We start from the raw sequence: 68,007 nt of genomic DNA, 5'->3' as shown, positions 1-68,007 counted from the left end.
CAGTTAAAAAAAAGAAAAAAAAAAAAAAGAACAGCTCCAGAGGCCATTTTCTTTTCTTTTCTTTTTTTTTCTTTTAATATTTTTTTAAAGGCTTACGTTTGAGAGAGACAGAGAGTGAGTGGGGGAGGGGCAGAGAGCGGGAGGCACAAAATCCAACCCAAGCTCCAGGCTCCCAGCTGTCAGCACAGAGCCCATCGCGGGGCTCGAACTCACGAACCCGTGCTTAACCGACTGAGCCACCCGGGCGCCCCCAGAGGCCATTTTCATGGCACCCTGGGGTTCCACTTTGAAAGGCTGCTCTGGGCCTTGGTTTCGGGAGATTCTGATTTCCACCCTGGGCTGACCCCGGGGCCCTTTCCCTCAGGGCCCAGGCTGGCTGAGCGAGAAGGGCCCTCCTGTCTGCATGTGCCCCGCATGCGGGGACCTCCAGCCTCCCTGCAGAGGCTACACAGCCAGGAGAGTAGAAACCACATCTGAAGAGCAATCTGACCCCCACATGTAGGCTTTCTCATGCAAAATCGTGTGCCCTTGACCCAGGGGGGGCTTTGAAACCAAGAAAACTCAGGATAGGATCACTGGTCGGGAGGTCCTTGGGCAGAGACAGCAGGCCGGGGAGTGGGGGCCCTCGCTCTGATTCTGGTTCTGCCCCGGGGAAAGCTGTGTGGCCCCCCGGACTGACGGTCCCTCTGCTTCCCTGGCTCTCAGTGTCCCCTGGTCAGTCTTCCTTAACGCGATGGATAAGAGACTGGAGATTTTGCGGGGGGTGACGTTAGGGCTCGTGTTAATTGCTGTGTAATCACTGGAATGTTAAAACATCCACGGGGAAGCTCACTCTTCCATGGGGGGGTCCTGACGCTTGAGCAGGTGCAGAACCACCGGCAGGGCATGTTACAATGCAGACGGCTGGGCCCACCCCTAGCATTTCTGATCCAGCGGCTTCGATTTTTTTTTTTTTTAGAGTGACAGAGAGAGCGAGCAGGGGAGGGGCAGAGAGAGAGAGAGAGAGAGAGAGAGAGAGAGAATCCCAAGCGGCCTCCACACTGTCAGCGCAGAGCCCGACATAGGGCTCGAACCCAGGAAACTGGGACATCAGGACCCGAGTGGAAACTGAGAGTCAGACGCTTAACTGACTGAGCCCCCCAGGCGCCCCGTGGCTTTGACTTTGGAGCAAGGATGCCATTGGGTCTGTGCTGACCAAGCAGAGGCTGCTTGGGATTCTCTCTCTGCCCCTCCCCTGCTCCCGTGCTCTCTCTCTCTCTCTCCGGTGCCTCTTAGGGGTCAGAAGGGCCAGGAGGGGATTTTAACCTTGGGCTAAAAATGTGGGTTTTTTTTTTTTTTTTTTTTTTTTTTTTGATGAGGGTGGGCGCACAGTCTCAACTTGACCTCTGGAGGGGCTGGAGGCTGAGATCGGCCGCGCAGGTGGTCCGCCACGTCCTCAGTGAGCGAGCCCCGGGAAAACTAGACATCAAGGCTCCGGTGAGCCGCTCGTTTTGGCGATAATCCGAGCACATCAGTGCTGCGGGAATAAGCACCCCTTTGGGACACCTGGAAGCTTGTGCTCCGTGTTTCCAGAACTCTGCCCTATACACCTCTTCCCTTTGCTGATTTCAGTCTGTGTCAACGGTAATGGCATGGGTCCAATGGCTTTTCTGAGTCCTCCTGGTAAGGTGTCAAATCTGAGTGTGATCTCGGGTGCCCCCAAACTTGCCATCGGTGTCAGAAGTGAGGCGGTCCTGGGACTCCCAAACTTGGCGAGCAGCCATTGGAAACCACGATGCCATGCAAAGGCCCTGTGGTACGAAGGCATGTATGCACGGGGACTTTCGCTAGGCCGGTGTAGCTAGGATAGATGGTGAGGGGGGTGAGGTGTCAGCCATGGAGACATAGGCACAGTGCCTGGGCTTGCTTGTCACCCCACACCGATGTGCGGTTTCCCAGCAGCTGTCCCCTGCTGGAGATAGACAGCTCGGGCCTCCAGAGCCGAGCTATTACGCACAGATCCCCCACCTCTGCCTGGCTGTTTTCCTGAGAGCCAGGAGCTGTTCTGGAATGTTCCCTGGGCTCCTGTCCGAACTCTGCTTATACACTGGTCCCCGGGAAGTATTCACAGAGTCAACCTCAGCTTGTCCTCCGGGCGTGTTCACCGTGAAGGAGAACTGGCTCCGTCTGGTGGATGCGCATTAGCCCCTCGGGCACCAGGCAGCGTGAGTCCGAGCCCCCAGGCACCTGCCCTTCCGCTGACAGTCTCGCTGTGAGACCGCGGGGGTCCTCGGGTCTGGGTAGAGGAGATGCCCGCGGGATCAGCAAGGACCCCACAAGGTGCCACGTACGGGGATGCTCGCCTGCGCTGTGAGTGTTCCTGCATTAACTCCCTCGTCCTCCCAACCACGTTTCGGGGCAAGTGGTGATTACGCCCATTTCACAGATGAGGGGCCTGCGGCCCAGAGGGGCGGTAAGTGACCCCTGTAAGTGACACCGATGTTCTGGAATCGGGTCTGACTCCAGAGCCGGGCCCTGGGCCCCACTTCAGCCAGCAGGAAGGCTTACCTAACATACCCCTTTGGCTGATTTGCTCAAAGATGCTTTCTTGAGTGCTCCCCAGGCCAGCCTGTGCTGGGGATTTCGTGGCTGACTTAATTCGGGTCCCAAACCAACAGAACCCAAGGCAAGGTCATTTGGGAAGTGGTCTCAGATACGGGAGCAGGAGGGTCGAGGTGAGACAGGAGGGAAGAAATAATGGGAGGGTTGTGACCATACGAGGCAGCAGGGACTCGGTCCCCCCGGGGGACCCTGGAGGCTGTCGTGTTCCCTCTAAGGTCAAGGCAGCTGGTACTTGCCCTCCCCTCCCTCACACTGGCCCAGGACACCAGGCCTCTGCACTTCCTTCCCTTACAGGTGGGCAGAGTGGTCCTGGCCAAAGACAGCAGCCACTGGGCAGAGAAATGCAGGTGTGGGTGGTGGAGGGCAGGTGGGTGCATCACATAAGGGCAAAGGGGTCAGGGGCCAGAGTGGCAAAAGAGATAGAGGGCATATGGTCCATATATGATTATATTATTTTTTTAGTATTTATTTATTTTGAGAGAGAGAGAGAGAGAACAAGTGCGAGTGGGGGAGGGACAGAGAGGGGGGAGAGAGAATCCCAAGCCGGTTCCATACCGTCAGCACAGAGCCTGACTCGGGGCTCCATCCCACCTACCCTGAGATCATGCGTGGTCAGCATATTATTAACATATAATTCACAAGGGGTCTCAGACTCCAATTCCAGGGCCAGACAAGGACCACGAGCGAGCACAGGGTCTGGGTGGGGACAAGGGTGGCCAACCGCCCAGGTTTGGCCTCAGAACTGTCTGGTTTTAAACCCGAAACACCCACGTCCCAGGCAACTCAGAATGGTTGGTGGTCCCCGTGTAGACCCTAGAGCCGTGCAGAGCAGGTGTCCCCCCCCCCCCCACTTCCGAAAGCAGCAGTGACCGCCTAGCTCAGTGAACTTGTCATCAGCTAACAGTTCAAGAAGCGTCAGAAACCTGGATTCTATGTGAAATTTACCAATTCTCATTGGAATGAATCCACATTTAAAAAGCTCTAGGTGCGTCTGGCACTTTCTGTTCCTTTTGTTTTCTTTTTTAAAGTGTATTTATTTATGTTGAGGTGGGTGGGCAGAGAGAGAGAGAGAGAGAGGGAATCCCAGGCAGGCTCCCAGCCGTCAGCACAGAGCCCCAGGTAGGGCTTGGCCTCGCCCACACGGGGCTGGATTTCAGGAACCACAAGACAATGACCTGAGCAGAAATCAACAGTGGAGCCACCCAAGCGCCCCAGGGTCTGTTTCTTTGTAAATGGAAGCGCCTCAGACAGAAAAGTAACAAGATCCTTTGGCGGCTGGGAAGGGCCAAGGTACACGCGCGCCGCTCTGTTCGGTTAGAGAGATCTGCCCAACTAAAGTCGCTGGGTTTTTGTGTTTTGTTTTGTTTGTTTTAAAGGAGGCTATTAAGCATTGTCTTTAGAAGGAGACACAAACAGGCCCCTTCCTCGTCTATTTTTTTTGAGAATCCTGTTTCCCAAAGAAGCCCGACCTCTTCTGATGTTGCTTTGACACGGTTACCTCGAATGACAGAAGTTGGGGTGTTTCTGCAGCCTAGACCGTTAGTTCTGAATCCTTCCGAATGCCGCCCCCCCCCCCCCCCAAATAAAATCTTAATAAACAAGCAAGCAAGCAAGGATTCAGCTGAGTCAGTCTCCGGGCAGATGAGGCTGCGCACAACCTCTTGGCTGGGTAGGTCTTTTTTTTTTTTTTTTTTAAAGTTTATTTATTTTTGAGACAGAGAGAGACGGAGCATGAACGGGGGAGGGGCAGAGAGAGGGAGACACAGAATCGGAAACAGGCTCCAGGCTCCGAGCCGTCAGCCCAGAGCCCGATGCGGGGCTCGAACTCACAGACCGCGAGATCGTGACCTGAGCTGAAGTCGGACGCTTAACCGACTTCAGCTCAGGCGCCCCTCGGCTGGGTAGGTCTTGACCTCTGTTATCCCGAAAAGCTTCCGAGTAGCCTCGTGGGTGCTTTATCTTCTTAAATGTTTCTACCTTTTCTCATTAGGAGAGAATTGTAACTGTATTATAGAAAATTCAGAAAATGGAGGAAAGAAAAAACGCAGCCCGAAGCGATCAGCCCCCCAGAGCGAGGCCAGTGGGATCTTCGTTTATTGCGTCTAATGCTCCCCCACCATCCGGGTATTTGTACCTGTTTCTTCGCACGTATCTGTGATGCTGCTGAACGTAAATTACTTATCCTGCCTTTTGACTTAATCCCGGAGCATTTGCGTGTTACTACACGGTGTTGATCTCTAGCTACGGCTGGTTTTAGCTTCATTTGATTTTTCTGGTGGAGGGGCTTTCTGTCCTGTAGTAATAAGACACAGAGGAAAGTGGTTTTAAGCGGCCACGACACCTTGGGTTCAGAATCCAGCTGTGCGGATTCCCCACGGCGTGACCTCTCCAGGCCTCAGTTTGCCTCGCCTGGAAAATGGGGGTAATGAATAGCACCGCCTCTGAGGTTGCTGAGAGGATGAGCGCTTCTGTAATATGTGTGTGTGTATCCCCGGGACTCGAGATCTCGCACAACATATGGGCTGTTTCGTAAACCGTTTCTCTGCGATGCCGCCATTTCTCTGTGTCATTTTGGGGGGGACCCTTCTCCATGGCCGTCTCAGGTTTCTGCCTGTCTTGTAAGCAGAAGCATTGACTGTCTGTAAGGCTGTTTAAGTAGCAGAAGGCCTTGTTGGTTGGACGTGTTCCCCGAGCCAAAGGCAGCTTTGATTCTCTGCCCGCTAAGACACGGAGTCTTGCCTCAGGACAATGGCCAGGCAGGCTTCCAGCCCAGCAGAAGAGGTTTGGATTTCGTGAGCTCAGGGTTCCTCCGTGGGGAAGAACATGCTGGGCCACGGCTCATCGCCCCCGAGGGACCTGGGACACAGGGAGCAGAGGCAGACCTCAGCTCACGTTGCTGCCGTGCTGTGGGTAACGAAGCCCTTCTCTGACCCAGAGAGCTCGTGTCTTCCTTCAGCCTTGGAGCTGGTAGGCCACTCGTGGGCTGTGTGCAGGGAACGATGTCTGCTCACCGCAGTCCCCGGGTCGCTCGGTGGTCCTCTCGGTGTATGTACTGCTCATCCACGGTCCCGGGCCACTCAGTGGTCCTCCCCAGCATGCGTCCTGCTCATCCACGGTCCTGAGCACTCGGTGGTCCTCCCGGTGTATATTCTGCTCGTCCACAGTTCTAAACCACTCGGTGGTCCTCCCCAGCATGCGTCCTGCTCATCCATGGTCCTGAGCCAACTCAGTGGTCCTCCCGGTGTATGTACTGCTCGTCCACAGTCCTGAACCGCCCGGTGGTCCTCCCCAGCCTGTGTCCTGCTTGTCCACGGTCCTGGGCCACTCAGTGGTCCTCCCCAGCACCACTCCAGCGGGTGCACAGCTTTCCCTCATTTCTCTTTCCTGTCCCTCTTTGGACCAATCTCCCGCTGTCGGAAACATAGGTTATTTCCAATGTTTTCACTATTTATACAACGCTGCAGTGAGCAGTCTTGTAGCTAAGCTTTGCTCTCGTGTGACTCTTTCCAAACCATGAGTCAGAAGGAAGCTGAGTGACGGGCCCCTGCTATTGGCTTATTATGGCTCTTGAGCCCCTCGTAGATTGATGCCTAAATGATCTGAGCTGCTGGGGTGTTGCTCGCCCCGTTCCCCGCTGGCCCATCTCCTTGGGCCTGTAAAACCATTCCAGCCTTCCCGTCCTCCGGAATCCCCCTGGGGAGCATTTCACACGCTGAACACTAAAGGAAGGGCCATCGGGTGCCTGGGTGGCTCAGTTGGTTGAGCAACCGACTTCGGCTCAGGTCATGATCTCATGGTTTGTGAGTTCGAGCCCCACGTCGGGCTCTGTGCTGACAGCTCGGAACCCGGAGCCTGCTTCGGATTCTGTGTCTCCCTCTCTCTCTGCCCCTCCCCCACTCATGCTCTGTCTCTGTCTCATAAATAAATAAATGTAAAAAAAAAAAAATTTCTTTTTTAAGGGAAGGGCCATCCCTCTGACTCTGGCACCAGACCCCGAGCTCTTCAAGAGAGAGATACCCTTAACCTTGTGTCCCCAGTTACCTGGCACATAGTAGGTGCTCATCCAATGCTGGCTGAACCCCTCCGGTCAGGAGCCATAAATCAAACCAGGAGGATATCAAGACATCGTACTTCACAGTATTTAACCCACTGGCTCTCTCTCACTGAGTCCCCCGCATGGTAAACATCATCCTAACTTCTAACAGCATGGATTTGTTGTCCTGCTTTTGTGCGCGAACCACATACACAAACACACACACGCACACACCGCGTGCTCTTTTCACATCTGGTTCCTCTGACTTGGTGTCACATTCATGAGACCCGGCCCCGCCGCCACGGGCAGTCGTAACTCATTCTTTGTTCTGCGTGGGTCTCTGTCCTGTGGATAGACCACCCTTCCCCCCACACCCTTCTACCGTCGATGGGCATTCGCGTCATTGCCAGCGTGAGTAGTGCTGCTAAGAACATTCTAGCACAAGGTCTTACACGTGCCCTGGTCCTGTGGGCGTGTTCTGAGGAGTAGAGTGGCTGCGTGCGTCTAAGTTCGGCATTCGTAGATACTCTCAAGTGGTCAGAAACCGTTTATCCGATGAATGACGTTCTCGCATCTAAGAATCGGGGGGATGGATACATTGAAAGAGTAACTACGGTCAGGGCTGGTCTCCGGGGCGTTTGGGCCGTGAAGTCACACAGGGCCCCCTGATTGGGTGGGCCACGCTTGGGATTTAATTCTCCGTGGTAGCTGGTTTGAAATTCTTAATAATTTTATCTTTGCATTTGCATTGTTTTAAACTGCTTTTTTAAAGTTCATTTGTCCATTAAAAACATTTCTTCAGGTTTATTTTTGGCGGGGGGAGGGGCCGAGAGAGAGGGAGACACAGGATCCGAAGCAGGCTCCAGGCTCCGAGCGGTCAGCACAGGGCCCGACGTGGGGCTCGAACCCACGAACTGTGCGATCATGACCTGAGCTGAAGTTGGGTGCTTAACCGACTGAGCCACCCAGATGCCCCCATGTATCCATTCTTGAGAGAGAGAGAGAGAGAGAGAGAGAGAATGCACAAGCAGGGGAGAGGCAGAGAAAGAGAGGGGAGGAGAATCCCAAGCAGACTCCGAACTGTCAGCGTGGAGCCTGATGCGGGGCTCGAACCCACGAGCTGAGAGATCATGACCTGAGCCGAAGTTGGACACTTACCCAGCTGAGCCACCCAGGCGCCCCTGCATTTGCGTTTTGTAAGTCAGGTGCGATGGGACAGTGGAGCACGCGTGGGGGCCTTGCTGGTGCCTCCCGCTGCCACCTCCCTGCCTCCCAGAACCCATCACAGCCGCCGGCTCCCTTCCCTCCCCAGGAACCACTGCGGCTCTCCACCCACTTGTCAGAGAGCGTCCTGTGCCCCAGGGGGTGTGTCCTCAAATAATGCATTAAAAACGGCAGGACAAGTAGGGTTGGGGGAAGGGGGTGGCGGGGTGGGGGAGGGGAGGGTGGCCAGAAGAAAGGAGAAAGGTCTTTCCTGTCCTTTGAGCCAGGAGGCGCACCTTCTCACCTCCCCCCTGCTGGGGCTTATCCCGCTCTGGCTGTGGCCCCTGCCCTCTGCCAGCACGGCACACACACGTGACCACGTGTAGCCTCTCACCGCCCCTGTGAGCTCAGCCTTGCTGTCACCATCCCCCGTGGGCAGACAAGGAGGCGGAGGCAGGGAGCTCGGGAGCCCCCCCCAACCCCCCCCCCCCCCAGTGGTGGCTGGGAAGCGGGTGCTGGGCGGATTGGAAGGCCACCGTGTCCGCCCCTAAAGCCTGCGCTCATCGTCCCCTTGGGGTACCAGGCCTTCCTGCAGGTCAGGGTCCCCTCAGGGCGATCATCTAGAGGAAGCCTTCCGGGGGCCTGGATGACAGCCAGGGTGACATCAGCAGAAGGCTTGGCTGCATTTATGGCTGGGGGGTGGGGCGGGGGTGGGGTTGGCAGGCCCCCAGGGCTAGAGAGGGGGACATTTGGAGGGGGGGGGACGGCGGTCTGGAGAGGCCCAGCGGTCTCCTGCAGCCCGAGGGCGGGGAGTGGCCGTTTCAGAGCCTGGCAAGCTTTATGAAATGATCATGAGGTCACGGCTCATAATGCAGAAGAGGTCGGGTGGAGGCGCCTGGCTGGACAGAGGGCCTTTGTTCCCCCGGCAGGGACTGCGGGGGGCACTTTGCCCAGAATCGTCTCAGAGAGGAAGGAAGCCGAAGATTTATCTCCCCGAGTCTAATCAACTTCCTTTGGAGAGGCCGCTCTCTGTCCCACACAGAACCCTGAGTGGCCCCCCGAGGACGCTGTGCCACACATCCCTAAAGGCCCCGACTTCGAAGGGCCAAGGACACACGGTTCGCCTGGGGAGGCTTAGAAAGGCACACGCGCGCGTACGTGAGGCTTCTGTGCCAACCAGGCACGGTCACAGCAACCCGTATCGGTCCCCCTCCCGGCCTGCTTGTCAAGTTTTGTTTATCGTGGTCGGCTCGCGTTGAAACGAGAGGAGCAAGAAAATGGCCAGAAGCCGGAGAATCTCCCCCAGATCGATAGCTCGGCTGGAAATGGACTGGAGGCCGAAGGTCGGCTCATCGATCACCAGATACCCTCGGAGGACCTGCTCCCAGAAGGGCAGTTCGCGGGCGAGTGAGCAAGGAAATGGTTAAGCCGCGCACGCATGGGGGCTGCGGCGGCCAGGGGGCCGTGGAATGTGTTCTACAGCAAGTTGCAAGATACGCTTGTTTTCTGCCAACTGCTGACAGCGGTTTCTGCTTCCACACGGAAGCGTGTCGCTCCCGCGGGCCCCTGACCCCTTGGCCGGCAGCGGCCGCCCCAGGACTGGATGCCTGACCCCAGCGGGGCCGGTCAGCGTCTCTGTCCCGTGAAATGGCCGTCGAGACGGGTCCTGGGACACGGGACGTGCGCTCTTGGGTGAGGCCAGCCTCCGGGTGGCTCCCTCGAGGACCGGGTAGGGGCCTCCTGGGCATCTCCTGGTTTCGGGGCTCCTGGGTGGCTCAGCCAGTTAAGTGTCCAACTCTGGCTCAGGTCACGATCTCACGGTCTGTGAGTTCGAGCCCCACATCCGGCTCGGGGCGGACAGCTCAGAGCCTGGAGCCTGCTTCGGATTCTGTGTCTCCCTCTCTCCCTGCCCTTCGCTTATTCGTGCTCTGTCTCTCTCTGTCTCTCAAAAATGAATAAGTGTTAAAAAAAAAATTAAAAAAAAAAGAATTCCAAGCAGAGCCTGTGGGCATCCAGGTTACGCCCTCATGGACCCGGTGCTGGGTTTACGTTACCTGCAACCAAAGGAACTCAAGTGAGCAAGACAGACCTGGCTGGAAAGGTGGTCTTTCCACTCAAAGGAAAGGGCTTTCCGATCCTCCTAGAACTTCATTCAAGGGGGGGCCACCACTGGTGGGGGGAACCGTAGAGGACAAAGTCCAGGATGATTATTTGAGAGAAAAGGTAGCCCCAGGGCAGATGTCTGGTGGAGACCCCACGCGTGCGGGGCAGGGGTCCATGGGAATTGGGAGCAAACTCCGGTAAATTCCGTGTTACTAGGGCGAGTGTAGACAGAGCCGAGCCCTCCAGGGAAGAGCAGGGCAGCTCAAGAACCCCAAAGGGGACCTCTGCACGCGCCTGACCGGGCAGAAGTCGGGTCTGGACCGGATTAGAGCAAAGAGAACCTTCTCCTCGCCCAGTGCAGCCAAGGGCCCCCCTCCGCACACCTGCCCTTTGGTGTCGATTGTCGTGTTTAAGAAACCGTGGAATCGGCTGAATCTTGTTCTCATTCTCCATCGTGAGTTCGTGTATGTCCAGCCCACCTAAGCCCCCAGAGGCTCCCCATTTCCCAATGCCATCACATTGGGGTTTAGAGCCTCAACATATGAGTTTCGAGGGGACACAAACATTCAGTTGGAAAGGCTCTACCTGGGGGTTTTTCCTTAGGATCTGGCTGCGTATCCTGACCCCGTTGCTCTAAATAGATCTCAGCCATGAACACAACCATGTGTGCAAATAGGAGTCCTTCTAGTGAGTCTCTGAATGTGGCATAGTCTTGGTGACTCCCGACACACCGTGTGTGTGTGTGTGTGTGTGTGTGTGTGTGTGTGTGTGTGTGGCTTCTTGCTTTTTGTGTCCGGAAGGTCTTTATATTTCTTTGATAAGGAACGACTAAATGTGCCTTAAAATGGTCCAACGAATGCGCCACTGTGATATTTCAGCAATGAGATCACGTTCTTGGGGTGGCAGCCGCAGGGGTCTTTCCAGCAGCCGCTCTGCTGTGTGGCTTCCTGCTCCTGGCCCTCGGGCTCCAATGTCCTTCCCGATGACGAGATTGGCAGAACCCTCCCAGCCTCCCTCCTGCAGGCAGGAAGCGGCCAGGGTGTCCCCGGGAGGGAACTCGTGCGAAACAAGAAATCAGGACTCCGGGGGCGGCTGGCTGGCTGGCTGGCTCAGCCGGTTAAGTGGCTGACTCTTGATTTCGGCTCAGGTCATGATCTCACGGTTCTGTGAGTTCGAGCCCCGGGTCGGGCTCTGCGCTGGCAGCCTGGAGCCTGCTTGGGTTTCTGTGTCTCCCTCTCTCTCTGCCCCTCCCCCGTTCACGCTCACTCTCTCTCTCAAAAATAAATAAATAAACATGAAAGAAAGAAAGAAAGAAAGAAAGAAAGAAAGAAAGAAAGAAAGAAAGAAAGAAAGAAAGAAAGATCAGGACTCCCAAATAAGAGATGAGATCTGAGCCACCGAGGAAGGAGCTTCCAGGGACGCTCCCAAGGTCCTCAGGCGCGTCTGGGGAACCCCTCTCAGGAAGACGGAGCCATCTGGCCACTCTATTCTGGAAGGGTCACTGCGTCCACATTCACTGTCCCAGCCACCGCCCTCGTTACCCGTGTGAATGAGAGAATCAGAATGACGTGATTGCAGAGGACTGGGCAAAAGGACACAGCGTTAAAATATGCAAGCCCGGCATTCCCCAACTGCCCATAAATTTGCAAGTTGGTAACATTTTTGGGTTTCTTTGTTTCGGTCCTGGCTGGTCTGGCTTGGAGGGTGTTTGTCCAGACTTCCCAGAGTGGCCCCGGGGTGGGGGGGGGGGTGGGGGGGGCAGGGCCACCTCCCCAACCTGCAGGTGTCTCTGGAGGACGGGAGCAGGGAGGGCACCAAACCTGGGGTCCCAAAGGGCGCAGGCTGAGGGACACGGGGAGGAGGGCGTGGTGATCAGAACAAGGGCTGTGGCATCAGACGGCGTCCCCCGGCCTGCCTCAGCCTCGGCAAACGTGGGCAAGTCACAGGACCTCTCTGAGCATCTGTTTGGTCGTCTGTCACATGGGACAATAGTTTCCACCCCAGAGGGGCCCCCGGGAGGATGAGACCTTGTGCTTATGAGGTACAGACACCAGCCTCCGCCCAGGGTCACCACGACTGCAGGTGACGGACAAGGTGGAGTTTCTACCTTCCTTTGGGCAGAAAAGAAGGTCAAGGGGAAGGAGCTAACCTGTATCTAAGTCAATAATGTACAGGAGCCTTACAATTTATTTGCTCCAAACGAGACTCTGCGAGGCAGGGTAGGACTTTTCAAAAATGTAACGTGCCCGCAAATTCCCCCGAGGATCTCCAGCAAAATTAGCTTCTGATTCGGCAGCTCTGGGGGTGGTGGCCGAGGGTCTGCGTTTCTAACGGATCTCAGCCTTTGCTGGTGCTGCTGGTCCCTGACGCCACCCTGAGTGACACGAACGGAGGCAACTCTCACTGTGCCCATTTTATAGAGGAGGAAACAGGCTCCGAGAGGAAGCCTAGTTTTCCATCTGCCAGAATCCGTGTTCGGGGCTTTGGTGTGGAAATGAGAGAACTGACCCACAGATACAGCTGCAACCCTTTTATGACCTTGAAAAAAGTCCTGGTCATCGGGGCGCCTGGGGGGGCTCCATCGGTGAAGCGTCCGACTTCGGCTCAGGTCATGATCTCGCGGTCTGTGAGTTCGAGCCCCGCATCGGGCTCTGGGCCGACGGCTCGGAGCCTGGAGCCTGCTTGGGATTCTGGGTCCCCCTCTCTCTCTGCCCCTCTCCTGCTTGCACTCTGTCTCTCTGTCTCTCAAAAAGAAACATTAAAAAAAATGTTTTTTTAAAAGTCACAGGCACACATCCTAAGCCGCTGTGATCCCCACGCGGTTGTCACAAAGTCGGCCTGGACAGATTCTGAGGTAGGGGGCTGCGTTATCCCCGCAGATTCACGCCATTCCAGACCGCGGTGCGTGGGAGCGCTGGTGGTTTGTTGGGCGTGTGGAATCGAGCAGAAAAACAGGAATAACGAAAGCCAACCTCTGCTGGCCACTGGGGAGCCGGGCGCTATTTTGCGAGTTTTCCTTAATGCCTAGAATAGGAGGTGGGTGCGATCACCGCCCATTTTACAGACGGGGAAACTGAGCCAGGCAGAGAAGTGGCCCGGTCACACAGCTAGTGGGTCTGCCCTGCCCCCTTTCTTGATGTACTGCCCACAACGAGCCCCTGAGGCTGCAGGCTAAGGGCATTTCTGCACTTAAATTCTGTGGGTTTGGGTCCTGTTCCTGAGCTGAGCTGGCTTCTCCTCTCTTCGTGCGTCCTTTCTTTTCTTTGCAGCAAAGGGCAGTGGTTGAGTTCACAGATTCCAGAAGCAAATCCCAGCTCAGACATTCTCATGGGATTTTGAGCAGGTCAGTTAAGCTTTCTTGGCCTCCGTGTCCTCGGGGCAGTAACGCTTGGTTAATGCCTGAACTTGCCTCGTGGCCCGAGGGATAATTAAACGGTTCTGAGCCGCGAAGGGCTTGGAACATGGCTGGGCACCTAGTGTGATTTGTGTGCTTGGTATTGTTACATTTTCAAATAACAACGTCTGTATTTACTCAAAGAACAGAACTTGGTTGGAAAATTCTTTTTTTTTTTAATTTTTAACGTTTATTTATTTTTGAGAGAGAGTGCGTATGTGCACAAGCAGGGAAGGGGCAGAGAGAGGGGGAGACACAGAATCCGAAGCAGGACCTTCCTGAGGCGCCTCTGGGCAAATGGTCAGCAATCCCCAGGACCTTCATGCTTCTCTACAAGTAAGGGACGCTTAGTTGTCACACGGAAAGTGAGTCGTTAAGGTAAGGGTTCTAACTACGAAGTCGGTGTCCATGGGACAGGGGAAAACATTAACCAAAAAGCATGCACGGGCCGCCCGGCTGGCTCAGTCAGAGGAGCGTGTGACTCTTGATCTCGGGGTCGTGAGCTCGAGCCCCATGTCCTCCCACGAAGCCCCAGCCGGCACGGCAACAGCTTCCGGTTACACACCCGTGGTTCTCGATGCTGCTGTGCACGGGAACCCCCGATGCCTGAACCCCGTCTCCCAGAGCTGCTGACTCCCTTGGTGTGGACGCAACCTGGGCATCCGGGCTTGTATGAACTCCCCACGGGATCCCGCAGACCGTCTGTGCCGTCCGAGAGCGTGTGTCCGGGCGTGCGTCCCAGCTCCGGTGGCCTCCCGCACGTGACCGTGGAGGACTCGGGACACTCATCCGTGGGGCTCATCAAACAAGCTCCCGATCCTGTGGCGTCGTGAGGTGTTTCCCTAAGCACCGCCAGGTGAACGCCCTTTTATTTGGGGCCCGTCCTTCCCTGTCGGCCTCCCCTGGATGTTGGGGCCCCGGTTTGCGCCATGAAATCAGCGGGCTGCTGGGTGGGGCCAGGCCTCACAGCCACCTGGCTGCGTGTCTGTGGCCCTCGGTGTCCCGGTGGGTGTAAGAGCCGCGGGCTGTGGTCAGGGTGGTGCACGACGCAGCCGGAGTGAGCGCGGCCCCCGCCAGCTTCCGGAGGACTGACATCTCAGAGGACACAGCCTCTCTTCCTCCCGGATGAGAGGGGGTGTGACAAGCATAAGCTCCTCAGAGAGGAGCGAACTGCAGGCTGACCTGTGGTGGCTTGAACAGTGGCCTCCCCGCCACCCCTCCCCCCAGAAGATGTGTCTGCCCGGCACCTGTACACGGGATCTTGTTTGGAAATGGAGGTTTTGCAGATGTAATGAAGATTCGAGATGAGCTCATCCTGGATCAGGACAGGCCCTGAATCCAATGACTGGTGGCGTTATGGGAGACAGAAGAGAAGTCACAGACACGGACGAGGCCGTGTGACAATGGCAGCAGAGGCGAGTGATGCGTCTGTAAGTTCCGTGGCACCGAGGACCGCTGGGAGCCACCAGAAATCGGGAGAAACTCAAAAGGGATGCCCCTCCCCCAGGGAAACAACTCTGCCCCTACCTTCATTTTTTTTTTTTTTTTTATTCTTGAGAGAGAGACAGACAGACAGAGCAGGAGCGGGGGAGGAGCAGAGAGAGAGGAGAACACAGAATCCGAAGCAGGCTCCAGGCTCCGAGCTGTCAGCCCAGAGCCCGACACGGGGCTCGAACCCACGCACCGTGAGATCATGACCTGAGCCCAAGTCGGACACTTAACCGATTGAGCCACCCGGCCACCCCATGACCATGGAATTTAAAGTATGTAGGACCGTATGGGTTTCTGGGACGGTCAGAGCCCAGAAGACCGTGGCCCCTGAGGGAGTCGGGGGTCCCTTCCTTATTGACGCAAGGAAAAAAGATGGGGAGACTGAGGCTCAGAAAGATGAAGCATCTTTCTCAGTGTCCCGCAAACAGACTCTGCAGAATCGGACCCCAGCCAGCTGTCCGACCACACACCCTGCACCCCCCCCCCAAGTTCACGCTAACTGTACCCCTTCGCTGGGTCTTAGCGGGTGTCGGCAAAGCCCTCTTTAGCCCAGCGCTTCTCGAACTTTCACATGCCCGTGAATCACGTGGGAAAAAACGCAGGTTCTGGCACCCGGTGATGCCCCCACTTGCCCGCAGATCTGCAAGGGTTAGGAACCAGCTGCAGGGTCCAGGGTGAAGACATTCCAGGCCTGTAGTCGCACCAGAAAAGCGAGCGTCCTACAAAACAACGCGCTCTGTTAATGGCTCTTTAAAAAAAAATCTCATCTTCCCGAGACTCGGGTGTGGAAACGATTTTACTTGATGCGACAGAAGTTATGCGAGTATTCTCATTTTTCAACGTCCTTTTCGCTTTGTATCAGCCCCTCGACGTTTTAACTGGCTCGTGAAATCCACACGTCTGGCCGCTCGACATCGGGCCCTTTGTGTAAAAATGTACAAGACCGCGAAATGCAGGCTTGCGCGTAAAGGGCAAAGATGGGGAACAAGCGACATGCTGGTCCGTAAGGGACGGGCTCAGTTATCTGTCCTCAGACGGCGGCACGTTATAAAAACAGACGGTCGTATGAGCTCCAGGGTGGATGGTACACGGAGGAAAGAGACCAGGTATGACGCTGGCTTCCGGTGTGTGTGTTGAAGGGGCTGTGGATGCACTCGGGTGTGGATTCACAGACTGGCTCCGGGCAAAGCCCCCGGAAGCTTCTGGTCGTGGCTGCCTTGGGGGAGCGGGACTGGGGACCGCGTGTCAGGATTTCCCTTGTATTCTATCCTCTCTCTCTCCGACTGTTTGAAATTGTTACCGTGTTGGCTGGCCGTGTGGATGATTCACCACACAAGTTAATAGAGTGAACGTCCGGGAGCCATCAGTTGAGTGGAGATGCCAGTTTGGGGGTCTGGGAAGGAGATACCCAGCCTGCGGCTATTGATGGGGGATTTTGCTGCTTTCCACCTCAACGGAGAGAGCGCGGGTGCTCTTAAGGTCCCCACGGGCTGGCATGGATGGAGGTTGTCAGAACACATCCAGAGTTCAGGCCCGTGCTTTTCTTTTCTTTTTTTTTTTAATTAAAAAAAATTTTAATGTTTATGTATTTTTGAAAGAGGGAGACAGAGCACGAGCAGGGGAGGGGCAGAGAGAGAGGGAGACGCAGAATCCGCAGCAGGCTCCAGGCTCCGAGCTGTCAGTACAGAGCCAGACATGGGGCTCGAACCCACGAATCGCGAGATCATGACCTGAGCTCAAGTCAGGCGCTTAACTGACTGAGCCCCCCCAAGGCGCCCCGGCCCCTGTTTCTTTAAGGCTCTGCTCCTCAGGCTCGGGAGTGCATCAGAATTGCAGGGAGGGTTCCTTAAAACATAGCTTGTTGGGCGCCCCCAGCCTCTTGATTCCGGACGTCTTTGGGGGGGGGGGGGCGGGTACCTGCACCTGCGTTTCCCACAAGCTCCCAGGTGATGTGGATGCTGCAGGCCCAGGACCACACGTTGAGGGCCACAGCTCTGAGGGTCCCCACCCTGAGGTTGGGTATTTCTCTCCCCAGATAACCTGCCAGCCCTTCTTCGCAAAGCCCCCCGCAGCAGGTGGGGGACCCCCCCCCTCCCCGGCCCACTTTGTCAAGGTTAACTGGGAAAGCAGGCAGGCTGCAGCTGAGAATTGCCAGCGGCGTGAGGGACAGTCTAAGCCGCACCCAGACGGGCTCTGTCAGAACCTTCCAGCATGGGCTCAGCCTTGGGTCGTTGAAAAAAAACCCTGCAGGCGAGGTTTAGAGTATGGGCTGCGCATGGTGTCCCGGGGCCGCTGTGGCTCGGGACCCCAAGCTCTGGCTGAAACGGCGCAAGCGTCCTCTCTCTCCGCTCTGGAGGCCTGGGCTCCAGAATCACGGTGGCGTCAGCAGCGCTGGTCCCTCTGAGGCCGTGAGGATCTCTGTTTCAGGCGCCCCTCAGCCTGTGGACGGCCGCCCTTTTCCCCGTCTCCTCGCGTCGTCCTCCCCGTGTGCGTCTGTCTGTCTGTCTGTGTCCAAATTTTAAAACGACGCCAGTCACGCTGGATTAGGGGCCCACCCTGCTCCGGAATGACGTCGTCTGAACTGATGACGTCTGCACTGACCCTATTTCCAACTAAGGCCACATTCTGAGTCCTGGGGTTGGGGCTTCGGCCTATGAATCGGGAGGCGTAGAATTCAGCCCCCAACAGACCGGGTGTCGAGTTTGTTTTCCGGACTGTAATGTGCACGCAGGTTAGTTGGGGACCTTCTTGCGATGCGGATTCTGGTTCAGTAGGTCTGGGGCAAGACCCCAGAGCCCGCATTTCTAACCGGAGCCCCCGGATGGAGGGTCAGACGATATTCAGGATTTTTGTTAACGGTATCGTGGTTGGGTGACAAGTGTCCTATTTCACAGGGACGGAGATGGGCCTATTTAGGGCTGAGGGTCAGGACGACTCCGGTCTCCTTTCAGATACCGACAGCCGTAGGAAATAGGGCAAAATGTTAACAGTTGCTAGATCTAGGCGGTGGGTAGAGGAGGGTTTGTTTTATTCTGCTTTGTTCCTCTTAGGTTAAAGAATTTTCATAATCTTTCCAGGGAGTCCAAGGGGCAGTGGGGGCTAAGTACCTCTGGGATGGATGGAAGGACAGATGGGTGGGCGGGGGTGGGGGGGCTGGGGGACACTCAGGAGTGGGGTGTTGGGCTGCAGGGGTGCCCCTGAGTGCTCCGACTGGGGACAGCAGCTTCGCACGCCAGCACCTTCTCCGCGTGGTCCTGATTCTTGCCCCCCGACCCTGCCTCCGGTTTGTTTGCGGGTGGGCTCAGGGAGGGGTCAGGAGTGGGGCGGCATTCTGGGATCCCCGGGGCCTGCTTCACGGGCCCCGGGGGCAGGGACACTTTACTGTTTCTGAGCCCCGCAGGCCTCGCTTCTGTGTCCCCGGGCCCTTAGCACAGTGTCTAGCACTCAGCAGGGGCGCAGGAGACGGGCTGAGCGAGTGAATGATGTGACAAACTTACCCTAAGGGACTGGTCTCCTCCAGGGAAGCCAGGCTCAGGATGCCGTTTCCCATACAGGAAGCCCTCCTCGGGGTTCTAGAAAATGCAACTTACTGAGAGAGTTGACGATTAAAACCGTCTTCTCACACCATTTTAAAAATTAGGAAAAGACCCCACCCCGTCGCTGAAGTCTGGTATCTTTCACGGGCACCACACATCCCGTTGGCAGCAGCCCCTGAACCTGTGCCCCGCGGCCCTGGGCGTGGTTGTGGCCAATGTCGCCTCGTCCCCGCCGCACAGCGTTCTTGGGGGTGGGTTCCTGGAGGCCTGTTCTGTCCCCCCCCCCCCCTTTTTGTTTTAGCTGCTGGACAGGAAGTCTCTTTGACACCTAATTCCTGGTTACCATAGATACACGGTCCCTTCGGGGAAGGTAGTGAGCAGACTGCAGGCTTGGAGGCCAGACCTTCTGCAAAAAATCCGTGCAAAGCCTCTTTTGAAACTGAGGGCTTCCTTTATGAGCCCTGCTGCCCTCCCGGCCCCGGGGCTGCTTTTCACCATATAAGGCAGTCCCCGCGGTGGCCCCACGCAGGTGAGCGGGCTGAGACACAGGCCTTGCTCAGCTCAGCTGTAGAGACACTGCCATCTGGGCCTGTGCACAGAGGATTTTAGCAACGAGGAGGTTTTGGCACCTCTCATGGTCTTAGAGGAAGAAAAAGGCCTGTGGACCACAAAAGCAGAAATGCAGCTTTGTCGTGGTGAGACATGGTGGGTTGTGAATCTAGGATGTCACCAACTCTGCGAGGCTCACGAAACACTGTGAAGAGGCCATGTGTGTCCCGTGTCACCCAGAGTGGGATGGCATGCGTGTGTGTGTGTGGGGGGGGGGGAACGGCCAAACCCAGGGTGTGAAGAGTCGTGGGGTCCGCTCAGGAGGGCGGAGGTCACTGAAGGGTTTTTAAGCAGGTGACAGGTGTGAGGGCACAGGTGTGGGGTCGCTGCTCCCAGGGCAGGGGCAGGACGCCCCTGGGGCCTTCTCACACTGCTGGTCTCTGGCTGTCCTCTCCTGCCTTCTCCTTCCTATGACCCCTTTGAGGATACTGATGAAGTTTTAAAAAAATTTTTTTTTAATTTTTTTAACGTTTGTTTTTATTTTTGAGAGAGAGAAACTGAGTGCGAGCGGGGCGGGGGCGGGGGCGGGGGCGGGGGGAGAGACACAGAATCCGAAGCGGGCTCCAGGCTCTGAGCTGTCAGCCCAGAGACTGATGCGGGGCTCAAAGTCATGAACCGCAAGATCATGACCTGAGCCGAAGTTGGACGCTCAACGGACTGAGCCACCCAGGCGCCCCGATGAAGTTTTATTTGGATAATTGGAGAGGCAGGAAGAGACTAGAGCCCCAAGTAAATGTCCCATGCGCAAACCTTTGAAAAACACACGATTCAAAGAGCACGGTATGAAAAGAGGAAGGAGAGAGACTGGGTGATGGCGAAACCCAGGTCAACACTGGATGGTGGTGGGCCAAGGTCAACACCAACCGAGATAAGTCACAGTGATGGCATGTGTCCTTGATACGATGGACGAGCAGACGCTTTACACCCCTCAAAGGGGTGTAAATCTTCACCCCCTCAAACCCACAACCCTAGTCTAGTCATGAGGAAAACACCAGGCAAATCCCAATAAAGGGGAACCCGACAGAACACCTGACCAGCATGCCTCCAACTGTCCCGGTCATAAAAACCGAGGAGAGTCTGAGCAAACATCCCCGTCTGGAGAGCTGCATGTAACGAGGGATCAATATTGCTTCACTAATGGTGACAAATGTGCCATACTAATGTAAGATGTTAATCATAGGGGACACTGGCTGTAGGTTGCACAGGAAAGCTTATTTATGTATTTTGAGAGAGAGAGAGAGAGAGAGAGAGCCCACGTGCATGTGTGGGGAAGGGACAGAGAAAGGAGAGACAGAATTCCAGGCAGGCTCCACACCGTCAGCGTAGAGCCCGACATGAGTCTTGAACTCATGAACTGTGAGATCATGACCAGAGCCAAGATCAAGCTGGCTTAACCGACTGAGCCACCCAGGTGCCCGGTGTACTATACTTTGTAAATCAAGAGTCCGATGACCAACCGACTGAGCCACCCAGTCACCCCTAAAGAGTTTATTTTTAAGTAATCTCTACCCCCAACCTGGGGCTCAAACTTACAACCCTGAGATCAAGAGTCACGTGTTCCACCTACGGCCAGCCAGGCGCCCCTGAAAACACACAGGACTGTAGCAAAGTATCTTACAGTGATCGTGGGCGCCACCTTGTGGGCACATGGCCTCATTCGCTGTGACAGGTCTGGGTTTGGAAAATGAAGGAGCCAGTTTTCTTCCCTGCAGTGACTCTAACCCAGCAGGGGTGAGGGGTGGGGCCAGACCAGATGCGAAGCAAACACAGGACCCTTCATCGTGGCTGCTTCTGTTTGCCCCTTGACCTTGAGCTGGAGATGGAGCTTTCTGTCCCACTGTCACCGGTCCAAGATAGCCTTGCAGGTGCAACCATGATAGCCTTTTTATTTCCTGCCGCCCCTCGAACCCGCTCGACCCTGGATGAAAAGTCCAGAACTTCCCCATGATTTTTTTTTTCCTCCATTCTTGGGAAACTGAGTCTCGGGTCACTTTTAGATTGCTGGTGGTCTCAGTTTAGCACTGAAAAATGTCCAGTCCCGACTGATAACGCTTGGACCTTCATTCAACATTAAATCTTCCCCTCTCCCTTCTAGAGCCTGCTGTGGACATTTGGGGGGGTGGGGGAGTGTGGTGTTTGTCTTCCTTGCTCCCTTCTTCCCTTACAGCTGCTGTTGTCACTAGCGTTGCCGGATAAAACCGGGATGCCCAGTAACATTTGTATCAATAATTTCTTTTTAGTGTACGTAGTAGGTCCCCTGCAACATTGGGGACTCTACCAAAAACAGTGACTGTTGATCTGAAATTCAAATTTAACTGGGCATCTTGTATCTTGATTTGCTACCTCTGGCCCCCCTGCTTTCTGACCCCTGCAGGCTCCCAGCTGAGGGACGGAGGGAGGAGAGGTTATCCGTGCTCCCCCCACCCCCCATGGCTGCTGGAGCAAACTACCCCACCTTTAGTGGCTTAAGAGAGCAGTAACTCACTCCCTTACGGTTCAGGAGGTCACGTGTCTGAGACCAAGCTGTCAGCACGTCTGTGTTCTTGCTGGAGGCTCCAGAGAATTTCTCCCCTGCCTTTTCTGGCTTCTGGAAATCCTTCCTCCACCTTCAAGCCAGTAACACAGCTTCTGTTCCCTCCCTGCCCCCCTCTCCTTCTATCCCCGTGTCCCCGTGTCTGGCTCTGACCCTCCCCCTCTGTGGCCAGCTGGCTTTGGGCCATCTGGGCCCAGCCCGTGTTCACAGCTGATCTTGATCTCAGGTCCACTTCGGTGCATCCTTGGAAGCCTTCCTGGCCCGCTGCAACTCCCCCCGACTGGGCATTGCCCGGCCTTTGGCTGGTGGCTCCCAGTCTGCCCCGGGGCGGGCTCACGCCCCTGCAGTCTGTCCTTGCTGGGCCCCGGTGACCCCAGGTGGCCGTGCCCACTTTGCATTCTGAATCCTGGCCCAGATCCTGCACGTCTGATGAGCAGCGGGGTGGCGGGACGGTCACTGCCAGGAGCAGACCCTTCTCTGCCGGGCCTACACCTCTGGTAATGCACGTGTGACGTGGGCATTGGCTGGAGCCCGTGGGGGGACCGCCACTCCCCTAGCCCCGGTCCTGAGGTGAGAGGCTGGCTCCCCACTTACTCCTGGGGAAACGGCCTCAGCCCCCAGCGAGTCCCTTCAGATTTCCCCTCATCTCCACAGCCCTTAAGATCCCCCCTTCTGGGAGGGATTAACTCTCCCTGGGGTGGAGATGTGAGCTCACAGGAGGGAGGGTAGTCCAAGGGTGTGCCAGGCACTGGAACAGAGAGGCCCTCTGGTCAGAAGGGCCCGTGCCACCAACCCAACTCATCGCCGTTGATGTTGACCTTGATCACGTGGCCGAGGCCGTTTTGGTGAGACTTCTCCACGGCAGGGTTAACCCGGCTCCCACGTTCATCCTGTCCCCTTTGGAAGGAAGTCCGTGTGCAGGCAAGTTAGGCTCCACCTCCTTGACTACAGAGCATCTACATAAATTATTGGGATTTTTTGGTTTTTGGGGTTGTTTTGAAGGGGAGATTTGCCTCTTCTCCTACACGTATTATTGAGTCAATCGTATGTATGTAGTTGTTGTATTCCTAAATTTCTTTCGTGACACGTAGCTCCACAAATAGGGCAAGCTTTAGACGCGAGCCTACGTTTGACCCAGATTGATACAAATTTCATTACGTAGGACATTCCAGAAACGGAAAAACTGCTCATGCCTTTGTGTGTTTGGGATTCATTCCAAAGGCTTTTAGCCTGCTCTGTTGTTGAGAATTGTTCATCACAAAAGCTCCAGGGGTCATGCAGCATAAGCTCATCAAAGTAGCCCAAGGTCTGTTTCTTGGCGTTGGCGATCACTAGGCTTCCAACGTTTCCTTCAAATCCGCTCTTTTAACACAAGAAAATGTACCCCAGGAGAAGCCGGGTATAAGCCACATCCTAAGTGAGTTTGGAAAATTCCCGATATTTCAAACTTACTCTTGAAATGAGCACCTACAGCTGAGGCCATGGGGGGTGGGGAGCCAGACCCTACAAAGGGGAGTTCCCCCCAAAACACCCAGCTTTTAAAGGGTATGCCATACAAATGTGCAAATTTCAAGCTTATATAAATATTACTGAAGCACGATGGTTAACCATACTAACTTGTGAGCCAAATCTGGCTGGCTGCCTGTTTTTGTATAGCCAGTGAGCTATGAACGATCTTCACATTTTCAATGGTTGGGGGGGGGGGGGGGGGATCAAAAGAATTTTTCATGACGTGTGAGAGTTACACGAAATTCAAATTTCAGTGTCCGTCATTAAAGTCCTAGCCGAACACAGCCACGTTCGATGGTTCGTGTATTGTCTGTGGCTGTTTTGTGCAATGACCACGGAATCGAGTAGTTGTGACAGAGACTGAATGGCTTGAAATACCTTAAAAACATTTACTACCTGGCCTTTCACAGGGCAAGTCAGCTAGCCCTTAGTTTAAATTTTCTTTTTAATGTTTATTTATTTTTGAGACAGAGCACGAGTGGGGGAGAGGCAGAGAGAGCGGGAGACGCAGAATCTGAGCCATCAGCACAGAGCCTGATGGGGGGCTCGAACCCACGAACTGTGAGATCATGACCTGAGCTGAAGTGGGACGCTCAAGCGACTGAGCCACCCAGGTGCCCCAGCGAGCCCCTACTTAGTGCTTAGACCAGTAAAAGCATTTTTCACAGAGGACAGTTATATCACCGATGTTGTTTAGAATTGCCAGCTCGTGGTGATGGTAAGCAGACTGACTCTGTGCATGGTGTAGCCACCGTGAATATTACTGCAGGGTTTTCTGAGGCCAAAGCACAGCGGGGGTTGTGGGGGGGGGCGGGCGGTGCAGACAATGGGCGCAGGGGTGTCCCTGGCTCTTGAGGCCAGAACACTATCAAACCAACCGTGAGTAGGTCTGCTTTTATCCCTCTGAGCCTGCTCGTGTGCGTAAGCACAGGGGGATCCAATCCTTCCGCTGCCTTGGCTGCAGGTGGCACAGACCTAACCCGAATGAGCTGGAGAGTGGGGAACCTTCACCGGTGTCGCTGGGCTTTGGGACACTTGCTTCTCCTGGACAGCTTCTCCTTGGTGCTCAGGCCAGTCGTGCCACGAGGGACCGCGCTTTACAGGTTGTCATCAGCCACGTGCAGCCCTCAGGCAGGGCTAGAAGCAGGAAGGAACTCCCCTCGCCGGGTTCCCAGCTGGAAAATGGCCAAGGGGTAAGTGAGTGGTAGGGAGGGTGGAGGCAAGGCTGGGCAGAAAGAGCTTGGCAAGGCAGGAGACCCTTGACACAAGAAGGGAGAATGTTCAGATGGCTTCTGAGTCCTTCCGAAGCCTAGACATGCTGTGTGTTCCCTTCTCTCCCCACCTGTTGCCTCATGACAGCCTCCACCAGGACCAACCCCACAATCTGACAAGGCGGCTTTGTGAACCCAGTGCCCCAGGAACTTTGGGCAGCTCCCCTGACAAAGGTAAAGCGTGAGCTTTCAGAGGGTTTTGTGGAAAAGTGGGGTTTAGGTGCAGTTGGAAAGCAGCAGGCCTTGGTGCCAAGCAGGGCCACGTGGAAGGGACCAGCATCAGGTCTGGGCTCCAAAGGGCAGCAGCGGCTCTGTTCTCTCGGGAACCACAACGCCATTCTGGAGCTCGGCGCCTGGGTTGGAAATCTGGCAAAGTTGACTCAGGTTCTCCGGGCGGGAGCGGGAAGTTTTCATGCTCACTGAGAGAGCGTCAACAGCAAAGTTTGGGCTGATCTATGATTTCGGAGTTTTAAGTTCTTTTGGAGTGAAACATTCACGACTCAAAGGGATCTTTATGGTACTTTACAGGTACAGACACGCGTCCTTGAGAAAGAACGTTTCTTGTGAATTTTAGGATCGGTAAAAAGCATCAGCTGGCTTTATCTGTCTGTGTCTGTCATTGGGGCCTGATGAGTGGCCCAGCTGATCCCGCAATCCTAGTTCTCTGTCTCTAGGGGGCAAGATAGGTATTTGTCAGTTAAGTGCTCCCTTGATTGGGTAGGGCAGGGGTTGGAGGAGGCAAAGGGGCCAGGAGGAGGCTGTTACTGAAGTCTGGCCTGGGTGAGGGGGTTCCGGGGGACATGGAGGGAAAGGGGTCGATGCAGGACCTATCTTGGAGGTAAAACAGAACCTGGGGAAAGAGGGACGAGGAGGCGTGGCAGGTGTTGACATGCACTGAGGAAGGAGGTAGAGAGGAACAGTTTTGGAGGGAAGAGGCTGAGTTTGGGTTCCGCTGGGCTGGCTTTGAGGTACAGCCTTGCAGAGATGCCTGCTAAGCTAAGAGCATATGGGGTCAAAGTGCAGGCTTGGGGGTCAGCACAGCAGACAGCAGGAAGTGAAGTCACGAGGAAGGCTGTTATCTCGGGAAGGGGTGCATGGGGAGAACACGGAGAGGGCCTCCCGCAGAGCAGAAGTCAGCAGGGGCTCGGTGAAAACTTCCTGGGAGAAGGGAAGAGAGAGGCCAGGGACTAGCGACCTAGAAGCCCAGAAAGGAGGGCTTTAATAAGGCATGCATGCGAGGACTGAAAGTGCCCGCTGTATTTAGGGACAGGGCCCCTGGGGCCAGGTGTCAGGGGTTTGAGGAAGGAATGGAAAGTGAACGAGTTGGGATAACAGTCTGGAAACATTCTGGAGTGGAGCGAGGGGGGTGGGGGTACTGGTGGAGAAGGGCGTGGGGTCAGGGACAGTGGGTCAGGCTGGAACGGATATGAGCACGGTTAAACACCGCTGAGAAGGACGAGTTAGTGAACGCGGGCAGAGGACTCGGTTATCTGGGGGAGGGTAGGGGAGGGCTGGCACCCAAGCTGCGGGTTAGGGGTATCACAGGGGAGCCGCCTGGGTCTGGATCCGTAGCCAGTTACCTGCCTCTTCCCTCATTGTCTCCACTGGGCCCACTCTCCTCTCTCCCAGCTACTCCCTCATCCCAGCCACATCCCAGCTTCTCCCACGCCCCCCCCCCTCCCCCCCAGGTGCTCCTCGTTGCCTCCCGCCCCAACCCTGCCCCTTCGCTCTCCTGCCCGCCCTCCCTGCTCCTCTGCAGCCGCTCCCGCGGGAATCCTGCCGCTCCCGGGTGCTCCTTCCGGCCTGCTGGCCCCGCCCCTAGCCCCGCCCGCCGAAGCGCCATGAGGTGCACGCCTATTGGCTGACTTTTTTACAGGGCTCGGCCCCCTCAGCTTCCATGTCTGCTATTGGGGCAAATAGCTGCCCGTCAGCGCTGTCGCCTGGCAACGGGGGCGGGCTGCTCCGGAGGAAAATCCATGCCGGAGACCTGAAAGGCAGGTTCCGCTGGGAGCTGGGCGGGGGGCGCTGGCCCGGCGGCCCGGAGCGAGCAGCTGAGCCAGGGGAGGGGTCTGGGGCGAAGGCCCGGGGCCCGGGAGAGAACGGTGCCCGGAGTGGGCTTGGGCCCTGCCCCTCTCTGGCCGCCCACTCCTCTGGGCCCCAGGGCGGGAGAGGTGAGGGGTTTGGGAGGACAGCTGCGAGGGAGGGAGGGCCTCCCCGAAAGGTCAGTCGGAGCACAAAATCACCCCGCGTCTTCTTCCTTTCGTGTGGTTAAGATCAGAGGGTCCCAGCAGGTGCTTACTTACCCCGGGATCCCCTGGGTTGAGGCCCGATCTCCGGGAAGGGCGGTGGTAGAGGCGGCATAGACGCGGGAAGAACTGGGGAGCATCTGTGGGAGAAGGAGACGGGCGGGGGCGGGGGGGTTGGTTATGTTGGACTGGGGGTGGGAGTGGGGGATCTTGTATTCGGACCACAACTTACTAGCTCTGTGGGGTGGGGGTGGGGGGGTAGTGGAGCTGGTGGCTGAGTTCACAGAGGGGAGAAAAACAGCGCCCCAGGGCTAACAGCCCTGCAGATAAGCCAAGTGGGGCTCCCTGGAGGAAGGGAAGCCAGCCTTGGGCAGAAGCAGGACAGGTCACCTTCCGGCCAGCAGGGACTGCGCGCAGCCTGACGGCGGGCCCAGGCCTGAGCTGACCCTTCGCAGAGGGCCACTGGTTCTGGGATGTAAGCAGGGCTTGAAGTCTGTATGTCCTGATGAGGTGGTTGGGGGCCTTCCCAGAAAGGGGGCACTGAGGGCCAGGTGACTGCCCTCAGGACAGTGGCCCCTTGGAGGCAGGGGCTGGATGTTGGCAGCCAGAGGGGAGAGCACCCAGGACAGAGGCCAGCGGGGGAGGCTGTGAGGACTGACTGCTATCTGCGGCTCCGTTCTGCGGGAAGACTGCTCCTGGCTGTCCCCCAACACTGAGGGGGTTCCTTGCTTCCAGGCCGGGCTGCTTCCGTTGTTCCTGGGGAGGGACTCAAACTTGCCTTGCTTGGGCCCATCTGTCTCCATTTCTGGCACCCAGAAAGCCCCGTGTTGCCTCATTTAATCGTTTCTTCCTCATGATGGGGCTGGTAGCACTTCCCTCATTTTACTAAGGTTGGAAGAGGCTTAGTAACTTGCCCATAGTTATAAAACCAGCCAGTGTCTGAACTTGAACTTGGGTCTGTCCATCTTGGCTTGCACCGTGACTTCAGAGCTCAGGCCCTTGAGCTGAGAAGCAAGCATTCAGGATTATCTGTGCACTTGGGCTCCGCCCCACTGCCCCAAAACTGCAAGGCCAGTTTCCCACCTTCAGCCCTGTAGCATTTGGGGGCAGGTAATTTGTCGTGGGGGGCTGTCTTGTGCAGTGTAGGAGATTTAGCACCCCTGCTTCCTACCCCCTAGACGTCAGTCAGCATCAGCAGCCGGACCTCACTGCCAGATGTGCCCTAGGGGACACAATGGCCCCCAGATGGGAACCGCTGATGTAAGCGGTCTTAAAGTGACATCTAGGTGCTTCCTGCTGAAAGAGAACTTGGTCTCTGTGAGCCTACCGAAGACTCAGGCCAGCGTCGGGTTGCCAGGCAAAGAGGCTGTCCTACGTACCGCGAGGGTCCCACGAGAAAACCACTGCCAGGGAAGACAGTTCAGGAGGTTGTATTTGGGGAGAAGGACGCATTGAAGGCCTTCATTTCTTCTCCAGAGTTGGTGAGGAAGACTTGGCAAGATCGTAGTGACCTAGGCGAGGCCAGATGAACTGGGGGACACTTGGTGCCGTTGTTGTGCCTTCTTTCAGAGGAGGGGGGCCTGTCCTTGGAACTGTTTCAGATGTGTCTGTTCACCGGCATTCGGCCGGCGCCAAGCACAGTGGGATGGGGGGCCGGGGGATGTTCTGAGGCTGATGTCCTCCCCACCGTGTGACTCCAGGCCTGGAGTCCTGCCAGAGCAGCTATGCACACCCTTCTCCCTCCCACTTGAAGAAAACCTGTGTTGCCGGTTGGCCCTACTTCTGGGCCTTTCCCATTGTCTCCTGGCGCTGGCCTGTGCCCAGCCCCCTGCTGATGGTCTACACCTCTCCTGTCCTCAATGTTGCCGGCTTGCCCAGCCCTGTTCCTTCCTCACAGCCGGTTGGGCCCCCGGGGGGATCTGGCCGGGCCACTCCGTCCTGCTGTGTTTTCAGACACCAGTGGAGGGACGTGTTCCCGTGGGACAGAGGAGAAGGTGGGGGGCAGAGGTGAGTGGAGGCAGACGAGGAGGGCCCCCTGACTCCAGAGCCCTGCTGGTTCCCCTCAGTGATCTTAGTCCGCCCCCCTGCACCTTTGTGCCCACTGTCCCCACTTCCCAGGGGAGCCCCCTGTGGGAGCCTGGAGACCCAGCCGGGACGTGTCCTTCGGGATATTTTCTCCTGCCTTGTGTTCTCCTTTCGATCCCATCTGACCCCTGCAGCACTTATCTGTCTGTCCCTGTGTGATGGGAAGTTCCTGCTGCCTAGCGCCTGCCTGAGGCTTCTCTGTGTCTGCCCGCACTCTGATGGGGTCTGGCCCAGGGGACGATGAGTCACTTACTGCAGGGTTAGACGAAGAAGAAGGGCCTGGGAGGCGGGGCCTGTGGCCCCTTCGTGGCACAGCCTCTAGGTACACTGTTCCCTCACCTGGAACGTTTGGAAACTTCCGAGGAGTGGCGTTTAAATGCTGGTGGGCTTTTAGCTCCAGATGTCCCTCTTAAAGAGGCTGGCCTCCCCCTGGTAGGGCGATTCCTTGGCGGTGAGCAGGGAGGAGCCTTTCTCAGGATTTGGGGAATTGGAACGCAGGGCAATCAGATAGCATCGCTGGTAAAGAGAGGCCCGGGGGTGGTGTCCGTTGGGGATCCCATCCTTGCTGGTGGCTCTCCCCGGTGGCTTCTGGGTTTGTTTTCTTCTCCAGGCGGGATGGTTCGGCAAACGGAATTGCGCGTGCGGAGTCCCTGGCGGACCGTGGGGCATAGAGGTGGCATCCCGGAGCTTGTCCTTGGGCAGGGGACCGGTCGTGGGGGTAGAGCACATGGCACCGATCCAAGAGGCCCGTGAGTGCTGTAGGGTGGGGAGTGCGTCCCGCCGGGGCGGGGACGGGGGGTACTCGGGCCAGGCTGGCTTCCCGGAATAGACACGCGGGAGCCCGCAGGGCAGCGGGAGGCTGGGCCGGTCCCCCCGAGAGGCCGGCCAGGGATGTGACGGGCATCGGACAGGCATCCTGCCTGCCTGCTCTGGGTTGCTTGGGTGCTAGGCAGGTGGTTGTCGGGCAGAGTCTCTGTGACTTCCAGGTTTGAGCAGGCAAGTCAGGCATGAGCCTGGAGGGGGTGGGGGTGGGGCAGTGTGAGCAGAGCCGGGGAGGGAGGGGCCTGTGCTCCATTTCAGTTAAGGTGATGCCAGTTCTAGGAAGGTCAGGAGGACCGAGTAGCCTTGGAACCCAAAGGCTGAGTGCGGGGGGTGGGGGGTGGCTCTCGGGCTGCTGAGAAACTTGAGGAGTGGAAGCATTTAGATCGGCTGGCCTGTGAGTGACAGCCCCAGACTGGGCTCTGCTTGCCCTCGTTTCCAGCTGCCTTTGTAAGCGCACTGCGGTCCCTGTCTGAATCCTTACTGGGGTCCTCTTTGGGGCACACGGGTCCCCCTGCCACGGTGGCTGTTGGGAAAAAAGATACCAAAATACCAGTAGCGTTGGAGAGGATATGGAGGAATTGCAACCCTCCTGCTTTGCTGCTGGGGTGGAAAATGGGAAACAGTTCGGCGGTTCCTCAGAAGTGGAACGTCGGGTTACCGTATGACCCAGCAACTCGGTTCCTAGGTATGTGCCCCCGAAATCTGAAAGCGGGGACTCGAACAAGTATCTGTGTACTATGTTCGTAGCGGCGGCATTCGCGACCCCCAAAAGGCAGACGCAGCCCCGACGTCCAAGGACAGATGCGCGGATACACCAAACGCGATCTCCCGTATCCCCACAGAGTAATTCAACCGTGGGAAGGGATGATGCAGTGGCCTGTGCCACGGTGCGGATGAGCCTCGAAAACACTGTGCTGAGGGAAAGAGACCGGACCCCGGAGACCACAGATTGTGTCATTCCACGTACATGAGTGTCCACAACAGGGACGCCCGTGGAGAGGGCCATAGGGGGCGTCCGGGGGCTGGGGGAGGGGGCGGGGAGTGAACGCCAAGGGGGACGAGGTTTCCTTTCGGGGTGACGGAGGTGTGTTGGAACCGGGTAGAGGTGGTGGTCACACGACACTGAGGATGAGCTGAATATGCTACCAAATTGGGTCTCTTGAAAATGGTTAGTTTCACGTTGTGTGAATCTCTCCTCCAGAGGAAAGAAAGAAGAATCCCTACTGTACCCCGTTTCCCCTTGAGGTCAGCCAGGTCTTGGTGGCCTGCCCTCCCCCTCCCCCTCCCCCCCTCCCCTCTTCCCCCCTCCCCTTTCCCCTCTTCTCCCTCCCCCCTCCCCCTTCCCCTTTCCCCTTTCCCCTTTCCCCCCTCCCCCCTCCTCCCTCCCCTTTCCCCTTTCCCCTTTCTCCCTTCCCCCCTCCCCTTTCCCCTTTTCCCCCTCCCCCCTCCCCTTTCCCCTTTTCCCCCTCCCCCCTCCCCCCTCCCGGGCTCCACCTGGCCTGAGGCTCCTCTCTCCTGGGCTGCGGGAGACAGTGCCTGTGTCTCAAGCAAAGGCGAAGGATGGAATGAATGAGCCACAGCACTTGGCCTCCTGAGAGGCTTTTCTTCCTCTCTCTGCTTTTCTTTCTTTTTTTTAATGTTTATTTGTTTATAGAAAGAGTGAGAGCGTGTGCGTGCAGGGGAGGGAGAGCCGGAGACAGGATCCGAAGCAGGCTCCGGGCTCCGAGCTGTCAGCACAGAGCCCACCGTGGGGCTCGAACCCATGAATCGCGAGATCATGACCTGAGCCGAAGTCGGACGTTTAACCGACTGAGCCACCCAGGTGGCCCTGACCCTGCTTTTCTGACCCCCCCAGCTGGGGGCAGATCCAGGATCACAGGGAAATGCCTGTCCAGTCCCACGTTCACTTTATAGGTGGTATTTTTAAGGCGCTGCTTTGATTCAAATACGTGTGATCATCCAGCCTTCCAGACGTTTTTCAAGTCAGGTTTTAAAAAATACGAGCATTTCAATTAACATACTGATTTTTCTACCTTTTCAGTGACAATGAGTTTTAGAACCGTGTTTTCTTTCTTTCTTTTTTTTTTTTTTTTTTAGAACCGTGTTTTCAAATAACGCGGTCCAGACTGCTTGGCTGTCATGAGTATGCTCCAGGGGGCCGGGGTCGGGCTTTCCCACTTTATTTTCATCGACTCTGTTGCTGAACCACCTTGGAACGTTGCTTAGCTCTGAGGGGTTCCAGCCCCTTTTTGCAGCTAACTCGGCACTGACTGACTGACCGACCATGTGATTGTCAACGTTGATTTTCTACGACGACTGTGTTCTGACCTCTCTGACGTGATCTGTGCCGTGGTGTCTTCTGTAGAGAATTCTGCCGGATACAAGGAGACATGGGCAACAGCAGAAGCCAGTCGGGGCCGAGGTTTTGTTCACAGTTTCTCCCCGAGGAGCAGGCCGAGATCGATGGGTTGTTTGACGCTCTGTCATCGGAGAAGCAGCGCCCGGATACCTCCCCCAGGTCCTTCTCTCTGAAGGCACTAAAGGTGAGAGCGGGACGTGGCCGTTAGCGTGAACTCCAGAGCAGGTGCTGTGGCCTTCGGGCCCAGGTCGGCTCTCCATGGTTGTCTGATGGACGTACGGCACCTTGCGAAGTGCGTCTTCTGTAAAGGGCAGAGAGGATGCGTTCTCTGCTCCGCGGGCTGCGTGATCTCTATCGCGACCGTTCTGCCTCTGTGCCACGGTGCGTTGGGGGACACTTCCAGCTTGAGACCAAAGGGGCCAGCCCTGCTCCCCGTCTCTTAAACCTTTGTCACCCGATTTCCCTCCGAGACCGGGTGGCGGACTGTCTGAGCCAGATTCGTGGGTCCAGAAGGTTCTTTTCTTTTTTTTTTAATTTTCTGAGAGAGAGAGGGCACAAGTGAGTGAGGGACAGAGAGGGAGAGAGAGAGAGAGAGAGAGAGTAGGGCTCGTGCTTAACCGACATGGGGCTTGAACTCACGAAGTGTGAGATCATGACCTGAGCCGAAGTCCAATGCCTAACTGACTGAGGCCCCCAGGCGCCCCCAGCAACCACAGTTTCAAGTGTACTTTGCCTTCCGATGAATTTGTAAGTGTTCGATGTTCTAGGAATTTAATGTCCTCCTAACAAAAGAATGACGTTTAAGTTCCGCGTTTACCTGACAATGGGTTCAAACTGCCCATTTCCCCATCTTTGCACCCCTTTCCGTGGAGCTTTTTTTTTTTTTTTAAATGTTTATTTATTTATGTAGAGAGACAGCACGAGCAGGAGAAGGGCAGGGAGAGGGAGAGAGAAAGGATCCCAGGCCGGCTCCACACGGTCAGCACAGAGCCCACACGGGGCTCGAACTCATGAAACGGTGAGATCATGAGCCAAAACCAAGAGTCGGACACGTGACCAGCCAAGCCACCCAGGCGTCCCCCATGGGGCTCTTTTTTTTTTTTTTTTTTTTTTTTTTTTTTTTTTTGGGACAGAGAGAGACAGAGCATGAACAGGGGAGGGGCAGAGAGAGAGGGAGACACAGAATCGGAAACAGGCTCCAGGCTCCGAGCCATCAGCCCAGAGCCTGACGCGGGGCTCGAACTCACGGACCGCAAGACCGTGACCTGGCTGAAGTCGGACGCTTAACCGACTGCGCCACCCAGGCGCCCCTCCCATGGGGCTCTTTTAGCAGTGTGTTTGGCCAGACAGAGGCAAGACCACATCCTCCTGGGTGATGTGGAGGTTGCAGTGTGGGAAGGCGTTCCAGCAGCCGCCTCCTTTAGCATGTGCAGAGTGGGAGTTGGGGGGCCTTTGGGGATCCCCAACATGCTCACTTTGCAGACGAGGAAATCAGCCGGGGAGGTTATCTCGGTCACAGCTATGTGCTGTGTGTGTGTGTGTGTGTGTGTGCGCGCGTGTGCATGTGTGTATAGATCTCCACTAAACCAAAGCACCCCAGTTTCCTGGGCCACCCACTTAGCTGAAGCAGACAGAACCAGCCAGGGCAATTACATTTTTTTCTTAACGTTTATTTATTTTTGAGAGAGAGACAGAGTGCGAGCAGGGGAGGGGCAGAGGGAGAGGGAGACACAGAATCCGAAGCAGGCTCCGGGCTCCGAGCTGTCAGCACGGAGCCCGACGGCGGGGCTCGAACCCGCAAACCGTGGGATCGCGACCTGAGCTGAAGTCGGACGCTTAACCTACTGAGCCCCCCAGGCGTCCCGCAACCGGGCCAATTAAAGGCATGAGCGCAGAGTAGAAATGATGTGCACAAATGTGTATGTATCACGGTAAGTGGGGTGAAAGGTTGATCAGAAAGCCGGGCCACTGAATGAAGTGTCTTCTGGGGAAGAAGGGTGGGTTGCTTTTTCAGGAGAACCTGGAAAACGTTGACAGAACTGGGAGTACTCTGGAGGGTGAGTGTAGGAACCTGCCTTCCAAGACCCTCAGGCTATGCGTCTTGTCACACACGGTGCAGACACAGTCCGCAGTGCCAGGAGAATCCAGTTTTCAGACCCCGCTGCAAAGAAAGTTCGTGATTCAGTGTGTATGTGACTTGCTCGCTCGCTCTCCATTTATTTGTAATCCCTGGAGCAAAGCAGGTTTGATTGATGTTGGAGTGAAAACGGAGAGCCGTATTTACGGGACGTTATTGACAAGATGTTAATTAAGAATTAGACGTAAATTGGGGCGCCCGGGTGGCTCAGTCGGTTGAGCGGCCGACTTCGGCTCAGGTCATGATCTCGCGGTCCGTGAGTTCGAGCCCCGCGTCGGGCTCTGGGCTGACGGCTCAGAGCCTGGAGCCTGTTTCAGATTCTGTGTCTCCCTCTCTCTGACCCTCCCCCGTTCATGCTCTGTCTCTCTCTGTCTCAAAAATAAATAAACATTAAAAAAAAAAATTTAAAAAAAAAGAATTAGACGTAAATAAAATGTAATTAAAAAGACCTATTGAACACCTTGGGTAAGAAGTAAGAGCTGGAGGAGAGCCGATCAGCTGTGCCCAGACACATGTTCCACGCGTTAATAAATTCAGACACGTACGTGGCTGCCACTGGTCTAGAATGAAGAAAGTGTAAGCAGAGTGAGGAGCAGCCAATGGCCAGAGGCAGGAATGACGTGGCCAATCTGGTGGGGACTGGAAAGTTGGCAGGGCAGGCTGGGCACAGACTGTGGAAGAGCCTCATGGCCAAGAGGAGCCACGAGCCAGGATGCGTCAGGCATGGGCATTTTGGGGGGGGGGGGTGACGCCCTTGGGTGGGGGAAGGGGGTCCACATGGAGTTAGCAAGGTTGAGTGCTGGAGCACTCATCCGGGAGCAGCAGTGGGTGCTCTTGGTCCCTGGTTCTTTTCCTGCGATCCCGCCACACTTAGCTTGGCCCCATGTAGCCTTCTCTCCGGTTTGTCCCCAACAGAGCCACCTAGGGGAAGCCCTTCCGCCGGAGATGGTCACAAGACTGTACGATGGCATGCGGAGCCTCGACCTGCCGGGGAAGGCGAAGGGGCCCAGCGAGAGCGTCTCCCGGGAGCAGTTCACAATGTTCCTGTCCCACTTGCTAAAGGGAAGCTCCGAGGAGAAGAGTCTTGTGATCATGAAAATGATTTCTGCCACAGAAGGTCCCGTGAAAGCGAGAGAAGTCCAGAAGGTAGCGAGGCCGCGAGACCCTTTTGGAGGTTTCGTATCCTCACCTGGGGGTTTAGGATAAGGGTGGGGCACAGGGAGATGTCCCCCTGGGGGGGGGGGGGACCCTGGTGAGGTCAGGACCCTGGACAGAGGCCTTGGTGAGCCGGAGCGTGAATGCCCTTTGTGTGATCTCGTCCCACCCTGTGGCCCATGATGGTCGGCATTGAAAAGATAAACGCCCTTCCCTGTGCTGATAGGACGTAGGTCATGGGTCAGGGTGGAAATGTTACTCATGGTAAAACTGTGGTCTTGCAGTTCACGGAGGACCTGGTTGGCTCTGTAGTGCACGTGCTAAACTACAGACAGGAGCTGAGAGGCTGGACCCAGAAGAGGGGCCCGGGCCCCCCGCCCGGGGTGCAGGTGTTGGCCGCCCAGCTCTTCTCCGAGATGGAACTCCGAGGCAAGTGGCCCGTGCGCTCGCCCACTGAGGCCTTGGCGCCTAGACTGGTACCCCGCGGTCTCAGTTACTGTAGCCTTGTCGTGAAGCTTTGAAATCCGTAAACATGAGTCCTCCAGCTCTGTTCTGGATTATCTTCTGGGCTGGCCGTAAGACGTGCCTCGATAGATTTGAAAGGATTGAAATCCTACAAAGTATGTTCTGCAACCACGATGGGATGAACCAGAGGCATTTGGGAAATTCACAAACAGGCAGAAATTAACATAATTGTTTCTACTGTTTCCTCTTGTTCTGCAAGGTCAGTAGTGATGTCCCCACTTTCGTTTCTGATCTCAGTCATTTGAGGCTGTTGATTTTTCTCGATCAGTCTAGCTGAAGGTCTCTCGGTTTTTGGTGGATGTTTTCAGAGAGCCCACTTTTGATACAGTTGGTTTTCTCTGTGTGTTTCTTCCTTCTTTTGTCTCTATCCTAGTCTTTCTTTCGCGGGCTTCAGATTTCGTTTGGTCTACTTTCTTTAGCTCCCTAAGGTTGAAGTTTAGGTTATTGATTCGAGATCTCTCTTCTTTTTCAATATAGGCATTTACAGCTATACATTTCCCTCTAAGCACTGCTTTAGCTGAATCCCATAAGTTTCGGTACATGTTGTGTGTGTGTTCCTTCCTCTTGGTATTTTCTAACTTCTCTTTGATTCCTCCTTTGTTTGGTCTCTTGCTTGCTTAGATGTGTGTTATTTGATTTCTACATGTTTGTGGATTTCCCAAATCGCCTCCTGTTACTGATTTGTAATTTCATTCCATTGTGGTTGAAGAACGTACTTGGTATGATTTCAGCCCTTTTAAATTCACTGAGGCATGCTTTACACACTAGTTTATATGTGGACTATTCCAGAGAATGTGCCATGTGCACTTGAGAATCATGTATATTCTATTCCCATTGGATGAGAAACCATATGTGTTTGAATTCACTTGGGATTTAAAAATACCTTTTTTGGTTTGGTCTACTTTGAATGAATCCCAATTCATGCAAATGAATCCCTTGGCAAAGTAGATTTGTTTTATACAAGCATTCTTTTATTATAAAGTTGGATTTTAAAACGCATTTTGGAAACAGGTCATATTTCAAAAACCAAGTGGTGAAATTTGGAATTCGGACAGAAGAAGAACAATACGTATAAAATATCAGTGGTCTGTCTTCTGTTACCACCACCATATCGCCTCCATTCTTCGTGGATAAGAGATATAAAACAGGACTGTAGATAGATGTGAAGCATAATTCAGAGTTCGTGAAACCCGTTCTTCCCAGATAAACTGGGGTGGGGGGTGTCCAGTAAGTTACCCAGCCACTACCCTGACTTGCCTGGAGAACATCAGGCTTGGAAAGCTCTGCCAACTGGCTGTGTTGAGTAGAGGCCCTCAGAGAGCGACTTTTGGTGTGGCTGTCTCCGGAACACCCGCTGGAGGGCTTCGGGGCTGGGCCCACGGGTGAGGCCTGGCTGTCTCCTGGGCCTCTGAAGCTCAGCTTGCAGAGGAGAGAAGGTGCGGCTGTCAGATGGTCAAGATCACCGCCGTCCAATAAAAATGGAATGCAGGCACTGAGGCGAGCCACACGTGAAACCGTAAATCTTCCAGTAGCCACGTTGAAAGAGGAAAAAGAAACAGGGGAGTTACTTTTCACGTGTCCAGAGTATACTCTGACATCAGCGGTCACCATAAAAGGTGATCGGGGTATCTTAGATTTCTTTTTGGACACCAAATCTTTGGAATCAGGGCCGCATTTTGCACTAACCGCCCAGCTCTGTCCAAATGAGCGTCACGGCAGGTGCTCTGATGGGGGTCGTGGATATCAGCTGATGCGATGGCCCCACTGGTTGTGTCTCCCCCTCCCCTAGGCAGCGAGGAGCTTCCGGGGCCTCAGCAGCTGGACCGTGACTGTGACCGAGCCGTGATCGAGGACTGGGTGTTCAGGGCCCCCCACGTGGCCACGTTCCTGAGCGTGGTCGTCCACAGAGGCTTTCTCCTCCCGCGCTTGTCCCTCGATCTGGCCCCCCTGGTCCCTGAGCGTCACGTGGACCAGGAGAGGGTGTTTGAGAGCATCCTGGACGTGCCGTCGGTCATCTACGTCAACGCCCACCTGCCCAGGGAGCAGCGACACCGCTGGCACCTGCTCTTCTCGTCTGAGCTCCACGGGCACAGCTTCGCCCAGCTCTGTGGGCGCATCACCCACCAGGGCCCCTGCGTGCTGCTGCTCGAGGACCGTGATGGCCACGTGTTCGGTGGGTTTGCGTCCTGCTCCTGGGAGGTTAAGCCTCAGTTTCAAGGTGAGATTTGGCCCCCCAAAACCGCAGGTAGTAGCACGGGGTTTCTTGAGACTTCCGGCCTCGCGGTTGCTGCCTGGGGACCCCCGAGCCGAGCAGGGCGTGAGCGGGGCTTTCTTCTGTGTCCTACCAGTGCGGTTCTGGATGTGATCAGGAGAAAGGAGACGCTGCCTCATGTGGTCTGGCGCTTCCTGGGTTTCTTCTGTGATTCTGGCAGCAGAGGAAGGCAGAGAGGACAGGGATCCCGACCCCGGATTCAGGCCAGGCAGCAGTGGCCCGGCATTAATAAACAGCGCCAGGTCCGGGCCACGGGGAGGCTGGGGGCTTGGGCTGCTCCTGTCTGATGGGTGTCTCCTCCACGGGCCGCCCCCCCTTCCTGGACAGCCCGTCCCCTGCCCGTGAGTCTGCGTTGCTGCTTCTGTCTTTCCCTTCTGCCCTGGTTTTTCAGTCTTGTGACTTCGTTGTAATTCAAACGCTCTTGATGTGACTTTCCGTGCACTGGATGGTGGTCTTTTAAGGAAATTTTTCCGCTTCCGTAAAGAAAAGTGCTCTGATAAACATTTTTAAAGGACCGTTCATCTCCTGGGCAGCAGGCTGCTCACACACTCAGAAGTGATGTCCCTGCGTGAGCCCCGGCGTGTGGCCCGGGAGGGTCTCCTCGGCTGTGAAACAGGCCTTTCCTGGAGATTCTGGGAGACCCGACGCAGCCCTGTCCTCACGCCCAGGAGCCAAATGGTTAATACCGGCCCTGAACAGGTCCTTAGACATGACAGACGGGGTGGAAAGGCAGTCCCTTGGGGACAGGGACTGCGTGTCTGAACTAGGTTATCTGTTCGTCCCCAGCCTTCTCTCCATGCCACTCTGTGGGGGCCTCCTGACCAGCCCCCTGGTGTCCCTCTCACCTTCCGGTCCATCCATCGTGTCCCAGCGCGTCTGACATGCTGCCCTTCCTCTGAGACCCTGAACGCTGCCCACAGGAGGTCGCCTCTTCTCTCCAGCCTCCTGACCCGCGCCTGTCCCCTGGTGCTTTGTGTGCAGTCTCCCCGGACCCCCTGCAAGCGGCACCCTCCCATCCTCTGATTCGGCACACGCTTCTCTTCCTCTCCCCCCGACCTGTTGGCATGGCCTCCTCGTTGGGACTCAGCGCCAGGTCACCTCCTCCAGGAAGCCTTCCCAAACGTGGGAGGGCCATGTGCTTCCTGCTCATCCTCTGTCACACTGCACACCTCTGCACACCTTCCTCCACTCCGCGAGCTTCTGCGGGCCGGGACGTCGTGTCCAGGTGGCACAGCTGCCATTGCTGGGTCGGTGGAAGGAGCTGAGTCCCTGAGCTCCTGTTTGTTCTAGGATTTGCTTTTCTCTGGGTTTCAGAATGTCCTAGATCTTGAATCCACTTGCTGCCACCAGCCCTTCTCCACTGTGTCCGGGACCCCCAAGACTGCCCACGTGTCAGTGACTCCCTCGGAGCCCCTGCAGGTCTCAGGCTACGGTCCTCCTCGTGGCCGTGATTTATTACGGCAAGAGGACACGGGGCAAGGTCGGCAAAGGGACAGGGGCCAGCTTCCAGAGCCCTCTCCCCCGGGGTCACACGGGACACGCTCGATTCCCCAGCAGTGAGGCGTGAGAGCACATGTGAGGTGCCGCCCACCAGGGCTGCTCGGTAGGGACTCAGCGCCCCGGGTTTTATCGGGGGGGCCGGTCACGTGAGCGCCCTCTGCCCGGCACGTGCCCAAATCCCAGAGTCCCGGGACGAAAGCAGGTGCTCGGCCTCAACCACACCGTTTGCACAAAAGTGTCGGCCCGGGGAGCCGCTCTCGCCAGCTCTGGGAGTGGGGGACCCTCCGAGCCCCCAGATGGCGGCTGAGCGACCCTTCTGGGGGCCGCAGTCTCAGCCCTGTTGCGTTAGCTCACTTCTCGTCCCCACCCTCCTTGTCACCGTGTCTGGGGGAACGAATGGGGCATCCTCCCCCCGCCCGGCCCCGCTCAAGGCCTTGGGGGAGTGACAGGTGCTGTCTGCACGGTTGGGGGCTCAGCCTCAGCATTTGGAAGAACACGCCTATGAGTCGCGTGGGCTTCCGCCCCTCCCAGCCCCTTTGGCATTAACTCCAGGCTGTCTCCGCTGGTTTTAACGTTTTATTACCGAACGGGCTTAGTCTTCAGTAAGAAGGGTGGAAAAACGCCAGCTCCCAACTTTCCAACCCCAGTCCGTGCTGTTCCGAGACGTGAGGGCAGAGGTCCAGCAGAGGGCAGCCTCGCGTCCCAGACGCAGGTCAGGTTCAGCGCAGGAGCTGCCCTCACTGCTTGACGTTGCGGGCCTGATGTGTCGTAGCAGCTGCCGAGTCGCTTCCGTTTTGCTTACGTGTCTGTAGTGCGGTGGACAGACCGGCGGCTTTGGGCCGAGCAGACGGTCTCCCCGGTGCTGGGCGGGGGGCTCGCCTTCCCCGGCCTGGGCTCCCCGGCACCGCACGAACTGGTGCTGCGCGGAAAGGCCGCCTGTGAGCGCCGCGGGTGGTGGCAGGTGCTGAACCCACGGCTGTCCCTTGGGTAGCGGGTATCGCTGACGTGACCTAGATGAGCCTTCTCTGGTGGCTTGACGGCTTTGCAGCCGATAATGACTCCTTGGACCTTCGCCCCTAGGGAGGGAGCCCCCACGTGGCCCTCCCGACACGGCCCTCCCCACGAGAGCACACCCGGATGCCCTCGAAGGAGGCCCCCTGCTGCCGACCACGTGCACTTGGCGGGCCTGTCGCCTCGCTTAGCGTCTGGGACCAAGGAAGTGTTGGTGGAAAGCCAGCCTTGGGGTTGCAGGACAAAGTGATGCTTGCACGGGCACCCGGGGCAGCAGGGTGGGACCAGGCAGTTCATCGGCCTGAAAACACCCCGGCCTTCTGGGGCTACGTAAGCCCGTGGACTCAAGCCGGAGTCTTTCACCTGGAGTAAAGCCCTCTGTCGTGTGGCCCCAGGCTCATCTGTCTTGTCCTCTGACCCCGGCGCTCACAAACCCCGCAGTGTGGCCAGGGGCCCCTCGGTTCCCTGCCTGCCCATGTCTTGTCCCAGCACGGGGTCCCTCCTCCGGGAAGTGCTTTCTCTCAGCCGCCTCTGGTTCAGGATGTCCCTCGTGACCTTGGGTCCACCCCCCTCTCCTCGTGGATCTCTCTGGATTGGAGGCCCAAGGGTTTCCTGCCCAGACTCTGCCAGCTGAGGTATCCCCCCCCCACCCCACCCCACAGAGCCCTCTGGGACTCGAACCCCCTTTCATATCCACCCTCAGCATTCATGCTGCCGGACTGCTCCTTCCCACGTCGTGAGCGGCCCGACCCCAAAGTACTGGCAGCTGGTTGTTGAGTTTCTTGTACAGGTGATTTGATATCAGGTGCCTTCACAATGTCCCCGGGGAGCCAGGCCTCAGGGCCGCGTTCTCACAACTGTGGGGAGTATCCCTTGGTCCCTGCCCCCCCCCCCCCCCCCCCCCCGCCCCTTGCCTCCATCCCTGTCCGTGGTGCTGACGGTGCTGGTGGAGAGGAAATCGCTGCGGACAGGAGGGAGTCCCTGAGCCTTAGGATGCTGGTTATTTCCAGAGTGTTGACCGCCGTCTTCCCTGAGGGGCACACACATGTCCACACTCGTGCCCGGAGGGGAGGCAGAGGGTCGCGGCTGCCCGTGCCCGCGTGTTCCCTTTCCGGCCGCAAGTGCCCCGGGGGCTGCTGTGCACCTGCAGGCTTTCCGCCCCCCCCCCCCCCCCCCCCCCCCCCCCCCGCCGGAGGACGCATTCCTTCAGGCTGGGGACACATCCACTCAGTGTCACGTGCCCACTGGAGGGGGCTGTGCTGGCGAGGCTCCTGCGTGAAGGGGAGACTGCTCTTTTGACTTGAGTGTACTCGGTGGGCGAGCAGCGGCCGATTCCCCTTCTGTCTTCCTTGGTGAGAGCTGGAAGGTGTCCGCAGCAAGCTGCTGGTACGCTCACCACCCCCCCCACACCCCTGCCCTGAGCTCACCTCTGGGTGCCCGGAGGTGGGGGGCTGGTGGGGGGACAGCGAGAAGGCCCGGCCTCTGCGGGGTCTGGGACCTGCCCACTGACCCCTGGTGGCCACAGTCCCAGTGTGCGGTGAGCTCCAGGGGCACAGGAAGACCTGTGTGCAGAGTTTGCCTTGTGAGCTGTGGCTTTTTTGTAGTCCCTGCTTGTCCTGGTGCCCAGCTCACATTGGTGACCCTCTTGTCCACACCCTGCTCACTTTCAGGGGACGACAGGTGCTTCCTGTTCTCCACCTCCCCCCGCATGGCTGTGTATACCTCCACAGGCTACAACGACCACTACATGTACCTGAATCACGGGCAGCAGACCATCCCAAACGGCCTGGTAAGGACTTGAGGAGAGCAGGGGATGTGCCACCTTGGTGCTGTCCTTCCCGCAGCGGGGCCAGTCCCGACGTGCCCAGGCCGACGCTCTCCCCGCGAGCCAGGGGAGCCGTATGCGCTGGGTCGCGTGCGTGGGCCGTGTTCATTCTGCACGGGTCTCCGTGCTGGCGTGACAGCTGGGACGGAAGTCTCTCCTGCACGGTCTGGGTGTGTGTCAGTGGCTGGTGTGCAAACGGTGGACGTGGCCAGTTTTCCCCGGGGTCAGCTGGCCGGCCTGTGGCCTTTGTGGCTGGCCATGAGCTGGGGGAGGGGCACGCCCTGACCTGGGTCCCGCCCCGGACCCATCGGGAGTTGTCAGTGGGCGACTCACAAAACCGGGGCTCCCGTCAGGGTGAACACACCTCCTATCTGCTCTGTGCTGCGGCCGGAGACTCAGCCACGGGAGGAAGAGGATGGGGGTGAAGGCCAAGGGTGGGCGGGGGGAGTGGGAGCTGGGTCGGGTGCCCACCAACGGGCCCCCACCTGTACCTGTGAGCCAGCTTGGTTCACGTGACAAACGGGTCCCCTGCCAGCTCCCCAGCCTGTCTCTTTTCTCTGCTTCTTAACACAAAGCAGCTTTCGGGAAACTCCAGCTCTGTGCTCGCGGGTCCACCTTGTCCCGAAGGAGACGCCCCCGTGTTCCTTCCCAGGCTGCTGCAGGGCCCCCTCGGGGCCACCTGAGGACCCTGGAAAGGGCAGTTGGGTGGTTTCCGGAGCAGCACCCAGTGGGTCCTCAGTAATCAGCCCGAGAGAGAGGCAGCCCTGAGAGTCGGCAGCTCCTGCTGTGGTCTGTCGCTCAACTTCAGTCGCCGGCCACCAGGGGCGCCAGAGGGCGGACGTGGTGGGGACGTCGGGGAAGCTCATCCGGGAGGCTGACGGGCAGTTCGGTCCCCCGGCTGAGCGTGACTGGGGGGGGAGGGGCGCGGAGAGAACGGGCATGAGTCGCCCCGGGTCTGCTTCCTGTGTCTGGTCCCTGCGGTCGCCCGCACCCCGTAGGCGACGGGCAGTGTCCCGGTCTGAGCGAGCCAGGCACCTCTCCGGGGGTCCGGACGCGGATTTTCCAACCTCGGGATCCGTGCTGACCTCTCGCCTCCTCCTTTCACGGTTGGGGTCTCGGGGCCGTGGCCTCCGGTTTTGGGCCTGCTCTGCTGTCACTGGTGCCCCCGGCCAGCGCGGCCCCGGGAGGAGGCGCTGCGATGACCGTCTTAGCGGCTTGGGACGGGTGCCGGGATGCTGAAATTTCCACGCTGTGTGTGTGTTTTGCAGTTAAAAAAGGCGGAGGAAAACCGCATCCGCCTCTGAGCCTCTGAGCCGCCTGGTCTCCGTCTGGGGCTTAAGGCAGGTGCGGGCGGGGCGTCGGACGGAGGAGGCGCTGACGCTCGGCCCCCCACCCCCCTGCAGGGCATGGGCGGACAGCACAATTACTTTGGGCTGTGGGTTGATGTCGATTTCGGGAAAGGACACAGCAAGGCCAAGCCCAAGTGCACCACGTACCACAGCCCTCAGCTGTCCGTCCAGGAGGACTTCCGGTTTGAGAAGATGGAGGTGTGGGCAGTGAGCGAGGCGCCGGGCTCGCAGCAGGTGAGCGCGGGCCGTCGCTCCGCGTGTCGTGTCTCCGCGGGGCCCTCTCACCTCCCTGCATCTCTGCACTCCGCGTGCTGTCTCTCCCCTCTCCACGTGTCGCATGTCGTCTCTCTGTGGGCCATCGCTCCTCTCTCCACGTGTCGCCTGTCTCTCTGCGTCTCTGCTCTCTGCATGTCGTCTGTCGTCTCTCCGTGTGCTGTCTGTCCGCTCTCTGCGCGCTGCCCCTGTGCTCCTGCATCTGGAGGCGCTTTATCCGGAACTCATTCCCAGCGGCTGCTGCTGGACGGAGAGATGCCCGCGGGTGAAGGGCAGAGCTCGGAGTCCTGTCGGGCTCCGTGCGGTTTGGTAGAGGAAACGCGGTTCTGGAACAGGTTCCTGCCCCAGGTGGGAACCCCGGGCGGGTGCACAGCCCGTCTGCAAGATGAGGGGGCTCTGGGGTTCCTTCTCGTTCCAGGGTCCTGCGATGGGCCCTCTGCCCCTCATGACCCCCAATGATGGTTCCCAGGCTGGGGGGCACCTCACTGAGGGTGCCAGAGCCCCCACTGTGTTCTCCTTGTGGCCAACAGTGGGATACTGATCCTGCTGTCATGAGCTTGAAGTCAGCAGGATGTTCCTCGCTTGTCCCCGGCTGTCGGGGAGATGCTCACCTCCCTTCCCTTCTTCCCAAGGCCCAGAGGAACAGGAGCATCCTGGCTGTGGACCCTGAGGCCCAGGCGCTGCTGGAGATCATCGGGCGCCCTCGCCACAGCCAAGGGCTCCAGGACGCCCCGGAGGATGAGTGAGGAGCCCCCCCGGGCTCGGGCCTCCCCAGAGCTGGATCCCGGCTGCCCTGTGCAGGGCATAGCCTACAGACCCCCTCCCTCTGTCGCACGTGCTCAAGTTCAACACAGAGCCATGCTGGTCACGTCCGGGGACCACCCGGAACGCAGTAAAATTCCTTTGCTGCCGTATACGGACTGGTCAATGCCTCTCCCAGAAGTCCCGAGAGCCAGCAACCCTGGTCCTTGTGTTGTTTCTTGCCGAGGCATTCCGGGGACACAGACCGCGAGCCTCTGCTGGAGTGGGCATTTGATGGTCACGTGCCTTCCTGCAGCGCAGTACGGGTTCCAGGTGCCGGGGGTGCTTAGCCTCTGCTCAGGACCCTGCAGCCGAAACCGTGCCTTGATGTTGCGTTTCAGCTGGTCAAGGGCAGAGGCATTGGGGTGTGGGTCTCCGCGCTTTTGGGGAGCAGCTTCCCCTGACATGAAATTTCTGTGTTGATAAAGCAGCACAAACAGTGCGCTGGGAGGGGTGGGGGCGGGGAGAGCCAAAGACTCGGGAGAGAGCAGGTGTCCCCGTGCGACGGGTCCTCAGTGGTTTGCAACCCGGTTCCACATCCGCCCTTCTCAGCTGGTTTTTAAAGGAGCCTGTGCCATGATCTACGGATCACTCGCCGAGGTGTGGTTCTGTCACCGATTTAAACGTGGGCAGGGCGGAAGCCCCGCCACGTCCCGTCGCATAGACTGGTGGTGAGTCGCTGGGAAGTACTGACCCCGGGTTCCTGACCCTGGCACCGCCTCCTCGGTGTCGCCCCCTGGCCCAGAGCGGCTCCCAGAGGGGGGGTGACGGGCCACTCGATAGCAGGGACTCACTCCGAACCAACTCGAGTGACCCCGGCCGCTAACTGGGATCTAGGTCGGTGTCTGAGACGGGCTGGAGGAAACTAGCCTCACTGAGAAGTCCTTCCCCAAAGAGCTGTGTGCTCGTCTCCAGAACACGTATCTCTTCTTCGCCTCTCTCGCCGTAGACTTTTCACCTTCTGCAGATCTGACGAAGAACGTGACCCCCTTATGATCGACATCGCCGGATTCTAAGCCGTCGTCAACTGAGCTGTGGGCATTTTTCAGCTTCTGCTTTTGCTGCCAGGAGGCTCCTCCAACTTTACACTCGGCAGTTACCCCCCCGGCCCGAGCAGAGGCCTTGCAACCTAGCTTCCAGAAGGCACGCGCGTGTCCGGCCAGCGCGCAGAGGGACAGCGCTCTGCCGTCAGACTAAGTCTGACACAGACTTAGTCACTGCTGATTCTGCTTAAAAAAGCCGGCTTTTAATAAGCTTCTCTGGTACGTTGTGTGCTGTCCTCAGCTGCTGGGATCCCAGGCACAGGACATTAGGATCCTCAGATCTCTCTGTAGTAAGTTCTATTTATTACCGTAAATCCGAAGAGTTAGGTAGGTCCTGCACCTTCCGTTTGTTGAGGAATTTGCTTTCCACGGAAAGGAAACTAGGGGCGCCTGGGTGGCTCAGTCGGTTCGAGGCGTCCGACTTCAGCCCAGGTCACCATGTCAAGGTTCGTGGGTTCGAGCCCCGCGTCGGCTCTGTGCCCGACAGCTCGGAGCCTGGAGCCTGCTTCCGATTCTGTGTCTCCCCCTCTCTGCCCCTCCCCCACTCACGCTCTGTCTCTCTCAAAAAGGAACAAATATAAAAAATATTTTTTTTGTCAATGCAACTCCATGCCTCACTAATAACAGGTCTGTTGGTATCTGTACCTTAAATACCTTCACTGCTGCCTCTGTTTATGGCTGTCAGAGAGGTCAGACTTGGTCGGCCCCGCTTTCCTTCCTTGTGCTCATTCTCATCAGAGATCAGATTACAGCCCAGGGTCTGTCTCCCAAGACGGCACCCTCACACGAGGAAGGGCGGGCGCCTCCGGGCGCTCGGCAGCCTGGGGTCGGGGGTGGGGGGGGGGGGCGTTCACCCTTCCGGTGACCTCTTTTGGTGCGAGGCTCTCCGCACACAGACCTGCTCTCTGCACACGCGCCACCGGGCCTGGGAAGCATGTGGTTTTAACGAATGAAGAGTTGGTTCCTTTGTGCAACAGGAGTAAGAATTGGGGACCCGTGGTTTCCCCTTGAGTGAAGACAAATGAGGGCCCCAGAAGGTGCTCGAAGGAGGAGGCAAAAGCATGTCGTTTGTGGTGCGACCATGGCTACTGTTAGCTTTTTCCCCACCGCGTTTCCTTTACTTAATGGCCAGAGGTGTACACGGTAAGGAAGCTTGAAACACGCAGGCTTACATCTCCGTCCAGCTCTTTTCCTCCCCGGAGGCAGAGCCACTCATGAGAAAACCACGAGGGGACTCCTTGCACACCCGGCGTCACTGTGTTTTCCGCGACGGTGTGTCCCCCGCACTTAATTTTTTTTGGTGGAGATCACTGAGTCTCCCCATCTGTGATTTTTGTCGGGAAGAAGAAACTCTTAGAAGTTGAATGGTGGATCCAAAAAATGCCTCTTTAGAGGCTGACACATGAGCCAACCTCTTTTGAGGTTTTATAGCCCTGCCGTACGGGAGCACCTGTTTGCTGCGTTGGTGTGGACACTGTGTTAAAACTTCGTTTTCGTGGACCTGATCACGTCTCAGCTTTATTTTTTCAAAGCCGTCTGTGTCCTGCCCTCCTGGTGTCCTAGGGTGTCGGTTTTCTTCTGAATGATGTGCAAGAGTGCTTTTTGGAACGAAGCAAAGTAGCTGGTGACTTGCATGCCAAGTATTTTTCTCCAGTTTGTCGGACTTGATTTTCTATATGTGAATTTCGCATTTTGTCCCATTTGGCCAGCGTTTCCTCTGACGGCTTCTGAGATTAGTGGTATGCTTGGAAAGTTTTTTGCCCACTCTGTGATTTAAAAAAAAAAAAAATCCTGTTTTCTGCTGCTGCCCCTCTGCTTTGCATTTTTCCTTCTAAATTTTTGATCCATTCAAAACGTATTTAAAGTTTTTTTTTTTTTTTTTTAATGTGTTATTTATTTTTGAGACAGAGGGAGAGCGTGAGCAGGGGAGGGGCAGAGAGAGAGGGAGACACAGACTCCGAAGCGGGCTCCAGGCTCCGAGCCGTCAGCCCAGAGCCTGACGCGGGGCTCGAACCCACAGACCGCGAGATCGTGACCTGAGCCAGAGCCGATGCTTAACCGACTGAGCCACCCAGGCGCCCCCATTCAAAACGTATTTTCAAATGTACCTCTATCTTGTCCCAAAATAAATTCCAGTATCTTTTATATTAAGTGGTACATTTCTCTCCCACTGACTTAGAAGTTCTACTGTCTCTCTCATCACCTGAGTGTCTCTTTGAACTTGAGTCTCTACCTCATGCTTTAAGTCGTGGTGTTTTGTGATAAAAAATGCCAGAGCTGTTCCCCGATGACTTCCGGGTTTCTTTTGGAATGTTCCTCCCTATGCCTGCCTGTTGATTTTCTCCGACGGCTGGTAACCCTTCTAAAAAGTTTGATGGTTGCATGTTGGAGACCGCATCGAACGTAGATTGGCACAGGCAGGGCAGACATCTGGCGGATGTGGCTTCCTCCTGTCCCCGAGGATGGGAACATCGAAGTTTGCGATGTAGATTTTGTCGTTGGGATCGGCACTGTATATGGATTTTTTTTTTTCCTCCTGAGGATTGTTTAAACATAGGAAAGCCCTTGATCTTTCTATCTAGTTTTGTACCCCAGCTACCTTGCTGAATTCTTTGGTCTGGGGGTTTTGAACCTTGGGCCTCAGAATTCTCTAGAAAGCCTCCTGAGGTGCAGATGGCAGGGCTGGGGAGGGACCTGAGAGTGGGCCTTTGTAAGGAGTCCCCAGGCTTAGTGTTTTGGCCCCTGTGATTTCTTCTTTTTCCCTCCAGCCTTATTGAGATCTGACGGATACAGGAGTCTGTGCAAGTTTGCGAGGTAGGTACATACAGTGTGTTGAATGCAATTGTTAACGATTGTGTACCTGGAAATGAGGATAATTTCCCTACTCTGCACTTTCTAGGCCTTTTATTCTTTTAATTGTATCAGCAAATTCTTTAAGAACTTCAATAGCAGTGATAGGCCCTCACCATTCCTGACTTTGATGGAAATGCACCTGGTCTTTTACCGTGAAGCAGGGTGCTTTTCAGATACATTTCCACGTAAAGGAAGGATCCATCTGTATTTACGTTAAAAGTTTCCGTCTAGATGGGGAATGTTATAAAAAGGTTTTCCCTCTTAAATAAGGACCCAAATCAGTAGGGCTCCAGCTGCTGAGCAGTGTTTGTATTTATTTTTTCTTTAATTTTTAAATGTTTTTACTTGAGACAGACAGAGACAGAGCGTGAGCAGGGGAGGGGCAGAGAGAGAGGGAGACACAGCATCCGAAGCAGGCTCCGGGCTCTGAGCTGTCAGCACAGAGCCCGACGTGGGGCTCGAACTCACTGCGAGATCATGACCTGAGCTGAAGTCAGACGCTGAACCGACTAAGCCACCCAGGCGCCCCAAGCTGGTTTGTATTTAAACTGCCAAGCCTCGAATGTGTGAATTCAGTTGGACTGGGTTCAGTACTTGTGTGTTCAAATAGGTTAGTCTGGGGCGTCTGGGGGGCTCAGTCGGTTAAGAATAAAATCCATTCTGACGATTTTTTATATCCTGGTAAGTTTTTCATCTTATGCAAGTTTTCAAGTTAACTTACGTACGTTTGACCAGTTACGTGAAATCTTTTGAGCTGTGGCTTTTTACTTCCATTTTTCCTACATTATGTTGTAGCAATTCTGTTTTTCTTTTAAATTAATTTTGCTTTTATAGTATCTCCTGCTGTTTGTTTCTTTTTCCAATTTGAGTTGATTGTTAAGTTCCTACATGAAGAATGGAAGTAAATGCGTATATAGAGGTATCACTTTTCTCTTTGAGCTCCGCCTTCTTTGGTAATACTGTATAGACTCTGATAGATGTGTTCTGTGTTCGTGGTTGGCTTCTAGATTTTGTTAAATCTTTATTTCTCTTAGAGAGAGACACACACAGGGGAGGGGCAGACAGAGGGAGACGCAGCATCCGAAGCAGGCTCCAGGCTCCGAGCCGTCAGCACAGGGCCCGACGCGGGGCTCGAACTCACGAACCGTGAGATCGTGACCTGAGCCGAAGTCGGAGGCTCAACCGACTGAGCACCCCCCCAGGTGCCCCCGTACTCAGAGCTTTCCCACTTGGAGCCAAGAGTTTAAAAATTTTTGTGGGCTGGAGAATTCTCCTACAAATGGGGCTGTTCACTTTCAGTTTTAATAAATAGTAATTAGGGGAGTCACCTATGTCCTGTCTACTTGGGATTGTGGTTTTAGTTGTGCCCTTTGCTGTGACCAGGTAGAGTCCCTGAATGAATTCCCTGTGTGTCTTCCTACATTTGCCGTACGGCGCCCTGTGAGTGTGGATGTCGAGTTGCCGTGTGCCCGTTGGATTTTCAGTGGTGAATATATCTCGTTGAATTCCCTGCCCTGCCTTCCCTCATGCTTTTGGCCTCGATCTTAATCTTGCCTGCCGTTAATGATGTCACGCCGCTGTGTGTGTTGCTTGGAGTTTGCCTGGTATATTTTAGCTTGATTTTTCGGAGTCTTTTTTTTCTTATAAACTTTATTTTGACGTAACTTGAATCGACCTAGAGGCTGCAAAACCGGTGCTGAGAGTTCCTGGGCGCTCCTCTCCCAGCTTCGCCTAATGAAAACATCTTCCCTAATCAGAGCACAGCCACCCAAGCAGGACGCTGGCATCAGCACGATATTAGCAACGACGCATAGACCTTATTCGAATGCCGCCAGTTTTTCCAAAGCCCCTGCTTTCAGGCACACTCAAGGCTAGGGGCACAGTCTTCCAGATGGCAAAGTCTGCCCAAGCCTCCCGACACCCACTACGCGGTCCGAGGGCCCCCCAAGTCGCCCTCAGGTTGGACAGTTTGCTGAAGAGACAGAACTCACCGAAACCTGTTGGGCTGTTGGTCAGGCTTGTTACGGGGGAGGATACACATCAGCGCCAGCCGCGGGGTGGACCGGCAGTGTTCCAAGAACAGAGTTTCTGGTCATCCTCACTGAGCCCGACGGTGGTCTTGGGGACCCCTGCCATCAGTCCTGGGAAACTTGATCACGTGTAGAGATTGACGTGACCCTCGCTACAGTCAGGATCCAGAACTGTCCCATTTGCCTCCCAAACTCCTTCCTGCTCCCCCTCTTCCCGTCCCGCCCTCCTAACGCTGACCCCTGACAACCTGTCATCCACTCTGTCACCTTAATTGTCACTTCGAGGATGTTAGGTAAATGGAACCGTACCATATGTCACCAGTAAGACGGGTTTCTGCCACTCAGCGTGACACCCAGGGGACCCACCCAGGATGCGACGTGGACGCTCCTGAGCCCTCCACTGTGGGGGGGCCGCTCGTCGGCAGAAGGAGGCGTGGGTGGTTGTAAGATGTGGCTCTTATGAGTGACGCTGCCATGGGCACGAGGGTCTGTGCCTAGAGTGGCGAGGCTGGGTCACAGGCTAAGCGTGTGTTTGACCAGATGGGACGCCATCAGCCTGTTCTCCAGAGCGGCTGTGGTACCTCCCTGCCCTGCGACACGTCCGGGCACCGGTTGTCCCACATCCTCGCGCCCTCAGCGTCCTGGGCATGTTTTTAGCCGTTCGGAGAGGTGTGTTTACTGCCTCTATGCCCTCTTAAGAGCTTGTGCCCTTTTTCTGTTTTTTTTTTTGTTAAATTTTAATTTTTTTTTTTTTTAATTTTGGATCAGAGTCGATTGTTGGGTTTGTGATTTGAAAATACGTATTTTCCAGTCTTTTTTTTTTTTTTTTTTTTTAATTCTCTCCACTAGTGACTTTCATGGGCAAAATGCTTTCACTTTTGGTGGAATCCAGTTAGTTTTTTTTCCTGGATTAAAAAAACTTTTTTTTTTTTTTTTTTTATTCAAGCCTCATTTACCATGTTAGGTTAGTTGCAGGTATAGAGCACAATGATTCAACAATTCTCTATATTTCTTGGAGTTCTTTAAGGTCTGTACCTAAATTTTTTTTTTTAATTCCAGTATAGTTGGATTGCAGAGTGATGTTAGTTGCAGGTGTACAAGACGGTGACTCAGCCCTTCTGTACGTCACCCCGTGCGTCTCATGGTAAGTCCTTACCCATAATCCCCTTCACCTGTTTCACCCATTTCCCCGCCCTCCCCTCCCTCCGGTGACATCAGTTTGTTCTCTGGAGTTAAGAGCCTGACTTTTGGTTTGTCTCTTTCGTTCTTTGTTCGTTCGTTTGTTTGGTTTTGACTGCACTTAGGCGCGAAATCATAGGACACGTGTCTTTGTCTGACTTATTTCACTTAGCGTTATACTCTCTAGGCACCCGTGTTGCTGCAAATGGCAAGATTTCATTCTTTTTATGGCTGAGTACTCTTCCAGTGTGTGTGTGTGTGTGTGTGTGTGTGTGTGTGTGTACCCCACATCTTGATCCATTCATCGACCGAAGGACATCGGGGCTGATTCGTATCTCAGCTATTGTAAATAATGCTGCAGTAAACATAGGGTTGTATATATCTTCTTGAATGAGCATTTTTGTTCTCTTTGGTTCCTCACAAAGTTAAAAACAGAATTACTGTGTGATCCAGTAATTCCCCTACAGGGTATTTTCTCAAATTTTCTTACCTTTTAGGGATGGTCTTGTGGGGTCATGTCTAAGAACTCTGCCTAACCCGGGATCCCAAGGATTCTTCTGCCCCGTTTTTCTGTTTTGGCCTGTGGCTCATGTTGAGTTCGTTTGTGTGGCGGGCGTGAGGTCTGAGTCGAGGGTGGCTTTTCTCGGCCGCAGATGTCTGTCCCCACACCATTAGCTGAAATGACCATCTTTTCTTCATTAACTTGCTTCTGGATTGGTGTCAGAAGTCACAAGGTTTCTTTTTTGGGGGATCGGTTTTAACTACATCCCTGTCCTCACACGTTCTAGGATTACTCGGGTTCCTGCCTTTTCAGTGCGTGTTAGTAGCTTGTGGTTTTCAAGGAACTGGTTCATTTCCTCTAACTTGTGAATTCACTGGAGGGGGCTCTCATGATAGACCACCTCCGTTCCTAACAGAGGTCATGTGTGTCTCCCTTTGGTAAACCTTTAGCAAGACTGGCGATCTTACTGGTATTTTCAAAGAACGAGCTTTTGATTTCTACCCGCGTCGTTGACTTCACTGATCTCTGCTCTTTCCTCTGTGTATTTTGGTGAATGTCCCTTTGCTGTTGATGGGTGGGTGTTTTACAAGTGGAAATCCAGCTAAGTCTTCTGTATTTTGATGAAAAGATGCGTGTAGTCTGACGTATTCGTTGGACTTGATGGTTGGCGTTGTGTCTTGTTTTTAGCTGTTTCGCTTTAGTACTTGTTTATTTCATCTCTTAATTTGCAATCTACCTCGGGCTATTGTGGATGGTAGAAATAGGGGTGAAGGGTACTTTCTGATGTCGTAGTCTAAGTATCGGTCGGCCGGGGTGGGTCTTGATTATTTTTTAAGGGGAAGCACGTTGCTTGGACGCGTCCTGACTCAGAGTCGAGCTGTGCACAGGCTTGTGCGCGGGGCAGGTGTCGGCCTGTCTCTCTGAGGGGTCATCAAGGGTTGGCAGCTGCTGGGCAGGTACCATCCTTGTGCGAGTGGCCTCCCCCTCCAGGCAGCCCTCTCGATCATGTTTCTGCGGGCCCGGCACATGTGCGTGTCCCCGTTTAGCTGTGGGGTCACGTGTGGGGGCTGCAGAGGACAGTGCAACCCAGGCCGTAAATCCTACTTCCAAGGAATCGGAACTCTGCCTGGCAGCTGCAGGGGTCCACTCTGACCTCCCTCACCCTGGCCCAGACGGCCGGCCTCACAGCCACCGTGGCTGGTGTGAGGGTTATTTTGTGGGTCAATTTCGCCCGGCCGTGGGGCCAAACAGTAGTCTAGATGTTCCCATGAGCTCTGTTTCTCGGGGGTGATTAACATTTATATCGGTAAACTTTGAAGAGAGCGGGTTGCCTTCAGAGGGCGGGTGAGCCTCATCCAGTCCCTTAAAGGCTTAAGAGAAGGGTCCGGGATCCCGGAGGAGGAGGGGAGCCCGTCTCTGCCTGGAGCTGCCCGGGAGACCCCGCCTGCCCGAACACAGGGGACGGGCCAGCCTGACAGTCGCGTGGGTCACTTTGTTAAAACAAGTCTCTATTCCCTCCCCCTCCTGTTGGTTGGGTTTCTCTGGAAAAGGCTAATAACTGGGGGGCGGGGTTACAGCCGTGGCCTCATTTCACGAAAGCTGGGGCTCCACGGCTGGGTCTGCGTGGCCGGTTCCTGCCCCCTGTGGGCTCTGCCATCTTGGAGCTGGGCGGACAGGCCTGTGGTAAGACCGGCCCCGGGGGCTCACGCTCAGGGGGCTGGCAAGCACCCCGGTCCCGGTTCCAGAGGGAAAAGGCCAGGCCTTCGCTGAGGCCACCAGGGCGTGACTCTCTCTCACCCCAGATGTGTGGGTCGTGAACGAACGGCTGTGTGGGGATCCCCCTGGGGCCACCCGTAGGAAAACCACTTACCAGGCGCCTGCAGAGCCCTTAACAAAAGGGTACAAAGCCTCCCACTTTACGGTCGAGGACACGAGGCCTCTTCCTCGTGCGGGAGCTGCTGTGGCACAAATACGTGGGTAGACGTGGTTAAGAAAAATCACTGTGATTTAATAAATAGCAAGGTGTTGCCGTGCGGTCTCCAGAGCTCAGCCGGAGAGGTTGGGGTGGACGCGGGCCCGGGCCCAGGCTTCCTGCCGGTTTCCCAAGAAGCAGATCAGGTGAGGGACCTACCGCAAGGCGTCCTAAAAGCATGCCTCGGGAGGGGGCCTGGGGGAGGGCCACAGTCACATAAAAATATAGATTATTGAGGGGTTGGACGCAGGCGGGGGCCGCTATGCATCTTCCTGGTGAACCTGGGCTTTCTCAGCTCTGGAACAGAACTTTTCGCATAGTTTGAGCAGCTCTGACAAAATGAACACGGATGAAGCCAGTGCGGTTAAAAGCAACAAGTCTGCAAAAAGGTGAAAAGAAGATGGGGGTCAGAGTGCACGGTGCCACCCTGAGGCTCCCTTCCCCACGTCTCGGCTTTGCTCGCAGAGAGCCCAGAGGTGAGGGGCGAGGACCCGGGAGCCGAGGACCAGGACTTCCCGTCCCGGGAGGGACGGATGTCCGTGCAGCTCCACAGGACCACCCCATCCTTCCAGGGGGCTCGGGGCTGGGGTGGGGGTGCGCTACCCCCTCCGGCAGTAACAGGACCCTCCCCCATCCATCCTGAGGGCAGACACCCCCCACCCCGGCCTCGTGCTCTGAGCAGTCCTGTCCAGCACCTCCGAACCGACCGTGTCATGACCTGTGGCCATGACCTACGCCGGCCTCCCTACCTGCTGGCTCCCACCACGTAAGTGGTTCCGGTCACTGCTGTTGCTCAGGTACCCTCCTCCCCCACCCCTCCCCTCCTCCCCCACCCCTCCCCTCCTCCCCCACCCCTCCCCTCCTCCCACTCGTGTGCTCTGTTAGCTTCAGGCAAAGGCGGCCAGTCACCCCAGGCAGCTCACAAAGAAAAGGCTGGAATCGCGTCCGCCTGGGTGGGGAGGGAGGGGAGCCCCAGGATTCCACCCCGGGGCAGGTGCGCTCGGGGCCCTGGACGGCCACGGTCATTGAATCATGTTGTGTTTAGCCCGAGCTGCTGGGTGGCCCGCTCCCTGTCTTGGGGTCAGCGGGTGCCCAAGACCCACGAGCCCCCTGCCAGCGGGGGCAGAATGAGCCCGGACTGTGACCCGCCATGGTGCAGCCCCCGGGCCTTGCTGCGTCGCTCTGAGCCGCCAGCCCTGGGACGGGGGGGGGCTGGGAGGCCGTGTCCCCTTCTGCCCCCGGTGGCCCTCCCGGTGGAGGTGCCTCATCCCCTGGTTCCCCGTGTACTCCACGACCCCATCACATCGCCCTCCCACCCCGTGCGGCCGGCCGGGCACACGTAGGGACTTTGCACCTGGAAAACCGCATGTCGGCGCCCGGGCGGCAGGTGCCGGCCTCTGCTGACCCCTCACGTCCCCGCCCACTCACCGAGGGCACCCAGGTTCTCCGTCTGGAAGATCTTCTGCAGGGGCGGGATGTAAATCACGGCCAGCTGGCCCAGAATGGAGCCCAGCACCGAGTACAGGAACATGGGGTTCCGCAGAAAGCCGATCTCAAATATCAGCTTGGTCTGTGGGAGGAGAAGGGCACGTGTCAGCCGGGTCACAAGCCACGGCTCAGACGGCGATGCTTACAGAGGCCTACTCGGGCCGTGGCCGCAGCATTCGTCCCCGAGAGCGCGACTGGGTCCAGCCAGGAAGGGAGGGGAGGGCAGCCCAGGGCTCACCTGAGAGCGGCAGGTCAAGGCGTTGAAGAGGTCGAAGAACACAAAGCAGGTGAAGGTCATGGTCGTGGTACGCGGGGTGCTCGCCTTGTCTGCGGGGATCTGGAACACAGAGGAGCGCAGGGTGGGCGGGCCCCGGGAAGGGGGGGGGTGCTTCTCGTGATGATGAGCACGGAGGGAGCAGGAACTCGAGGGGCCCGGACGGCCCAGCAGAGAGCGGCTCCGCTAGGAACTGACCACGACCGCCCCCTGGGCTGGAGTAAGAGGGGTGTCTCACGACCCCCCCCCCCCGAGCTGAAACCCTGCACAGGTAAAGGGAGCATCCCTTCCTGCAGCAGGGGCCATTGCCTCCTGGGACAGGACAGGGCTATAGCTGCATCCACTGAGTGTCATGGACAGAGGACGCACACCCTCCCTGGTGCTGCTGTAGGGACCTGAGGCAGGTCTCCTCCCGGGCCTGGCCTGGAGCCAAGGTGAGAACCTTCCCTGCCTGAGGGGAGGCGGGTCCTTCCTGCCCGAGCTTGTCATTGTCCCAGGGTTCCCCGCAGACGCCCTGGCCGGGGTGGCGTGAGTTGGAGCCTGACTCCAGAGCCCCTGGGGGGCCCCCCACACTGAGGCCCACCGTGCTGGCACAGGAGGGCCTGGGTCCCCTTCCCGCAGGTGGAGCACAGGCTGGACACGGGCGGCCACAACACCTTCCCGGGCAGGTGAGAACTGGGGAAAACGCAAGGCCCCTCCTCTGGGGGGCGGGGCTGGCGAAAAACAGAATCTGCGGTGGTCCCGTGTCCTGCCCCCACTTGCCTGGGTCTCCACCGAGAGCACCGCGTGTCAGCACGGGGGCCCCTGGAGCCGCCGAAAGGTGGCCCCTAAGCTCCCTCAAATAATCACCTCCAGGGAATAAGACGGACTTCCTTCTAATAGATTGCAAATTGTTTCCTGGTGACCATAGAAAGCGGCAGGGGCATCGGGTCCCTTTTAGAACAAAATGATTTCTTTTCCCTGCCCGGGGGCGGGGGGGGGGGGGGCCTCCTATCCTTCCGCCTTGTCCCACCTCTACAAAGTCAGCTCCTGATCCCCCGCCTCCCCTCTCAGGGACAGCCCCCTGTATGTGCACCTGTCTCCCCAGTCAGAGCCGGAGCCCCAGGCGCCCAGGCGGGGACCATCCCAGGTGCTTGGTGCACAGCCGCTAGGCTCCCACCACAGGGGCTGAGCGAATACAGGCCGAGCCAGTGAGAACTTGCCCCACCTCTTTCCAGAAGATAAAGAGGGTCCCGCTGATGATGACAGCAGCCGACAGGAGGATTTTCAGGATCAGGGCTTTGCTGAGAATCGTGTCCTTGACGTTCCGCGGTGGCTGTCGGAGGGCGTCTTTGTCAACCGGCTCTACCCCCAAGCTGCTCGGAACAAGACAGGGGAACCTTGACATAAACCACGAGGACACTTAAAGTGCTGAAGCTGTACAGGCTCTCAGGTCAGCCCCAAAGACACAGCACAGAGGGCGCTTTGGCCAAGTGCCCCCAGGTCATTGGCAGGCGCTCGGTCCGGTCCCACTCTTAGGGGGGCTTCTCCGTCCTTGCTGGAAGCCCGCCCCTCACATCCTCTGCCCTCGCCCTAACTCCTTCCAGGGTCCCCACCCCCCCACCCCGCAGGCCTGGGCCCCAGGGGCAGCCACACACCCGTCCCTGAGCACGGCGGAGGAAAACCACCCCCCAGCCGACCACACCACCGTCCTGAAGCCACTCTGGGTCACCCCTCATGATCGCACAGCTTCCATCACAAGGGGACGCCCAGCAGGCTGGAGAAACGGGGGTCCAGACGCCGCCCCCCAGGGACCCGCCTTCAGCCGACTGCGCAACAGCGGGACTGGGGTTAGACCAGCGGAAGACGGGACGCGGGGCACCGAGGAGGAAGCCGGCTGCAGATACGGCTGCGGCCAGCTTGCCTCCCGGCCCTGCTCCCAGCGTGTGAAGAGGGACCTCCCCCTGGGCCCGGAGGGACAAAGCGGGACTCCTGCCCTCAGCGGCGACAACTGTGATAATTCATGGTAACATATATGTATCACATTTATATCACACACACATATATAATCAACAGCATGTACTGTGTGCTCGAACCCAGTGCCTCGCTTGTTCCTGGACGTCTGGCTCCCCGACTCCGAAGGTGGTTCTTCCTCCTGCCCGTTCAGCTACCCTCACCCTCCCTTCTCACCCATCCACCCAGCAACTAACTCGCCGACCACCTACTGTGTGCCAAGCACCGTCCCGGGAGCTGGGAAATGCTACAAGGAACAAAAACCTTGCCATAGGGGAAACGGGTCATACTCAGATAAATAAGGACATGCGTATTTTCTCCTCTAGGCACAAATAAAGCAGGGTAAGGAGGGAGAGCCCGGGGGCTGCTGTTAGAGCGATCACAGAGGACATCTCCCAAGTGGGGACGTGAAGAGAGGGACTGAGGCGTGGAGTCACCCAGGGAGCACATCCCCCCCTCCGCCGCCCGCCCCGGCTGCCCATGCAGGTGCTTCCCCCCATGCCCAGGGCATCCCGCTGGCAGTCTTCCCCACAGTGCGCCACACTCCGGCTTTGCAGGACTCCCGGGGACGGTGTCCCGTACTCGGTGCAAGGGACCCGAGGCGGCAGAGTGGGCGGGCGGCGGAGCCTCGCGGACAGCCCGGCGCCTCACCTCTGCGCCGGTGGCCCGTCCATGATGATGTTGATCCACAGGATCTGCATGGCGTTGAGCGGGCTGGGCAGGTCGCACACGGTGGACAGAGTGATGAGGCTCAAGGCCGAGATGCTCCTGCGGGGCACACACCGGGCACCGTCGATGGCTGCACGCCGGACGCACACGCAGCCCGACGGCCCTCGGAGACGCCGGCCTTGACTTACGTGCTCAGCTGAAACCGCACGAAGTTTTTGATGTTATGAAAAATCCCCTTGCCTTCCTCCACCGCGTTCCTGCAAGAGGACAGAGTGTTTCTTTGCAGAGGGCCCGCTGGGAGCATTTGGGCACCTCCGGCAGCCGTCGGAGAGAGCGATGGTGTCACCGGAGGTGGCCTCACACACAGGCGCCCCTTCCCCCCGCTGGCGGCTCCAGGACAGAGAGGTACAGGAGGACGGTGGCCTGACCAGCACCACCCGCCACGGGGGCCTGGACCTCAGGCCATGAGCACCCTCTGTACGAAGACCATAGATTATTCTCCCGCCTGAGCCCAGGGACCCCGCCCTCACCCGGGACTTGGGAAGCACTGAATGCAACCCAGAGATGCATCTGGACGACACACAGCAAGACCGATCAAACCTGCTAATTCGCCCCAGGGGTGTGGCACAGGGGGGAGAGAATTAGGAGGCTGAAAACTCCATCCTTGGTATTTTTAAAAAACTGTAAAAGTCCTTTAAAAACCTTGATCTTGAGTCACGAATGCAGAAAACTGCCTAACCCTTTTTTTTCCTGCTTTTTTTTTTTTTTTTGCAAAAGAACTAAAATTACAGAGTTATTTATCAACTGCATCTCAGGACTTTTTTTTTTTAACTAAGGGGGAAGGGGGCTAAGGATTCCTAGGGTGAGTCAATCCATTTACAAAGACAAGACTCCTCTGTAAAGTCAGAAATCGCACCCAACTTCAGTTTTTGCTCATTCAGAGTTCTGACAGCAGGCTTAAGAAAACCTCCGTGCCACCCCCAATTATTACAATGGATTTACGAGTAAAGTCTCGATTAGAATGGATTAAAATCAGAGCCAGAGGGAAGGCAAAGTTGTTAAGAAAACAGAGAAAAGGGAAACAAGAAACCAGGTGTTTTGCAATCTCGGGAGCTTGCGATCACGCGAGGGCCAACAATTCACAGACGCTCCTGCCCCATCGCTCGTCGCTTTCAGCGGCATGAAACCTACGCCTCTGCACAAACACGGCCCTCCAGCCGCACATGCTCACTCTTAGCGTTTTCCACTTAACCCCACAACGTGAGCATTTCTCCGTCTTTAAAACGTTCCCCAAAACGTGATGTTTCGTGGCTTCATGGCACTCCCGCCCTTGCTGTCGGCAGTTAGGGTGGCCTAGGATTTCCCCACAGACGGTGCTGCGGCCAACACATCGGAGCCCGCCTCTGTCTGTGCGCCTGACCCCGGCTCGCCCGTCGGATGCACCCTCAGCCCGTGAGGGGGGCATGTCCCGAGGGGGGCAGCTGGTCACCGCGGGCATTTCTGCCGCTGAAGACCAGCCATGGAGCCACTCACATGATGGCCGAGAAGTCATCATCCACCAGGATCACGTTGGCAGCCTCTTTGCTGACATCTGTCCCCGTCTGCCCCATGGCGATCCCAATGTCCGCAGACTTCAGGGCGACCGCGTCGTTCACCCCGTCCCCCGTCATGGCCACGACTGCCCCCGACTCCTGCAAAGCCTTTGGAAAGAGGAGGTGAGCGAAGGCTCATTCGTGTTCTCCAGTAACAAACAAAAGTCCACAACTTACCCCTGAAACCACGCAGTGCCCCATGGGATTAAGGTTTCTCTCAGGAATAGCTTGCATGGAGGCTTCCTCCCTAGAACTAAAGCCCCCCAAACAGCACGAAGAATAAAACAGCACAGAGCTAAAGAACACCTTTTCTCTCTCTCTTTTTTAAAATTTATTTGGAGAGAGAGCGAGAGCGCGTGCATGCAAGCAAGGGAGGGGCAGAGAGAGAGGGAGACAGAGGATCCGAAGCGGGCTCTGTGCTGACGGCACAGCCCGATGTGAGGCTCGACCTCCTGAACCGTGAGATCACGACCTAAGCTGAAGCTGGATGCTTAACCGACCGAGCCACCCAGGCGCCCCAAGAGCTCATTTTCAAAGCGCTCCCGGGGGGTGGGGGGCAGACCCAGCGCACCGGCAGCGCCCCCCCCCACCCCCCGGACACAGGCAGAAAATCACATCCAGTCTCCACCGGGCACCCGCCGTGTGCCAGGTGCTGTGCCAAGAGCCGCACGGCCCGGCCTCCTGGAATCCTCTCACTAGCCTTGTGAGTTGGCTGACATCATCCGGTTTACAGACTGGGAAACGGTAAACCACCCCGGTTTACAGACTGGGAAACTGAGGCCTGGAGTTCGGTAAGAAGAATAATCCCAGAGCGCTCGACTAACAGAGGCTCCCTGCTTTTTAGTTTGCCCTCCGCACCGCCCGATTCCTGCTCCTGCTTTTGCTGTACGTGGCCAAGGACAGCCCGGTCTCCCCTCCCCGGGGGCTGGGCAAAGGCCCCGCCTGGTGCAGCCGTCCCGGGCCTAGAGGAAGAAGCACGGCTTGAGGACGGCCGACGCTCCTGCCAGCTCGGACCCGGGACCTCCCCCCGGGGGCAGAGCCACCGCCCCAGACTGACCCCAACGGACGCATGAGGCACACAGCTTACCTTTATGATTTTGAGCTTGTGCTTTGGGCTGGTCCTGAAGAAGACAGAAACCTGGACGCAGAGGCGGAGAAGAGTCCGTGAACTTGGGGCTGAAACTCCCCCCCCCCCCCGCCCCGCCCCGCCGAGCCCCCCGGGAGGACCCCACCTTCCCGACACAGCCAGCCAGCTCGTCCTGCCCCGTGCTCTCCACCTCCTCCCCGGACATGGCTTTCAGCTTCCCGTTGCACAGGCCAATAGTCCTTCCTGCGAGGTGCGGAGAGCCTGCTCTGAGGGCCCGCTCCCGCCCCTCACTCCCCCTGCCTGACATCAGGCCCCGCCTGGGCCGCAGACCACGACCACAGTAGAGCCGCAACGGCGACCCCCCCCCCCCGCCCCCGAGCACCTGCTACGCGACATGATCCCAATTCCATCCACAGAACTAAGGCCTTATTGTCCCTGCTTTAACGATGAGGAAATGGAGGGGAGTGACCTCCCCCAGGTCCCAGAGCTGCCGAGCGGCGATGCTGGGACCTGACGTGGTTTTGTCTGATTCTAGAGTCTGATTTTTTCACAGCGCCGGGTGCCCTGAGACAGAGCAGGGAGAACCAATCACGTGAATAAGAAGAACGAGAAGGGGTGGGGGGTGGGGGGTGGCCGGCCCCCTGTGGGAGAAGAGCCCGGAGGTCACGGTGGTTCATTGACCCGCCCGGGGCACACAGAACCAGACCAGAACCCGGACACGGGCAGATGCTGTCTGGGAAGAGGCGGTGAGGTCACGGCTGAGACGCCCGCGGCCGGCTCTGCCCCCTTCGGGGCACCTGCCGACACATTAGAGACAACCGTCTGTCGGGGGGGAGCGCCGGCCCGTGAACCTCAGGGTCTCTGCGAGCTCACAGCAGGTGGGTGGGGGCGGGTTAACCCGCAGGAGCGGCCCCGTGGGAGGGGACCCCTCCCCGCCCGGCGCCCACTGCGCCCCACTCACCTATAGCAGAGGCGGTCTCCAGGGCATCTCCCGTTATCATCGTCACGGACACGCCCGACTGGCGGAGAACCTGCACCGCTTCCTTCACGCCGGCCCTCGGAGGGTCGATGATTCCGACGAGACCCAGAAAAGTCAGCCTCCCCAGCTCGGGTCCGGAAGCCAGGGCCAGCACTGAGGAGACACCGAGAGCCGTGGGAGGTCCCCCGCGGGCCCCAGGGGTGGGAGGACTCTGTCTGTGAGCTCGTCCCGGCCTTGACTCTGTTTCGGTGCGTGTACCATTGGTACAGGTGCCAGGGCTGCGGGAGCCAAGCCTCCCTTTCCCCAGGCTCCCCTCCCCGCCCTGCCAGGCTCTGTCCCAGCCTCGCCTCGCCCCCTTATCAGCAAGCTGCTAGCCATTTACAACGTCTGTTTCCCGCAGGGAAAACCCGAGGCAACTGACACCCGGCCCCAGGCTTCTCACTTTCCCCGGAGGGAACCCACGGGTTCCAGAGCGCTTCTCTGAGAACGGACAGGCACTGTGGGAAACCCGAGTTTCCAGCTCATCGGGGAAGGCGGCGTCCCCGATGCAGGAGACTGGAAACGGCCGAGGAATGAAATGTCTGCCTCGATGCGCAAGAGCTTTGGGTTTTCCTGACCGTGGGCGACGAGCGGGACGACCAATCGGGAAAATCAGCGTTTCTGGGGCGCCTCAGTCACGCGTCGGGAAACCCACAGGCGCCGCGTCTGGACTAACGGGTGTCACATGATGGCAGAGGTGGGCGGGGGGGGGCCCCCTCTCTGCCTTTCACGTGACCACTGACCCGGAAGGTCAATGCTGCACGCTTAAAGCGCGGCGCTGGGGACGAGAGGTACCAACCCCGCAGGCCGAGCGACCCCATCCTCTTTTCCTCCTGCTGGCACGAGGCTGTCTGCTGGGGCGTCAGTGGCAGGGAGAGGCCTCCGTTGTTGTACGAGGTACAGTAATTAATCACCTCTTCGAAGGCCCCCTTCATGAAGTAAACGTCTTCCTGGTCCTTGGGAAAGAAGAAAAGGAAAACGGCTGCCGTCATTGGGTCGGCTCCTTGGAGACCTTTGATGCGCAGCCTCTCTGTGCATCAGGTGCCCTGTTAATGTCACCGAGAGCATCCCATACGTGTCATCAGCCACACCCCAGCCACTGTTAGGCCTTTATGTGTGTGACTGCGGGACGTCTGTTTCCACTGGGACTGTCGCCTCCCGAGGGCAGGTCCCCTTTCTGTTTTGTTCACCCCTGCACGGGGCTCATCGAGCCCCGAACCGTTCTCCTGTGTATTCGTTAAGCTCGGTCTCCTGCGGATGGTAAGCTCCACGCGGAAGGCGCCGTGACAGCCCGGGTCACACTGTCCCCCGCATTAGCATGGCGCCTGAACGCTCACGGCGGGCGGGGGGATGAGCTTGTGTGAACCGATACGGAAAGATGTCTGAGACATCGCTGAAAGGGGAGAGAGCAGATTACAAACCCCACACACAGCACGACCTAGTTTTAAAACTACCACCCCGTACGTCGCTCTGTGCATGTTCAGGACCTCAAAGGTCCCATCCCAGACCGTGGAGGGGGGCTGCCTTGGGTCGGGAGACACGAAGGGCGGGATTATACAGCACTTCCGTTTTTAAGTCACGTTTCTAGAATTTATTTCAGTGAGAATATATTACCAGGGTCTTTGGGGAGAAAAAAAGATGTGAAGGTGAGCGCAAGGGTGTATCTGTGGGCACGCACGTATGATGCGTGAGCTCGCCGTTCACACCATCTGGGGTGGGTGCTGGGATGCGCCTCCTGGTCCCCCGCAGGGCTGGAGGGCTGTCCCCACCTGGTGACGATCTGAGGCACTCATACGTGTAAAGAACTCAGCACCAGGATGTTAAGAAGGGACCTCCAAGTTAGCAAGAGGGCTTGCTGCTAACGGTGGGAGCCCGCGTCAAAATTCCCCGCACGCACAGGTGACTACCGGCTCCCGCTCCCGAGATTTCGGACTCAGGGGTTCCGGGTGGAGCCTGAGAATCTGCATTTTGTTTTAAATTCTGTTTTCAATTTTTAAAAAATTGACATCCAGAGAAGCTGCATTTTTAACTGATTCCCCGGGGGATGCTGCTGCTCTGGGAAGCCCGCCTTGAGAACCACCGTTTCAGACAAAAGTCTCGGCAGGAGACGCCGAATGATCAAAGGTCTGAGTGCCATCAGCCGGACGGTCCTGTATTTGACCCTCCGTGGAAGCAGCTGGGGGCGCTCGGCTTTCCTCCTCGACACCTGTATTCTGCTTCCTTCGGGGTGCAGGGGAGAGGGTGGGAAGGGGCAGAGAAGAAAACTCACCGCAGTCTTGGGGCTGCATTTCACTGCCATCCACCTCTGCTCCGAGCTGAACGGAATCTCCTTTTTTCTCACGTAGGAATCTTTAACATCAGCTAAGCCCATCTAGGAAAAGCAAATGCCACGCTTCTCGTGAGTCATCCTGAGCCAGCCTCGTTGCAAAGCTCAGGCCGCCTCCGTTATTCATTTGTCAAACCATTTCTGGCAGGTAAGGAATCCCAGCATTTAGCTCACAGAGAAAGTCCATTTGCTTTCAAAAGTCCCACCCGGACCAAAAAAAAAAAAAAGTCTCATCTCTTGTTCCAGGGGCAGGGCCAGCTGGTCCTGACGACTGCTTCTGGCCAAAACGTGCTCAGAAACAAAAGCCCGTGGGCTCCCCTCCAGGAGGAATGTTCCAGACTCAAAGAGGTAGCAGTTTCCCCCCAAAGAAGCCCTGCTTAGTGGGGTGGGTTGCTGTCACAACCCGGGGTCCTTGCCAGGCCTGACATTCGCGGACCGTTCTCGAGCCAGTTACTTGACATCTCTGAGCCTCAGTTTCCCCAGCTGTATACCAGTCCCAACCCATGCATCCCACGCACCCCCCCCCCCCCCCGCCTCAACAGGAGAAAATGGGTTCTGAGGAGGCAAAAATCTACTCCTTTATCCATACAGTACCCGGACAGAGAGTCTATCTGTGGGACTAAATCTCATGGGGATTGATCAGGAAGAAAAAAAATGCCTGAAAAGGCTCTTCGGGAAGGCCTTGTGAATGACCCTGCATCCCTCCAAAAGACGGGTCGATGTCCTAACCCCTCAGTGTCTGCGAACGTGGTCTTGTTTGGAAACCGGGTCTCGGGGGGTGGAACCAAGTTAAGATGAGGTCGTTAGCGTGTGTCCAGATCCGATAAGACGGGTGGTCCTTGGATGAAGGGGACAGGGCCACGTGAAGACGTGTCCGTGAGCCAAGGAGCATGTGGCACGACTGGTCACAGGAGGAGGGGAGGGGACCAGGGCGCTGCCCACACCTTCCTTTCAGACCTCCAGCTTCGGGAACCGTGACAGAGTAAATTCCTGCTGTTTCAGGCGCCCAGGTGGCTGTCCTTTATTTCAGCCACTCCGGGGAAACCAGCAAGGGCGTGACAGTGGAGAAATGGTTCAGAACCACTGACCTCGACCCTGAGACGGGTTTGAGGACAGACATGATAAACACAGAGCGCCGAGCACCGAGCCTGCCACACGGTCACGGGAGGCACTTCATACATGTCAGCTGTCACCAGGCTCCCCTACTGGTTCCGGCCCACAGAAGAGTAAATCGTGACCCGTAAAGGAGAGGGGGTTCTAGAACATCGGTCCTCTCTGGGCTGCACGGGAGGCAGGCGGCGGGAGCAGGGGTGGAGACCCCACACCGGGGTTCTCTCCTGCTGGGACAGTCAGGCCACTGTCCCCGTCCCGGACGGGAGCCTGCAGTTGAACAGGGCCAGCTGGGGACCTTTCGGAAGAGGCAGTAAGGTCTAGTCGGTATGACTGTCATCCTGGAAAGAATTTTCTTCCCTGAGTGTAACAGTTTCTTAACATAGCTTGTTTAGAGTTAGAGGGACTTTCTGTTTTAAGTTTATTTATTTTGAGAGAGAGACAGACACAGAGACAGTAGGGGAGAGGCAGAGAGAGGGAGAGAGAGAATCCCAAGCAGGCTCTGCGCTGTTGGCACAGAGCCTGATGCGGGGCTCGAACTCGTGACCTGAGCCTAAATTAAAAGTCGGCCGCTTAACCCACTGAGCCACTCAGGTGCCCCTACAGTTATTTTTTTAAATATTTATCTTTGAGAGAGAGAGAGGAAGACACTGCATAAGCGCGGGAGGGACAGAGAGAGATGGAGACACAGAATCCGAAGCGGGCTCCAGGCTCCGAGCTGTTAGCACAGAGCCCGACGCTGGGTTCAAACTCACGGACGGTGACATCACGACCTGAGCCGAAGTCGGATGCTTAACCGACTGAGCCACCCAGGCACCCCTACAGGGACTTATTCAGAGGGTGACTCTTCTCCCCCTCCTCAACCCAACCTTGCAGCACTGTCTGCCTGAACCCGGCAGAGATGGGTAGCTGGGTCTTGGGCTGGGGGAGGGACAGGGGAACAGACGGACGGCAAAGCCGTCCTGGGGGCCTGGATGAGCGAGGGAAGGGAAGTAAACCTGAAGGGAGAGCCCGAGGCAGCCGTAGGAGGAAGGACAGAGGGGCCCCAGCACCAGAGGCAGCAGGAGGAAGGGGCAGAGGGGCTGAGGAGGACGCGGGGGTCAGCTGGTGCAGGACAGGCACCCCGAGGTGGGCCTGGGTCCCTCTGGGGAGGGGCGTGATCAGACCTCCCGTTTGTGCCCAAGGCGGAGCAGGTACCCGGCCCGCCCACCGCCCACCCCTCAACATCCGGGGCAGCGGCTCCCCGCCTAGCTCTGGGCACAGAATGGGGGCATTTCTGCAAAGTCACAGACTCAGGGTCTGACCACAGAGCCCTGCGATCTGTCAAATGCACTAAAAGGAAGGGGTCTTCCTGCACGGGAGCTCGGGGGCCACCAGATGGGTCATTCCTCTGTCTCCCCAGCACCTCCGTGGGGTCTGAGCCACAGGATGCCCCAGGATTCTTGTGGGATGGTCGGGAAGGGTTAGAGGCCTGCAGAATGTTCCAGAAGCACACAGCATCTCAGAGCCCATCTCCTCCACCAGCCGGCGACAGCCTAAGGATGTTCGGGGCCACTCTCTCCATTGTTACTAAGCTTCTCCACTCCTCATTTGCTCAGACGGGCGCCCGAATTCCGCCCCTCTTCCAGCCCCCAGCGGAAGCCCTCCCGGTGTAGACCATCAAAGGGTCCCTACCTTCATTGCCAGGGCGATCAGGGCACCTTCCGTGGGCTGTCCCATCACGGCGTTTTTTCTGATGATGGCGTTGTTGGCCACACAGCCTGCCTGAAAGGCGGGATTTTGGAAGATCTGCAGTTAACTCTTGGGAGCTGGCACCCCTCGGGGTCCTGGGCTCACTCAGGCATGTGAAAAAGCCACACGCTGCAGGCTTGACTCGTTTGGGGGGCGAGGGCCGGGGTGGGCGTGAGGGGCAGGACGTGTTCTTTAAAATACATCCCAGTCCCCGCTCTTCAAAATAAACACAGTGAACATTTACTGACTCTGCTGAACCCTGGCTGTCACAGGCCGGATGGTGGGGAGGCTGGGGCGATAAGAGTGGCCCCTGATGGGCACGGGGTTCCTGCTTGGGGTGACAGTGTCCTGAAATTAGACGTGGCAGTGGCTGCACAACTCTGTGAAGGTGCTAAAACCACTGAACCGTATGCTTAATTTGAAGCAGGGAATTCTGGGGCGCCTGGGTGGCTCAGTGGGTTGAGCGTCCGACTTCGGCTCAGGTCATGATCCCATGGC

General features: G+C 56.9%; 2 protein-coding genes and 2 long non-coding RNA genes across 7 annotated transcripts in view; 3 read left to right on the top strand and 1 right to left on the bottom strand.

The window, feature by feature from the left end:
• Window positions 1-24,373: 24,373 nt before the first annotated feature.
• MEAK7 (MTOR associated protein, eak-7 homolog) lies at window positions 24,374-47,967 on the top strand. 2 transcript variants are annotated; one of them, XM_053906712.1, is made up of 8 exons: window positions 24,374-24,457; window positions 31,802-31,979; window positions 34,848-35,078; window positions 35,372-35,520; window positions 37,406-37,830; window positions 42,066-42,184; window positions 43,624-43,803; window positions 44,475-47,967. In XM_053906712.1, the coding sequence occupies exons 2-8, from the start codon at window positions 31,827-31,829 to the stop codon at window positions 44,586-44,588; spliced, it is 1,371 nt and encodes a 456-aa protein (XP_053762687.1). In that variant the 5' UTR covers window positions 24,374-24,457; window positions 31,802-31,826; the 3' UTR covers window positions 44,589-47,967. The 2 variants fall into 2 exon arrangements, with proteins under 2 accessions (XP_053762687.1, XP_053762688.1); XM_053906713.1 differs by lacking the exon at window positions 43,624-43,803 and having other exon boundaries at window positions 44,475-45,815.
• A 991-nt stretch (window positions 47,968-48,958) lies between these two features.
• LOC109245606 (uncharacterized) lies at window positions 48,959-57,311 on the top strand. Its single transcript, XR_002070977.2, has 7 exons — window positions 48,959-50,862; window positions 51,629-51,713; window positions 54,269-54,368; window positions 54,688-54,988; window positions 56,281-56,418; window positions 56,606-56,652; window positions 57,202-57,311. It is a non-coding gene; the product is annotated as an uncharacterized LOC109245606 (long non-coding RNA).
• ATP2C2 (ATPase secretory pathway Ca2+ transporting 2) overlaps window positions 54,238-68,007 on the bottom strand; it is a 63,533-nt gene continuing 49,763 nt past the window's right edge. The window contains exons 15-28 of one of the 3 annotated variants that reach the window (XM_053906709.1): window positions 67,453-67,542; window positions 64,612-64,713; window positions 63,142-63,298; window positions 62,286-62,456; window positions 61,470-61,567; window positions 61,325-61,375; window positions 60,179-60,345; window positions 58,834-58,902; window positions 58,628-58,744; window positions 57,192-57,339; window positions 56,834-56,917; window positions 55,949-56,047; window positions 55,651-55,792; window positions 54,238-54,601 (exon numbers count right to left, since the gene is read on the bottom strand). In XM_053906709.1, coding sequence (XP_053762684.1) covers window positions 54,483-54,601; window positions 55,651-55,792; window positions 55,949-56,047; window positions 56,834-56,917; window positions 57,192-57,339; window positions 58,628-58,744; window positions 58,834-58,902; window positions 60,179-60,345; window positions 61,325-61,375; window positions 61,470-61,567; window positions 62,286-62,456; window positions 63,142-63,298; window positions 64,612-64,713; window positions 67,453-67,542 — 1,614 coding nt within the window. In that variant the 3' untranslated portion in view covers window positions 54,238-54,482. The remainder of the gene's footprint in view (window positions 54,602-55,650; window positions 55,793-55,948; window positions 56,048-56,833; window positions 56,918-57,191; window positions 57,340-58,627; window positions 58,745-58,833; window positions 58,903-60,178; window positions 60,346-61,324; window positions 61,376-61,469; window positions 61,568-62,285; window positions 62,457-63,141; window positions 63,299-64,611; window positions 64,714-67,452; window positions 67,543-68,007) is intronic. The other 2 variants (XM_053906711.1, XM_053906710.1) reach the window with 2 other exon arrangements.
• Window positions 63,293-65,667, top strand: LOC109245608 (uncharacterized). Its single transcript, XR_002070982.2, has 5 exons — window positions 63,293-64,241; window positions 64,355-64,466; window positions 64,688-64,816; window positions 64,915-65,016; window positions 65,260-65,667. It is a non-coding gene; the product is annotated as an uncharacterized LOC109245608 (long non-coding RNA).

Source organism: Panthera pardus, unplaced genomic scaffold, assembly GCF_024362965.1.
Source record: "Panthera pardus isolate Hobbes unplaced genomic scaffold, ASM2436296v1 HiC_scaffold_19, whole genome shotgun sequence".
In the NCBI taxonomy this organism is placed as follows: Eukaryota; Metazoa; Chordata; class Mammalia; order Carnivora; family Felidae; genus Panthera; species Panthera pardus.
The sequence above is the reverse complement of the archived record's forward strand: the minus strand, read 5'-3'. Positions and strand labels throughout refer to the sequence as shown.

What these genes read in the sequence shown, in the direction of transcription:
- MEAK7 (XM_053906712.1), top strand. Translation starts at nt 31,827, where the DNA reads ATGGGCAACAGCAGAAGCCAGTCGGGGCCGAGGTTTTGTTCACAGTTT. An exon ending in TCTCTCTGAAGGCACTAAAG is followed by an intron (nt 31,980 to 34,847) that starts GTGAGAGCGGGA and finishes TGTCCCCAACAG; the next exon opens with AGCCACCTAGGGGAAGCCCT. An exon ending in AGGCGCCGGGCTCGCAGCAG is followed by an intron (nt 43,804 to 44,474) that starts GTGAGCGCGGGC and finishes CTTCTTCCCAAG; the next exon opens with GCCCAGAGGAACAGGAGCAT.